This window comes from Elaeis guineensis, chromosome 6 (genome assembly GCF_000442705.2).
Source record: "Elaeis guineensis isolate ETL-2024a chromosome 6, EG11, whole genome shotgun sequence".
NCBI lineage: Eukaryota > Viridiplantae > Streptophyta > Magnoliopsida > Arecales > Arecaceae > Elaeis > Elaeis guineensis.
In genome coordinates this window covers 5,908,434-5,980,522 of record NC_025998.2, presented here as the reverse complement: position 1 = coordinate 5,980,522, position 72,089 = coordinate 5,908,434, and the positions used below count along the sequence as shown (strand labels likewise).

At 39.9% G+C, this 72,089-nt stretch overlaps 2 protein-coding genes and 1 pseudogene across 2 annotated transcripts; 2 read left to right on the top strand and 1 right to left on the bottom strand.

Annotated features, from left to right (window-relative positions):
• Positions 1 to 8,629: 8,629 nt before the first annotated feature.
• On the top strand, positions 8,630 to 11,027 carry LOC140858661 (uncharacterized). The gene is made up of 2 exons (XM_073259969.1): positions 8,630 to 9,124; positions 10,735 to 11,027. The coding sequence occupies exons 1-2, from the start codon at positions 8,670 to 8,672 to the stop codon at positions 10,910 to 10,912; spliced, it is 633 nt and encodes a 210-aa protein (XP_073116070.1). The 5' UTR covers positions 8,630 to 8,669; the 3' UTR covers positions 10,913 to 11,027.
• A 5,224-nt stretch (positions 11,028 to 16,251) lies between these two features.
• LOC140858419 (protein SGT1 homolog) lies at positions 16,252 to 29,804 on the top strand (annotated as a pseudogene).
• A 12,059-nt stretch (positions 29,805 to 41,863) lies between these two features.
• On the bottom strand, positions 41,864 to 47,698 carry LOC105036257 (uncharacterized). The gene is made up of 2 exons (XM_010912017.4): positions 46,722 to 47,698; positions 41,864 to 42,201 (listed from the first exon to the last, which is right to left on the bottom strand). Exons 1-2 carry the CDS (start codon positions 47,469 to 47,471, stop codon positions 41,995 to 41,997), a joined length of 957 nt encoding a protein of 318 aa, XP_010910319.1. The 5' UTR covers positions 47,472 to 47,698; the 3' UTR covers positions 41,864 to 41,994.
• Positions 47,699 to 72,089: the final 24,391 nt, after the last annotated feature.

Sequence of the window (72,089 nt, the reverse complement as noted above, 5' to 3'; positions counted from 1 at the left end):
ATAACGAAGAGCTCCAAGCCCTGAGAGGCACTGTCGAAGGGATTTTTGTCTCCCTTGGAGAGAAGACAGCTGAGCTTCAACAAGTAAAAATCCAACTGGGGCTTGAGCAGAAGGCCATCGCGGACGCAGAGGCGGAGTCCGAAGTTTTGCGAAGTGGCATCGGGAAGCGGAGGCTGAGAGCCGGCGACTTCGTCAGGCGCTCCAGGATATGCTGCAAAAGAAGGAAGAACTAGAGGAAACGGTGGAGAGCCTGAGGCAGTCCTGGTCGAGGGATGGAGGTGATCACCCTAGGTTAGAGGGAGCAGGACCTCCTTAGAGTTCTTTTGTAGACACCTCCTTTTTTTTTTCTTGTCGTTTTGTCCCTCTTTCACTGGCCGTCCTGGCCCTGTAGTACATATATCGGAAATGAGGAAAAAGCATTTTGTGTTACCTTGTCCGCGTGTAGCACCAATATTGTCGTTCGTTGACACTTTCTCTTATTTGGCTTAGAGGTCGTCGTGGGAAGGGGCTCTTCCCTTCCATCCGATCTCGTCATGTGGCCAAGCCTTGCCACCATTCTTAACCCTTGCTGGCGAAGTAGCGGATGGAGCCCGGCTTTCTTGGCGGCGGAGCCCGGCTCCCGTAGGAGCCCGGGCGAAGCTTTCCTGGCGGCGGAACCCGGCTCCCGTAGGAGTGCGGGCGAAGCTTCTCTCGCGGCGGAACCCGGCTCCCTTAGGAGTCCGGGCGAAGCTTTCCTGGCGGCGGAACCCGGCTCCCTTAGGAGTCCGGGTGAAGCTTCCCTGGGCGGTGGAACCCGGCTCCCGTAGGAGTCCGGATGAAGTTTACCTTGGCGGCGGAACCCGGCTCCCGTAGGAGTCCGGGTGAAGCTTCCCTGGGCGGTGGAACCCGGCTCCCGTAGGAGTCCGGGTGAAGCTTACCTTGGCGGCAGAACCCGGCTCCCGTAGGAGTCCGGGTGAAGTTTACCTTGGCGGCGGAACCCGGCTCCCGTAGGAGTCCGGGTGAAGCTTCCCTGGGCGGTGGAACCCGGCTCCCGTAAGAGTCCGGGTGAAGCTTCCCTGGGCGGTGGAACCCGGCTCCCGTAGGAGTCCGGGTGAAGTTTACCTTGGCGGCGGAACCCGGCTCCCGTGGGAGTCCGGGTGAAGCTTCCCTGGGCGGTGGAACCCGGCTCCCGTAGGAGTCCGGGTGAAGTTACTTTGGCAGCGGAACCCGGCTCCCGTAGGAGTCCGGGTGAAGCTTCCCTGGGCGGTGGAACCCGGCTCCCGTAGGAGTCCGGGTGAAGTTTCCTTGGCGGCGGAACCCGGCTCCCGTAGGAGTCGGGTGAAGCCCCTGGGCGGGGAACCCGGCTCCCGTAGGAGTCCGGGTGAAGTTTACCTTGGCGGCGGAACCCAGCTCCCGTAGGAGTCCGGGTGAAGCTTCCCTGGGCGGTGGAACCCGGCTCCCGTAGGAGTCCGGGTGAAGTTTACCTTGGCGGCGGAATCCGGCTCCCGTAGGAGTCCGGGTGAAGCTTCCTTGGGCGGTGGAACCCGACTCCCGTAGGAGTCCGGGTGAAGTTTACCTTGGCGGCGGAACCCGGCTCCCGTGGGAGTCCGGGTCTTCCATTTTGCTTGAGCCGGCGCGAGGTTCTCGTTATCAGCCTGGCTTGTGGGGGCGCGTTAGGGCGCTGTAAGCCTCTCCCCCCTCCGGTCTAAAAGAACCGGGCCTTCAACTTTGCTCATGTCAGGACGAGGTCCTCCTCCTGTTCCTGACATGGCTGTGGGGGCACATTAGGGCGTTGCAAGGCCTCTCCCCCCATCCGGTCTAAAAGAACCGGGCCTTTGACTTTGCTCAAGTTAGGACGAGGTTTTCCTCCTGTCCCTAACAGGACTGTGGGGGCACATTAGGGCGTTGTAAGGCCTCTCCCTCCATCCGGTCTAAAAGAACCGGACCTTTGACTTTGCTCAAGTTAGGGCGAGATTTTCCTCCTGTCCCTAACAGGGCTGTGGGGGCACATTAGGGCATTGTAAGGCCTCTCCCCCCATCCGGTCTAAAAGAACCGGGCCTTTGACCTTGCTCATGTCAGGACGAGGTTCTCCTCCTGTTCCTGACATGGCCGTGCTTTTGGAGGAATCATATCCGGTCATAATACATCCATGCTAGGTGGGAGGAGCATGTTAGCTAAAAAGAAAAGTAGATTCAAAGCGAAATAGTAAGCGATACATTTACAGTATTCCCGCTCCTTCTTGAGGCCCTCCGGCGACGGAGTCGATGGTCCCGATAGGAGGCCGGTCCCCGGGCTGCTCCTCCCTTTTCTGCGGTTCGGGCGGTGGGAGGGCTCTTGGCCGGTCTCCTCTACCCTCAGGCCGGCGGCGGATGAATCTGTCGAGCCGACCTCGCCGGATGAGCTCCTCGATCTCGTCCTGGAGCTGGATACACTCTTCGGTGTCGTGGCCGTGGTCGCGATGGTAGAGGCAGAACTTGTTGGGGTTGCACTTCTCGGGGTGCGTGCGCATCCTCTCCGGCCTAGGGAGCAGCTCCCTGACCTCCATCAGTACCTGGGCCTTCGAGGCGTTGAGGGGGGCGTAGCTGCGGAACTTCCCTGGCGGGGAACCCCGCCGAAACCTGTTGTCCGGGCTCCTCTGCCTGCGTGCCCGGGGGGAGTATGGGCGCGCTTATGTCCAGGAGGGGATCGAGAGCGAGGCCGGGCTTCTTTTGGCCTCTTCTCAACTGCGGGCTTACCAGAATCTCCCGCCTGACGCTCCCTCGCCGTCTCTTCATCCTTTATTTTGAAGGCCTCTTCCGCTCGGGCGTATCCTTCAGCCCGAGCCAGCAGATCAGCAAAATCCCTGGGGTACTTCTTCTCCAGGGAGTACAAGAGGTCATTCTTCTGAAGGCCACCTTTCAGGGCGGCCATGGCAACCGACTGGTCCAAGTTCCGGACCTCCAATGCCGCGATGTTGAAGCGATTGATGTAGGCCCGTATGGACTCCCCTTCCCTCTGCTTGATGTTGATGAGGGATTCTGAACCTTTCCGGGGACATCGGCTGCTGACAAAATGGGCCACGAATTGGTGGCTCATTTGGTTGAAGGAGAATATGGTACCCGGCTTCAGAGCCGAGTACCAGTTCCTTGCTGCTCCCTTCAAAGTAGACGGGAAAGCCCGGCACAAGATGGCGTCGGGAGCACCATGAAGCAGCATCATCGTTCGGAAGGCCTCCAGATGGTCCACCTGGTCCGACGTCCCGTCGTAGCTTTCAAACTGGGGGAGCTTGAAATTCGGCGGGATCGGTTCCTGCATAATCATTTGGGAGAAGGGAGGGTCAGTGCAGATATCCTCACCGTAAGCGGGAGGCGCATGGCGGAGTTCTTCGATCCGCCGGTTCATCTCCTGGAGCCTCCGGTCTAGGAAATCCTCTCGACTTCGAGTCTCGAGGGTCCTTTGGCAGAACGGAGGCAGGGATCTCCCAGGGGTGGAGTCGTGGTCCGACTGAGGGCTCTCCACCCTTGGATTCGCCTTCCCGGGAAGGACGGGGCGGCTGGCCCAGGTGGCCCGCCCCACCGCCGGGTTCTGACATTCCGGAGATGCCCCTTCCAGATGCGCTGACGCCTGCGGCGGCTGCTGCTGCATCGCCTGTACGGCCTCGACGAGGCCCTTGACCTGCTGCGCCAGCAAGTCAAACTGCTCCGCGCCGACCGCCGTCGCCGGAGGGGGAGGAGGAGCTGGCTGAGAAACGGGAGGGGAGGCCGGAGCCTGAGATCTGGCCGCGGAGGCCGTGGACCGCCGGGTGGACGCCCTGCGCGGATGCATCGGGTGTCGATCTCGCGGGGGAGGATTAGGAGTGGATGACGGAGAGATGGCTGGAGGCGGCTCCGTTGAGCGCTCCTTCAAGAACAAGGGTGCTGCGAAGACACAGCCCCTTCCTCTAGCGCCAATCCTGTTGGTGCAAAAATCCGCCTGCGTCGGAGAAGCTGGAGTTGAGGAAGCCGCGGTCGCCACCGGGACCTGCAAGGGAAGTCTAAATCGGAGGTGGGGTTGCTCCGGCAAGACCCTCCGACGCTCAAGTCAGTTCTCTGCCTCAACAAGAATGGAGTGCTCGAACGGAGAGTTTAGCAGAGTTTTGAGATAAGGCAAAAGAGCTTAAAGAATAACGTATCTGAGTCCCCCCCTTTTATAGGCGGGGGAGGCAACGGACTGATGGCGACGTTTGTAACCGCCCGGTAGTGGGCCGCCCACGGTCAGGGGAATTGATTGCGAAAGATAATGGAGCAGACACGTGGGCATCACCTCAACTCGCCACATGGAGTCTGCTATGAGGGGTGGAGCAGCGTCCGTTGTCAGCGGACAGGAGAATCGCATGATATCCGTCGCAGGAGGTGGAGCAGGTTCGTGGCTGTCGCTGTGGCCTGCCAGGGGATAGCGGAGCTGTGCGGAGTCCGCCGCAGGAAGTGGAGCAGGGCGGCTATGGTTACAGCGGCTTGTCAGGGAATGATGGTGCTGCGCGGAGTCCGCCACAGGAAGTGGAGCAGGGTCGTGACCGTTTATAGGGCCTGTCAGGGGGCGTGGATCTATCGATTGAAGCTCGGTAACGGTCGGAGCCCGGTTTCGGTTGAGGTGCGGGTGAGGTCCTCCTGGCGGTAGGGGTCGTGGGCAGAGCCCGGCTCCCGTAGGGGTCCGGGCGGAGCTGCTCTGATGTCGCTGGCGGAGTCCGGCTCCCGTAGGAGTCCGGACGGAGCTGCAACTGCTGTCGGCGGTGGAGCCCGGCTCTCGTAAGAGTCCGGGCGGGACTGCGCTGCGAACAAAGTTAAGGGTGAAACCCGGCTCCGATAGGAGTCCGGATTGAGCTTACCAGCAGTTGATACTGAGAGCGGAGCCCGGCTCCCGTGGGAGTCCGGGCGGAGCTGTTCTGATGTTGGCGGCGAAGTCCGGCTCCCGTAGGAGTCCGGACGGAGCTGCGCTGATGTCGTCGGCGAAGTCCGGCTCCCGTAGGAGTCCGGACGGAGCTGCGCTGATGTCGTCGGCGGAGCCCGGCTCCCGTAGGAGTCCGGGCGGAGCTGCACTTGCTGATGGCGGTGGAGCCCGGCTCCCGTAGGAGTCCGGGCGGAGCTGCACTCGCTGATGGCGGTGGAGCCCGGCTCCCGTAGGAATCCGGGCGGAGCTGCACTTGCTGATGGCGGTGGAGCCCGGCTCCCGTAGGAGTCCGGGCGGCTCAGCTGATGGCGGTGGAGCCCGGCTCCCGTAGGAATCCGGGCGGAGCTGCACTTGCTGATGGCGGTGGAGCCCGGCTCCCGTAGGAGTCCGGGCGGAGCCGCACTTGCTGATGGCGGTGGAGCCCGGCTCCCGTAGGAGTCCGGGCGGAGCTGCACTTGCTGATGGCGGTTCCGCCGTGGGTTCCGGCTGTGGGTATTTTATACCCAACAATATATATGATTGATATAGCATACTTCTAAATTTATTGAAATCTTTTTATAAAAAAAATTATGCAACTTAAAATTTTATTTTCTATACAAAATACTTAATTGAATTAGAGATTCTGATAACTCACTAAGCCCGTAAAACTCATTTTTATATTTTTTTTTTAGATCCAAAAAATCTTATAGGGCTTGAAACCGATCTGTGAGGAGCATAGAATTTTAGGTGTTATTTGCTTAGCTATTTTAAATAAAAATTATTTTGCATCTTCATTGGATCTTTGATTTATTTTTTATTAGTTTTGAAGAATTTAGTTTTTTATTAAATAAAAATTAGTGAATTTATTTTTATCATTGTCTAAATTAAATTGTTGTATGGATATAAAGATAGGACTTGCATATTTTTTTTAAAATTTAATTTAAAAAATATATATATATAATTATCGTATATTTAATATTAGATTCGGAGCATGACACGTATATATATAGTTTTACCTATTGCATTTGCCACCACCTTTCTCGGATAAAAACCACAAATTCATTTGTTTATGGGTGCACATTGACGGAGACGTGAATGCAGAGGACGGTGCGCATCGAGATTACCTGTTTGGCTTCATGATCTTCCTTCTTTTCGCTCTCCTTTTGTTTTTTTCTTTTATAATTATAATGCATCGTTGAACTTCTTAATTGTATTATCAGACATAAATTGTACTACAAGTGAGCGTAACTTGAAGTCCACCGTGCAATGTTACGATAGCTTATTAATTTACATTGCAGCGCATTTGTCCTCTTATAGTACCAATGTTGGTGTAGCACATTATACATGATCAGGTGGTAATTATTTAAGGAGTGTAATTTATCTCACAGATTCCTATGAATTGCCTATAGCACCGCATGCAAAGGGCTCACGATTGGTCTCAAAAGAGCTCATGTTATAGTATTCTCTAATTCATATGTGTTTAATTTAGATCAATTTAATTTGATATTATTTATAATATTTTAAAGTTCATATCGAAAAAAAAATTAAAAAAATATTTTTAAAATTTTTATTTTTATTTAATTAAGTATCCAAAATCTCATAGTGCATCGTAGATATGAGATGCATGCATATTGACACAGATCAATGTGTGCATGATTTGGATTAAATTTATTTTTGATATTATTTGTAATTTTTTAAAATTTCATATTAAAAAAAAAATTAAAAATATATTTTTAAATTTTTTAATTTTATTTAAATATCTAAAATCTCTTAGTGCACCATATAGATATGAGATCAATACACATTGACACAAGTCCTCACACATCTCATGCACTACACGGTTGCTGTGATTTATATATTGGACCTCTCTGATTCAACATCTAGAGAGGGGACCATCTCAAATATTTAAGTGGTTTGTATATAAAGAAAGTGCTATTGGTGAATTTGACCATGCTTTCTTTTGATTATTGAATAAAATTTCTTCCGTACATGAATTCTTAATTAAAGATAAACCTATCAAATTGTTCTAGAAAACCGCAGAATGACCATAGATCAAATTCAACACCCCCTATGAATCATGCCTCTTCCTTGTGGGTTGCACAAGTAACACATCAATGCAGGCTTGATTTACGAGGAGAGCAGGCCTGAAGTGGTTTCAATCTAGAGGGAGCTAAAGCCACTTCAGCGAAGTAGGCTCCCGCTTAGAATGATCCCAAAGGGCTCTAGCCGAGACCAAATAAGGCCTTAAAGTGTCCCATTGAGTCATTTGGTGGGGCTTCGACAGTGGATCAACACCAAATAAAGTCCTTCTCTAAGGCTGCTCCATCCGACTTCAAAGAAGAAGGTACAGGCTACGTCACGCATGGTAATGTTCATTGAAGAATGTTTCGAGCGGCCCACAGAAAAGGGGTGTGGCTGCTATCGACTTCTGGAGGCCGGCAAGTCGCCATCTTGTCCGCATCATTGTCCCAACTAATTGGTTTCCAAAGTTGGTTTCCGTAGGTACCCACGACTCATGTTACTTGAGAGCCTCTAGTTCGGATTAACGCCTCTGGGGCATTTCTTACCTGACTTAGATTTCGTGGTGGGGGCGATTACTTTAAGTGAACTACACGTAATCCATGTCATTTTCCACTTGATGATCAGAAGCTCTCCCGAATACATTATCCTTTTAAGTACACACTTTCTTTAATTATAGACTCTTTAAAGACTAAAGTCCAGCTACTTGCGTGCTCCTTTAATTTTCCCTGTTTAGCGTAGAAAGTAGAAGTCCTGGTACTCAATCACGTGTGTACGTTCGTTCCTCCAAAGTCAAGCCTCTCATGAGTGATCTTATGCTCACCTCCCTTCTTTTGGTCACCAGAATAAAAAAGAAAAGGAATACATCAAATCATTTAGCACTAGGTCTACAGCTAATTTCTTAGCCAAAAAAACTCTTTCTATCTAACAAAAGACGTTTTATATAAATTGTATTTACAGTTTTAATCTTAAAATATATATATATATATATATATATATATATATATATATATATATATGGGTAGATATGAATAAAATCGGTCAGATTTGGGTTCAATCCGATCAGAACAAGATTGGATAATTGAGATCTTATATTGATAATCTAAGTCATTGGATGCGTTAAAAATTATATGATTTGAAAATTCTTAACCTATATATTCAGTGATCAAAAAATATCTAATTTAATTTTATTTAAATTATTTAATTTTTAATTACTTGATGTATAGATTAGGAGTCTTTAAATCATATAATTTTTTATGTATAAATAATTTTAAAATAATAAAATATATTTAATTACTTGGATCATTGATATAAGATCTCTATTATAGAATTTCAATCTAATCAAATTTCAGTTCAAATTTAATTATTTTTATTCAAGTCCGTCTCTCTCTCTCTCTCTCTATATATATATATATATATAAGTCTTTTAAACTGGGATGCTGGCCATGCATTCATAGAAAAATATAGCTTGCTCTTCACTAGTTTCGATAAATGGGCAAGAGTGCGAGCCATGCATGGTTCAGTGATTCACAAGCTCTATTCAAAATATATCAAATAGCTAGGGGACGGGCAGGGCGGTTGAACCGAAAGACAAGTAGTTGGATATCGTTGGTTCTCTCCAGCACGTGTGCGTGCTTCTGTCACCTTGGCTAGTACAGTTGACGCTTCCCGACCTATTCTCACCAGTACATCTAATCCTAAGAATAAAACTTCCCTCGTCTCTCCAGTTTTCTTCCCCCCTTTAAATCCTGCGGGGTTCCTATCCTTGATCGGTGGTTGAACTGGTATGAGTCCAATGGAACCCTTGGATGGAGAAGGACCACCTATGCCTCAGTTCCCTTACTTCTCACCGCCACTTGCACCAGGCTTGTCTCAGTACTGCCCTCCTCCTGATCTCTCCAACCAATTACAGCAGCAGCAACAAGAGCCTTCCTCAGTACTGAGCTGTGGAGGGGCACCACCGGCCATTGACTGGGCTTCACTGTTCTTACCGAGTCCGATAGTGCTCCCGCAGCCGATGCCGGCGGGATTGTTACAGAGTGTGGGGAGGCCAGGCGAAGGCGAAGCCGATGCTACTGGTGGTGGTGGTGGTGTCAAGGAGAAGGGAAAGGGTGGAAGGACAAAGAAGGTAAGCAGGCCGAGGTTTGCATTCCAGACCAGGAGTCCCAATGATATCCTTGATGATGGTTACCGATGGAGAAAGTATGGCCAGAAGGCGGTGAAGAATAGCACTTATCCCAGGTCTGCTCAAGCTCAGTCCAGCTATTTCTTTTCTTTATCAGTGTTTTTTTCTTCTTCTTCTTTTTTTTTTTGATAATAAGGGAAGCCAAAAAAAAGCCATCCACATTTATTGAAAAGGAAGAAGATAAAGAAGTCAAAGAAACCATTAGAGACAGATCAACTGAAAGAGCTGTTTAAGGGTCCATGTTTACACTGCCAAAAGACAGAAGAATTAGTCCAAAAGACATGTTAATTAGGGATATGATGGATAAATTTATCATCACCTTCTCATTTTTCACTCTCTAATATTACATAACCTGAAAAGGTCTTGTAAATATGATGGATAATAGGAGCAGACCGAAATAGTTATGAGTATAAATAATAAGAATATTGCATGCAGTGTACATTTGTCTGCCATTATTGATACCCTGAATAGTGTAATGAATGATTACGAGTAGCCGAGAATACGCGAGATTCGAGAAGTGGGAGTGTCACAAGTTCCATGATCTGTATATATAAAATACATTTGGGAGAAATCAGACAATCCGTTTCCCATGGCTCGCCCAAGGCTTCCAAATTGGCTCAAGGTAAAGAGAGAAAATAGCATAATATAGGTATGGCACTAACAGCCGCATCACGACGCTATTCTTTGCATGTCCAGCGGGTGCAACTCAAGCCGCTTTAGCTGATAGGGGGTAGTCAAAAACAATTAATGATGCACCATTTTTTCCTCCTGATCGTGTTGTGAAATTATCAGGATTATTTTTGTTGTTCTCAGAGCAATTAATAGATTGGATATTTTCTCCTTTCATGCAATATAACGTGCAGAAAATACACTGAGGGCATAACATTCCACTCATGGTTTATTGCTATAGATATCCAAGCCTGTTTGAATTAAGTGACAACTAGGAGTTTCATTCATGCATGTCCACAAATTACAATGCTCCATATACCCAAGTTTGTTAGACTTTTATAGAGATCCTGCTGTAGATTATTCATACTCAATGGTATCCACAGCAGCAAAACTCATGGCAACTTGGAAGAAATAATGCATGTCCTAGTTCAAGGTGGAATCCAATTGTTATATGTACACTTAGGACATGTTAGATAGCAAGTCCAACCAAATTCATGATCATAAATGGTGCAAATTAAGCTGCATGATACTGAATTTGCTTAGGATATTTTAAGAGAAATTAACTTCGGTTGTTTAAGAAAAAAAGGTTTAGTAATTTTAGCATTGATACCATTCGTTTAGTAGAGAATTACATGAAAAAATATAACATATATAATTTTAAGAAAAGATGTTAATTTAGAAAAAAAGGATACTAGGTTCATTTACATTCCATGTATTAACAAAATGCTTATAGTTATAGAAAAACTTGGAATAAAAACAAAGATAGTCCTAGAGAGATATTTGACAAATGTGGTTTCATAAAGTCGATCCCAAATATATAATTAGAAAAGTGCTAGAAGATTATGATTATGATATATATAGTCACATATGTACATGTATGTTTATTTATTGATATTTGCGCTTTTTTTATATACATATATCATGATCTCTCTATATGACTTTAGTATATTTTGTTCTCATCTTTGGATTTTGTTTTTGTGTCATTTTGTGGATGTAGGAGCTATTACCGTTGCACTCACCACACGTGCAATGTGAAAAAACAAGTTCAACGTCTATCGAAAGATACAAGTATTGTTGTTACTACATATGAGGGAGTACACAATCACCCTTGCGAGAAACTAATGGAAGCTCTGAGCCCTCTTCTCAAGCAGATTCAATTCCTCTCTCGGTTTTAGTATGCTTTTGTTAAGTTGGGCATAGGAAAAAGTTGCCCATCCTTACAAATTAAACTTGTTCCATTATATAAGATACACAAAGACAACTCAAACTTACAGTTTACAGCATATAAACTTGTTAAATGAAGAAGGAAACAAAAATACTTTTCTATTAACACTTGCAATACCATGACGCACCTTGTTTTCTTTATGTTGTTTCATTTTTTCTTCTTTTATTGGACATTAATAATGCTCTAAAGGTTTGTAGCGAAGAACATGAGGCATGAGAAAACAGGCCAGGATCTCAAACCAAGTTCTAGATGGATCTTATAGTCCTTCTATGAGTTTATAATTGTGGAAATAAAACTTTCAAAGGCAGAACTTTAAAAGAAAGTAATAGCAATCTTGGAACCTTCATTTGATGAAGATCATGTCAGCGATCCAGCCTAATGCATCCGTTAAGAAATGTATTGAGAATTAATTTGTCTTGATCAAGTAGCCTTATTAATTTCATGTTTATTTGGCCTTTGTGAGTCACTATTAGATCAATTGAATTTGAGGAAGATTCATGATCAACTCTCAATTTTACATCAGCAATAATTCTACGATGAAACTTTAGCACACAGTGGACATAGCCAAATATTCTGAAGATTCGGGTATATATATGAAAATTTTCAAAAGCAAGTTGTTGTTTTCGAATGCAAATGACGAATTAGTAAACAAATATAAATCAATTAAATATGAAGCCCATACATGTGATCGAGATCTAGATGCAGACATATTATAGGGGATTCAGCAAGTGCTTCAACGATTATTTTAAACAACAAACTTTTTCTTTGATTCATACATTCATACCTTTACATGGGTAAAATAAGTTATGATATCTCTATTTCTTTTTCGGCAATGTCTCAACCTAACATCAACTATAGAAAATCTTCAAACATATCTTTTATGAGAGGTGCTTAGCTTCAAGCATCATATCCAAAACTAGCTTATAACCCAATGCGATCTATGGGATACCAAATCCAGCTTCTTCTCATCAGCCAAAATTAGCACTTTCTAACTACATCAATCACACATATTATCAAGCACTTGTACAACAACAACATAAATCTTTCCTAACTAGATCAGTCATACATTATCAAACACTTGCACTACAACAACATAAAACTTCTTCAACTGAATTAGTCGTACATATTATCTAGGGCTTGAAGCCTCGAGATCTTCTCCACTGGGTTCTTGGGGAACTAAGTATCACGGATGCGAAAGAGCTCATCGGCTGCGTCCATTGCTCTCGTGATTGCTGGGTTTTTGCGAGAGAAAATTGAGAAGGTTGGCGACCTCCGCACCATTCTTGTCCTAGGCTTCACTACCGCCCTCGGTTCCCTACTAGTGCTCCCTCCCCTGCCTCCACGTTTCTCTCTACCTCCCAATCACCGCCATCTCCCTCTAAATCATCTGCACCACTCACCCCACTCCTGGGATACTCGCCCCATCGATCTCAATAGAGCCCTCCGTCTCACCTACACCACCCTCCGCTGCATCCCCCCTCCTCTGTCCCATATTTGACCATTTTTGATGAATGGTGCTTGAAATCGACGGTGACCATGGAAGTGTTACGGGTTCAGAAGCTATGGATAGAATAGAAGAAGAATGGGAGGTGGAAGGCGGAAGATTTCCAAGCAAAAAAAAATGCTATCTTATGGATACATGATGGACGATATCTTGAAAAAAAAAAAAAACATATGACAGATGGAGGTTGATGTCTTCATTTTAATATATATAATTTAGATAATAAAAATTAAAATAAATGACATCCAAAATAATGTGGTTATGAATATAGACTAAAAGCCTGTTTGGCAGAAATTTCACTAGATCTAGATAGATTGACCATGGAGCTGAGAAGAAAATATGGCACCTGAGATAGCTGTCCTAGAGGTTGTGGGGCCTAATCCTCGCGGGATAAAAGAAATGTAGCACCCTGGGGCGCGATCTCTTCTTCTGTGGCACCTTTTATTTAATTGATCCCACCGAATCTAGAGAGGTTTTTCTCAAGCAGGCCCTAAATAATCATAATTAATTCATTCTAAGGTGTAACAAGTAAACACAACATTCCTTATCCTTATGTTCTCCAGCAACATATTATTTATAATCAAGGTCCATGAAAAAAAAAAAAGGTGGAACTGCTTGGATGTATTTTCAATTTTTGATAGGCCTAAACATTACACAGTTAAACATATACCGCTTTTCACAAGAATGGCACTCCATGTTAAGCTGGAAAAACAAGCAACTATTTCCATTCTCAATTGGCAGATTGTTTTCACAAATCTGGATTGCAGGAAGTTCATCACATATCATTTAGAAACCAAGCGGCAGATTGGAGACTTTGATTAACTTCAAAAACTCATAATTATGCCCACATCCTACATTCTCTTATATTCTAAATGTAAATGTTTAAAGTTTTATATTTTTGGGATTTTGATTTTGTAGTCCAGATGGATCATCGGAACTCGATGTGGATTACTTTGAACACTATGGATATTCAAGAGGATTATCATATTCAATGTGAATCATCTTAACCACTATAGGTGTCCACAAGAATTACTAGACTTAATATGAATTACTTCAACTACTATGAGTAGAATTTGATGTAGATTATTTTGGCTCCTATGAACAGAACCAAACAAAATCCAAGATATCTGAAGTCGATTCATATGTCAAACTCTAAGAGATCATAACTTAATTATGTGACATCCAATTAAGATAATAACTTTTTTAAAAAAAAATTGGATAGCTCTTCGAGATCTAACCTTTGCACCAATTCTCTAAGGGATTGAATTAGATCAAAATTTCATAATTTAGACTTCAAAATGGATTGATCAAACAAAAACTTTTCTTTTAGAAAAAATTTTGATCAGATATTATCTCCTAGTCTATAAAGGATTAAATAGAGCTATAAAAGGTAAAATTGATACAGAAGTTTAGATCTACTTTCGATAGAATTTTAATATGTTTTTATATTTATTTCTATTAGTCATATTTATTTTAGAGATTCATCTTATCTAAATTAAAAGAAGAATCCAACCTAAAATTGTATAAAAGAGGACCTCATTAGTATTATAAATAGAGACTATGTACATTAATTTGTGAGGTATGAAAAATCAAAAAGAAAAAAGAACTTAACTTTACTTTTGTAATTCTTCTATCTTCTACTTTTTTTTTAGAGAGATTCGAATTGAACAGGATGAAAGAAATCTTCCTTCTCTCCGATTGAATTAAGTTAGTATTGGAGTGTCAGTCTCTCTATATTTATGGAGGTCTTAGTCTATGGTTTAGATGCACAAACAATCAGGAGAAGGACTACTTTTGCTTCAAGTATATCGAAAGATAAAGATGAGTCTAACTGCTAGTTCTTCCTCGATGACGATGGATAATGAGATAAAGAAATGCCTTACACAATTAGAAGAGAAGATTGCCTAACTTACCAAAATCATCTCTTGGTTGATCATAAGTTCAGCAAAAACACTAAGAACTCTTATAGTGAAGCTATTTTATATGTTTGAAGATAAGGATCTACCATCTCACAAAAAGAACCAAGGCTAGAAACCATCTCTAAGCAAAGTCAAGTAGTTTTACCATGAGATGGAGAAGCAGGTGCTTTCTCATTTTCAATTCTAATTTGGCAGAAGCTAAATCTCCTAAACAAGAAGAGCTTTAATTTATATGGATCTTCAGACTCAATATAGATCAATTTGGCCACTGCAGGTATCCACAAGAATCGCTAAATATAATATGAACCATCTTAGCCACTACGAGTATCAAGAAGAATCACCATGCTCGATATGGATCCCTTTGGCTACTATGAGAAGGATTCGATGTAGATTACTTTGGCCATCAAAATAGGGTAAGACATGATTGAGGAGCAAAATCCATCACATCAGAAAGCCAAATCATATGCCAAACTTCAGAAAGTCATAACTTGATCAAAACAATGCTTGATTAAGATGATATATTTTTTTAAAAAAATAAATAGCTTTTCGAGATTTATAATTTGGGCCAATCCTCTACTAGATTAAATCAAGCCAAAATGGGCTAGTGAAAATAAGAGTTTATTTTTTGAGAAAGATTTTAACTAAACATTATCTCCTAATCTATTAAAAATTAGATGAAGCGATAGAAAATAAAATTGATGTAAAAATCGAAATCTATCTCTTGTAAAATTTTAATATGTTTTAATATTTATTTCTATTAGTATATTTATTTTAGAGATCTAATTCTATTCAAATTAGAAGATGAATTCAATCCAAATTACATAAGAGAAGGCCTCATGACCAATATTATAAATAGAGATTGTCTACATCAATTTATGAGGTTTGGAAAATCAATGATAGACTAGAGGACTTGACTCATACTTTCATAGTTCTTCTAGTTTTTTCTAGTTTTCTTTTGAAATGTTTGAGTTTTTTTTTTTTAAAAAAAATTTATCATCCTTAATCCAATCATTTTGAGGCTTACCTCTCTTTGTGCACTAAAAGAAGAAAAGATAATTGGAATCAACAAAAGTGAAAGCTACCTTATGATATCCCTGAATTAGGATTGATCCCTTTCTTCTCTCTTATGTTTTTTTAAAAAAAAGTAAAAGCTATATGCATAACCCCTTTTAGGTTGGCAAGAGCAATCAAGTTTATAATGATGGGTGATGCACATATTTGGATATCTTTATCTTTTCCAATAGCAAGAGAAGGCATGCTTTTATTACCCACGAGTCACCAACAATTGCTGATATTGATAAACATGAATCATTTGGAAACATAGAAAATTCTGATCCACAATTGATTGACTGACTTAGTCAATGCTTATCCATTGATTCATCTTACAAAATATTTTTAAATTATATATGGTTGACTTGGTCTTCTCTCAAGTGGGAGGGTGGAGACAAGTCTGTGCTACAAATGATTTGAGTACTCAAAAGATTCCATTTCCCAAGTGACAAGATTCATTTCTTTGTAACAAAAACCATTGGCGAGTCCACCAACCGCGGATTAGATTAGCCCTGCGGTGGACCCGTTGCACACCCGGTGTGAGTCATACTTTTCGTGCGAAAGAATGATTGATCTGCTTTCACGGTGTAAACCGTTGGATTTTATTTTGCACAGTTTTAAAAGTATGATGTGGCTCGATTAGATGAAAGGAAGAGATTTGAGAGCTTTGAAACTGTGGAAAATGTGATCGAATGGTTGACATCGCGACAGAACATCAATCATTCCTTCGCGCGAAGGATACAACCGAACCCTTGGACAACCAAAAGGCCGGGTGTATAAATGGTGTCTCTGACCTTTTGGTTCACCGATCGGTGACGGGATCCGAACTCGGAGACCGGAGTCCAGACTTCCCCGGATCGGTAGTTTCACGGAAGCCTCTAGAAAGCGGAAAGTCCGTAGAAACTCCTCCTGCTTCCCTCTCGCTCGCTCCTTTAAAATCCGCTCCTTCGTTAGTTCTTCTCCGTTTCGCCCTTTGGCTCTACCATTCGCTTCTCTTCCTCTTCTCCTCTCTTTCGCTCTCGCTTGCAGTTCCTGTCTCCCATGGCATCGGATCTTGAGAAGAGGGCGAAGGAAGCCTTCTTCGAAGACGAATTCGAGCGCGCCCTTGATCTCTACTCTCAGGCTCTGGAGTTGGATCCTAAGAACGCCGATCTCTACGCCGACCGTGCTCAGGCCTACATCAAGCTTCAGAATTTCACCGGTAAGAAGGAAAAATTCAGATTCTAGCTACATTGCTCTTGGAAATTTTCAACCGCCTGGTGATCTTTTGTTTCGTCTTCTTATGTTCTGTTACTTGTGGAATTCTTTTGTTGCTTTTGTTGCTTTCTTTGTATATTCGATGAGTTTGTGAAATGGTTTCTGTTTTTATTTCTTGATCGTCTTTTTCTTTTTCGTGGCCAGAATGATTTGTCTATATCTTCAGCAATGTGTTGATCTTCTCTTCTTCATTTTCTTTCTAAATTTTAAGATTGTCGTAAGAAAAATATTTGATGATAGATGAAACTGCTCCTTATGTGGCCCGTGCTGAGGTGATCTTTTCTTGGTTTCCTCTTTTCTTGTTCTCTGTTTTTTGTGCCTTTGTTTTGGTATACTTGTTGCCATAGGTGAATTGCTAAAACCAGCTGTATTAGATCGAAGTGGATTTGTGAGGTTAGTGACTAGTTTGTGTTTCTTCTTTCTGATTGATATCCTTTCTCGTCTCGAAGAAGTTCTAAGTTCAGATACATATTGCAGGATTGATCTCATCTTGCTGTTTGCTAGATGATTATAAAAGAAGTCTGAAAGTTTGGATTTCAAGATACAGGAATTTATTTGATTCGATTTTTTTTTGTTCGGTTGTTTAGTGGTTGACTGTTTAGCGAGAAACCTTCCATCAATTTTATACTTTTTTCTTAGAAATTGAGTGAGCTTTTTTTTTTCTTTTCATCGTGTGCAGGTCAAAGCTTCAATTTGTAGAGTGATTATTTGATCTGTTCTCTTCTCTCCTTTTGAAAGAAGACAAAATGAATGATTCTAAGGGCATTAGTCTTTAAGTGCAGAGTTTTGATAGTGATCAGGAATTATCGAATTTGAAATATATTCCCTCTAAGTGATCCCTGATCAGGATAAGCCTTCTCCTTCGACTTGTTGGACATTTCCATAATTTTTACAGAATACGTGAAACTATTTTTTTTTAGGTGGGATGCAATAACATTGTTGTCAATCATCATGGTCAACTTCAATAATTGGAAAACTTTGGATTTTGAGCTCGAGTCATTTTAGATTGTCGCTAGTCTATTGGTGATCTGCAGTTGTTTGACAGTGGGCCTTATCTAGACCGATACTCAAGCATCATCACCCAAAGACAAAAGCCATTGGCTGAACACCAGCCAGAAAAATCCTTAAATCTAATCTCATGATTGCAGCAACTCTAATCATGCTGCCACTATGTAAGCTACAACTATGATGCTTAGCCCAGTTATACAAGTTTACAATAGTCTATCGTGGTACTTCTTGACAGGGCTATGCAAGCTCAAAAAAGTATATGGAGGTACCTCTCATAGTCTTGTTCAATGTCCACAGATAAGTTTTTCCTGGATAATTAATTAAATGGGGTTATGGAGAATATCTTCTGAGTGGTTGGCGAGTATAATCTTACTTGTATATTAAATTATGAAAGATAACTAGGTGATGGAACAAAGAAGAATTGTGAAGCAAAAACATCATTACATTGTTTTTATTCCACAATTATTGATGGATTGTTCAAATATATTAGTTGTAAGCTGTAAAAGTTTCAATGTTTAACTTGTTTCTGAGCATTTTGTAGTTTACAATGTTGTTTTATGATACTTCTTTTCTTCCCTTTATAATATGCAGAAGCTGGCCATCTCTGATTTTCTTCAATAATAAACATTCTTTTACATGGTGTAAACTGATAACAAGTTAGCACCAACTCTTTTTATTTTTTATTTTTTTGAGTGCAGAGGCTGTTGCTGATGCAAACAGAGCAATTGAGTTGGATTCTTTACTGTCTAAAGCCTACTTGCGGAAAGGGTTGGTTCAGTGCTTTTTTTTCGAAGAATGTTCATCACTTGTAGTCAACTTTGTTCTGTATCTTGTTCCTCTGAAAAACATTTAAGTTCAAGGAGTCACTCCCATTTTCTACCACTTATTTTATGTAGATGAAGTAACAGACACTATGGTGCAGTCATGATATATTATACATTATGTTGGTTCAGCCTCATGCATCAATATCACCATCATTTTTCTGGCACAAGCTGTTCATGTCATGGGCTGGTTGTAATTTCAGACTTGTCAGATGCCTGTTAAAATTGTCTTCCCTCAAAAATTTGATGGTGTATGTTTATGTTTATAAACAGAACTGCTTGTATGAGACTCGAGGAGTATCAGACTGCAAAAGCAGCTCTTGAAGCAGGTTCCTCTTTGGCACCTGGGACTCAAGATTCACACGACTTAATAAGAAATGCGATGAGCTAATGGCAGGTATTCTCTGTGTTTTAATTTGATGACCCCCTTTTTTTCCATGATTAGCAAGAACAATTATTTCTCCTTATACCCACAAAGTTATAATGAGGAAAAGGTCTTACAATTAAATTCAAGCCTCTTTACATTTTTTGTGATGCAACTTATGGAAGATGACCACCCTTTCGATGAGTCAGCTGGCCTTTTCTGAGCATCATACTCCAAAATCACACAGATAAGACTGCATAGGTTTTGTTTCCTTTTTGTTCTGTATGCCTTTGGGGAAATCATGTAGTGCATGAACACTATGAGTACTCAAACCTACATGCAAGCAGAACTTTCAACCTTCTGGGTTATGCTTGGACAAACAGAACTACATAGGTTATGTTAGGCTTATATGTACTTATGGTTGTTTTTTTCTTTTGGGTGTAAATCAAGCCTGACACGCATACATGCATGTTTTTGTGTGCGTATATATGTATACATTTGTATATATGGAATATATACACATAGAGGCGCATATATACATGTAGATATGCATCTATACATATAGATATACATACATATATGTGTACACACATATGTATACATATGTACATATACATAGATACATACTTATGCATACATGCATATAGACATATATACATACATATATGTATGTATGATACATATATATAGACACATGCACACACACATTTAGAAAAGGGCAGCCTAGTGCAAGAGGGTCTCGCCACTGTGCATTCTGGGGAGGTCATATGTCCACAGCCTTACCCGTACATTCGAAGAGGTTGTTATTTGTTTCCATGTTTCGAACTTATGACATCCAGGTCAGAATGAAACGTCCTTGTTGTTGCATCAAAGCTCACCTTCCATGCACACAAATATACATGCATACACGTATCGGTATACAAACATACTTATATTTATAATGTATTGTATGGTGGTGCCTATATATAGATGTACCATAAGCATATCACAATATGATATTACTTATTAGCTTAATTTCAAATTCATGATTTTGGGTGAATGTGATATTAGATTCTGAGCAAATTTCAAGCTTGCTTTATCTTTAAAGGCTATTTTTTGGACAAGACATTCCTAGACTTAGAATATCAGTGATATTGCTAGAATGACTTAAGCAAGTTTTAAAGTGCCGGTTTTGGTACATATGTTAGTATCCAAATAGTATTGGTTGGTATAATATATTCCTTGGTACCAACACTCAATATAAGGGGTCTTGGTTTTCTAGTGGTGGTGTGGTATGCTTGGTATAGCCCGATATTGTTTAGCATTTAAAATGCTGGTATACACACACACCACACATAACTCAAGTATGTTAGGAAGAAGTCCTAGTAGAAAGCATAAGTAATCAATGATGTTTTTAATTACGACAATACTAAAATCAAGAGAGCTATAATTCTCTAAATGACCACATCTCTTTTTCTTTCTCAAACAGCCTTTCTCCACACCTTTCCTCTTCTTTTCTCAAACTAGGGTCGAAGTTTGCATGTTAAGCATTAGCTTCGCTTTCTCCTAGTTTCTTTTTTATTATTTTTTATAATAATTTGCAAATCTCCATGCTTATTTGTTGCCATTGTCATCACCGTCATTTTGGATAAAATTTGTAAACAGAGAACAGATTTAGGACATACCAACTTCATGGATCATCATTGATCTGATACAGCAAACCATTGAAACATGTTTATCTTTTGTATGTGCACTTTTGAATAAAAATGATGCATATTATTAGAATGTCGACAGGTTTTCCCCAGTCCAGGGCATGATAGTTTCATGCTTGCTTCAACGTTTTAAATCTGACCTGACATCAGTTTGAGCCTTAGGGTATGGGCTTGAGTCTCAGAAAGTAAATTTCATTAGGCCTATGTTATGACCCAACTCAACCTTGACAAGAAACTTTTGGTTGAGCTGATCTTATCAGACCTAAGACATCAGCTGCTCTACTTGTGCAGAAACAGCACATCTATATGATGCATACTGAGAAATACATGTGGTGTTCTACTTGTAGCCTGTATCACATAAATTAGCAAGTCTGGTGTGTCTTTTGGTATACTCCAATATCAACAGTGCTGCAGTTTGGTTATCAATTAACAGTCTAGCTAATGTCCTATATGTTTTCATTGCCTACATGAAGGGGAGATGGAGTTTTATGCCAACCCTGAATTTTCCTCTTAGGAGACAAATGGATGGACTTGTTCTCTTTGATTATCCTGTATCAAATAAATTAGCAAAGGAGAATGAGCCTTGCTGCAACAGTAAGCACGGGTTCAAAATATGGAAACAACCTCTCCACTAAGGTCGTGTGTATCTAATCGTCCCTAGACCCCACAATGGCGGAAGCCTTGTGCAACCGACCACCCTTTTTTATCAAATAATTTAGCAAATCTGGCATTTTTTTTAGTATATTCTATTATTAACATTGCTACTGTTTGGTTATCAATTAATAGTCTAGCTAATGCCCCATGTATTTATTGCCTACTTGAATGGGGGACAGGATATTTCCCCCTTCACTTTTTAGGAGTCAGTCAAATGGACTTGTTTTAGAAAAGGAGCCTATCGATTCAGATTCTACTTAAATCTAGATTCTTCTTCTTTTGTGATTTTTTAAAACCATTAAAACCTGACATAAGATCTAGAAAGCTGACTTTATTATTTGGCATATCAAAATTGATTAAATTGGGCTTGATTCAAGGCGAGTTAATTGATTACAAACATGGAGGATTAGATAGGGCTGGACTGGCTATGCTACTCGTAGGTTGTAGTCAGGTATACTGTTATGTGGCTTCACTTCTTGAGATCTGTACTGAGAGAGTTTATGATATTTTGACCTAGTGGCATCTGCTGACAAAAAAAATGAGATTCTCACAGCTAAACTCTTAAGTTGGTTAATACTAGTTGAATTCTTTTAAAAACATGAATATTACTTTGCATACATAATAGGGCCAAGTATTCTTTTACTTTCCTAAGAATGATTTAGCTTAAGTGTTTTTATTAAGAGTTGTAAATTATGTTTTTGTTATTGCAGAGGAGACTCACAACCTGCCTGAAAAAGCGATACATGAGGCTCCACTAGTGCAATTACTCCTTCAGAGGATGTTGGGCCCACTCATGATACATCGTATCAGTCTGCTGTATTTGAGCTAAGCAAACAAAAATATAGGTATTGAAGTTACTAATGGTAAATGATTATTTAGCCTATCATGCATAGAGACTGCATAGAACACAGAAAGCTAAAATTTTTATTCAACCTTCAATTAAAATCTTGTTAGAAGTTCTTCCTTTGGTTCACCTATGGACTCTTGTGCATCTTTTGTCCCATCCTTCTCATGTTCTTCCTCCACCAACACTTTTATTCTACTTTTATTCTCTTCCATCTTTTCCGAACAAGTGGTGGGGTGCATGGTGAGGAATTCTTGGGTAGACTTAGTCTACCACATGTGCTGTAGACAAGCAATGAAAAGATGCCACATCACTGAAAAATTCTGCAACCACCTAACAGTGGTGTGTTGAGGTGGTTAAGCAGTGGTGTGTTGAGGTGGTTGCAGATTTTTCGGTTCAAAATGCTGATGTAGCATTTTTCCATTGGCTTTGTCTAGAGCAAACATGGCAGAATAAGTCTATCCAAGAATTTCTCGTGGTGAGGAATTGTTGGGCAGATGATTGGCCAAAATAAGAAGTGGTTGGCCATGGAATATAATGGGGTGCATTACATATGGAGTACGATTGGATTCCCCATTCCTCTTGCAATATATGCTCCTCTAGCACCTCTCCCTTTGCCTCTTGCAAGAAAATCCCTCCCTTACAATCAAGCTAGCTGCACCTTCCTTTCATCTAATCCAATATCATATCCAGCCTTACAACTCGTCCCATACTTCTATCTCTTCCATCTTTTCCTAAGGGAGGATGCATGGGAGGATTAGATGGTGGAGCGGTGGGTGGAGGAAGCAACAGTGAAGAGACAGAGTGGAGGAAGGGGATGCCTGGAAGCGGTAAGTGGTTTTGGGTTGGGTGATATCCAATGTGATTGTCCAAATAAGGGGTGGTTAGACAGAGAAAATAATGGGTTTCGTTACATGTGATTGGATTCCTTTCTCTTACTAATGCACATGCTTGGAGAGCACGCTATCTACTTTCAAGTATGAGTTAATATAGATTGCATTTTAATGCAGACATGACTTCTACAATTCTCCTACGGAATTGGTTTGAACATTTACGCGAGGCGCATCCTAGCTGAATATGTGACTGGTTGACTTTGGTGAACAAATAGTCTGTTTTTCTTTTTCTGAACTTTTTTTTTTTATCTCGTTTATTTCATTTTTATATGATTCTTTACAATTATTTTCTGTGTATTGTTTTCTTTTCAGTTGAGTGTCTCGATCAATATCCCTGGTGAAGAAGCCTACCATTTTCAACCACGTCTATTTGGAAGGTATGCTTGAATCTTGGATATTGTATTGTCTGCCCATGATGTTATTATCATGATATAAGGAGTACATCCTTGGTTTGTTTCCTCTTTCTGTGAGCCTTCAGCTATGCTGTTCCAGTGTCATTCAAAATAAACTTTTATACCATGATTTTTATTGATTCTGTTTGGATGGTGCTGCACCTTGCCGCTCGGGCAAGTGAGTGGGGGTTTGATTCCAGTTGACATCGGCCCTTGAGAGGTAGGATGGGTAGGGGGTCAAAAATGGGAGTAGCCCCTTCTAGTATCAAAATAAAAGAAAAAAAAAAGTTTTTGTATTAATCCAGGCAAACTTAGATACATTGTATTGCCAACATATCTGAGGTGATATTAGTTAGAACTTGCTTCTGTTATATTTTTTAGTATATCAGATATTTATGAATAATACTAAGGGCCATTCTACCTCATACTACATTCTCTCACCGTTATCTGGTTTAGAAAGGGGGAAATTCCATTGACATGTTTCCCTTTTAAACAAGCAGCCTGTTACTGCTTATCAATAAAGAACAGGCTTTGTGGGTATCCATAAAATCTACTATTCCAATGGGGCCTCAAAATACAAGATGTTGTCAAGGTTTTTCTTCTAATAAAAGGGACTTTGGGTAGTAATATGTCCAACTTGAGCTTTGGCTTTACTCACACACACACATACATACATTAATTGTATGCTCACCTTCTATAGCTTGAGCACCAATGCTATGTTTGCTGTATATTATATAATCATGTGGATAAAAACCTAGGGGCACAAGATGTTCTTAGCATTTATATCTATTACATTTTTAGGTATTAAAAGATATATTTGTCTTGTTTTTTTGCGTGCTTAGCTTTTCTTTTTACCAACCCGGCTCTATCTGTGTTTGGATCAAGCAATGCTTGAACTTGTTACATATATACCTATAGCATGCAGTGCATGTCTATTATTTTTAGTTATCTAACTTGTCTTGAAGTGATTCAGTGTTAGTGTTGCATGTTCTTATGTCTAATTCGCGCAGGTAGTGAGAATTGATACCATTTGGCATAACTTCTTGGGGCTAATTCCTTTCTTCTCCTTGCCTCAATTGATTCTCTGATGGCCAGATTATACCTGAAAAATGCAAATATCAAGTCTTGTCTTCAAAAATTGAAATCCGACTTTTTAAAGCTGAAGCCATCACATGGACATCCTTGGAATTAGTAAGAGAAAGCCTCCTACAAAAGATCAATGCATCAGCAGGTAGTGACTCATCATTTCCGTCTCTTGTCTGATTATGTATTCATGTCTTGTTCCTAATAATCTTAATCTTATGTCTGCACTGTTTGTAAGTCCTTCAGTCACTGTGCAATGAGACTATAATTGTTGACTTTGAGCTACTGATCTAATGCTCATCTGTGGCTTTATGGAAGGGCTTGTTTGTTTGTTTATGTGTCCATGCGCTTGCTTTCTTCCATGGCTGTTCTGTTCTCTTCATTGGCTTTTGCATTACCACGTACATGAATCTTCTTCTTCTTCTTGTCTGATTATGTATTCATGTCTTGTTCCTAATAATCTTAATCTGATGTCTGCACTGTTTCGAAGCCCTTCAGTCACTGTGCAATGAGACTATTTTTGTTGACTTTGAGCAACTGATTCTAATGCTCATCTATGACTTTATGGAAGGGCTTGTTTGTTTGTTTGTGTGTCCATGCACTTGCTTTCTTCCTATGGCTGTTCTGTTTCTTCATTGGCTTTTGCTTACCACTGTACATGAATCTTCTTCTTCTTCTTCTTCTTCTTCTATTTATTGGATTTAAAAAATTTCCAACAATGATTAGAGATTTTATCAACCTAATATAATTTTAAAAAATTTTAAATAAATGTGAAACACATTATAGTGAAGGTCGTGTAAATGCCTGTTTTGCACCTTATGTATGCCTAATGCTTCAAACCAAGGTTTGCCATACCGTGCCGAACCGGTCGGTACACCCATCTCGTACCGGACAACGGGGAACCGGCATGAATCGATCGGTAAATCGGTACACCCGGCAGTACCGAAGAAAAAAGAACAGAAAGTGAGAAAGAGAGAGAGGAGGGGAGGGAGGGAGGGAGGTGTGAGCCGCCGGAGGCCGGCGGTGGCCGGCTGCGGCCGTCGGAGGGCTTCCGAACCCCGTATCACCCGATAGGGCTTTCAAGAGAGCAAAAAAGAAGAGAGAGCGCTCAGAGGGGGGGCGGAGAACCTACCGGACGGACATGCCTCCATTGCGAGGCTCGCGGTGGCCGGCAAGCCGACGCCGACTCTTGGGGCGGTCGAGCGGGCGGATTTTATTTTAAACTTATGAAGTCGGCAACTCAGTTGCCGACTTAAGAATTTTTTTTAAAAAAAATAAAAATCGTGAAGCCGGTAAATCGTTTGCCGACTTCACTTAAAATCAGTTTTTTTAAAAAAATGCAAATAGGGTGATGCCCCTGTTTCACGCTGCGGCGCCGCCGCGTAGACTGCGCCCTCCAACGGCCACGGCGGCCAGTCGGAGGCCGTCCGGCGGCCCCGCTGGCTCCTTCTCTCCCTCTTTTTTTTTCTTCCTCTTTCCTCTCTTTTTTTCTCTTTTTTTTTTTCCGGTTCGGATCATCGGTTCGGTATGGTATGAAACCATACCGAACCGTACCGTCGGCTGGCCGAAACGGCGGCGGTACCGGTTCAGCATATCTTGCTTCAAATCCTGTTTGGTTCTCATATAAGTTTGTATGAGATATTTGAATGAGCATTGCTGATTGGGTCACCTCCTATGTGGCTGAGCACATTGATAACTAGACCTGGTGTCAGGGTCAGACTTGCCCGCGAGCATTGCAGGACATTTTATTTTTTGATCTTTTGGGGTGTACTCATACTAGATTACTGTGAGCACCTGGTTGTACCAGGAAAAAAAAAGTGTTTACTCCTTTTCAATTGAGAGGAACTTTTCAGTGAAAATGGCCAAATATTTTTCCCTAGGTTATGGTGGAACAAGAACCTAAGAGTGCTTCAGCTTTTCTGAATTCAAAAAATACTCTTACCTATTCTTGTTTTGAGTGCCAAAAAAACGTTGTTTGGCTGAATAAAGCTGGATAAGTGATCTTTATTCTGGTCTTTTCCAAGTCATTCATGAACCATACGAGCCTTACGCGAAATGAATGTTCACTTGTTTTTGAGGTTTATTGTATAACCTATTTTACCATATCAACCCTATAGGCTAGCAACTTTTCATGCTACCTTGTTAGCATGCATCTAGTGGCAATGGTTAGATTTCATGAAGAATGGCCAGAAAGACTATGGAGCTTGAAGACTTGGCCAATATGGATCGGTGATAGGATATATGTGTGCTGGTTTATTTATGAACCATACAAGGCCTTACTGGAAGTAATTTACCATATCAGCCCTATAGCTAAACCATTTTACCTTAGAATATTTTTAGTGGCAGGGAATTACATTGCGCGATGCATGGTCAGGAAGGGCAATATAGCTTGAAGACTTGGCTAATATGGATTGTTGACAAGATATGTGTATGCTGCTTGAAGATTCGCCACATGCACTAGTTGAACTGCCTCACATGTTTTTGTCTTGATTCCATGATTTTGTGGGGCTTTTCGCCTTGATCTGAATCTCGGTCACTGTGAAACACATTCCAGCATCCTTGTTCATCTCATTGCTCCTCAGTATGCAGAGCACTCATCAACCCCTCTCCCTCCCATTTCCTGCCCCTCCTCGCCATCCCCCAAACCTCCTTGTTCATCTCATTGCTCCTCAGTATGCAGAACACTCATCAACCCCTCTCCCCCTCACATTTCCTGCCCCTCCTCCCGTCCCCAAAAGTTGGGTGGGGGGAGGTGGGGGTGGGTGGGGGGGTTTGGTGTGTAGGTAGGGGGGAGGGATAGAGAGCTAACGCTTCAAATAGACCAGTTGCTTGACTTATCTATCGGATGGCCGAAAGGTCTTTTCGTTTGAAGCTCTTGGATGGTGATTGTCCTGCCATTGGAAACCTCTTATTTGAGCCTGGTCCTTTCATGAAGAAGCATGCAGCATAAGATGCAGGGCAATCACCAATATATTTTCTGATAAAAAGTGCAGGCTGTAAGGGACATCATTTCCAGTTGAAAGAACCGAGGATGGAAAACCAAAAACCTAATAAAATGAAATTCCAAAGTCCAAAATGAGATGCCCACTTCTAATCGATTATAGAGTGGTGCAAAATTTTAAAACAAATGAATGCCAGGCAGCTTAGGCGAAGTGGACCATTTAGGTACATGTTAATAATTAGCTCACATATAGGGACCACCTAGGTTCCTAGGCCTGAAGCAGGACCTTGTAAGTGGAGGCTGTCTCGGTGGGTGATATGCAAAGCCAAAGAAAGGAAATTTTTATGTGCATTGCGAATTTGTTTGATGGAGTTCATTCAAATTCCCGAACCTTCCTCTTTTTAGTGTCCCTTATGATAATTTTACAATAATTATAACCATAATCTGCAAGCTTTGTCCAACTATTCAGGTTCAGTTTTATGACTTTTCTTCACCACTTATCCAATCAAAGCAAAATATTTGTCATTGCTCTGTAAAGATACCTATTTCAGATAGACACATTAATTTTTTTCTCTTCCCTTACGTTTTAACTCTTTTCATAGACACATTATTTCATTTATCATTTCCTTATTTTTTCCAAGATTAATAGTGGTTTTGTTTTCCTATTTGCCTCCATATTTGATATTTTGTAATTAGACCAATAGAAGGTGTCAGCTTTTGCCAAGCTAGTAAAAATTTCTGGAAGTTGTACCCAATGATCTGGGACTGAATTCCACCTTCACGAATCACTAGAGCTTTGGGTGTGACAAAATTTATCTTGTAATCAAATCTGGCCATTTTTGGCCCGATTTTGGGCTGGGTTGGGCATGGAGTTTTGGCTTGTCAGACTGCTCATAGACTCAGATCTATAGACCTGATTAAGATTTGGGCGAGGCCCAGCCAAAACTAAAAAGGCCAGGCCCAAACTTCTTTTAATTAATATATGAAATTTATTGAAATTTTTTGACCCTAATCTGATTGCAGGGTCCAATTCTGCCGCCTTCCGTTTCACTTCCGGCACTATTCTTCTCCATCTCTCTCTCTCTCTCTCTGTGTGCCCCACCTACTCATTGACAATGTTGTTGGGCTGGGATCTGGCTGCAAATTGTTGGCCTGAGGCCTCGCCAGACTCGGAACAACTGAGTTGTTGTTGATATGAAGCTGTGCCTGGCAGGAGTGATGCTCAGATCTATTGTAATTTTAGCTTTAAACACAATACTGTTTCTGGAAATAATTCAAAAGTGAACAGAATTTATAATAATTTCGTTAGAGCATTACGGGTGATATTTAGTTTGCTAGTTATTGATGATTATCAAACCTGTCTTTTGTTTCTGCAGCAGTGAAGTCCCAAAGGCCTCCTACCCATCTTCAAAATCCAAAGTAGATTGGGACCAGCTGGAAGCCCAAGTGAAAAAAGAGGTAAACTAATCTTCCACCTCCTTTGTCTCCTCCCTTGCATTGTCGAAACTAATATTTTTTTAACATTATCTCTTGATGTGACGTAACATCATAGGAGAAAGAAGAGAAGCTAGATGGTGATGCGGCGTTAAACAAAATGTTCCGTGATATTTACCTAGATGCAGATGAAGACATGAGACGGGCCATGACTAAATCTTTTGTAAGATGACTCATGCCTGTACTCCAAACTTCAGAATTTTTGGATGAATTACTTGGTATTTTTTCTGTTTGGGGAACCTTAACTGGTTCCTTTTGGCAGAATAGTAATTCTTTTATTCTTCTGGAAAACCAGAGGAGTAAGTTCTTTTTTAAACCAGATTAGTTTTCTTTTTTTTCCGAAGTTAGTCATCATTAATGAGTATAAATTTCGTTCTTTAAGAGAATCTGAATTGCAGATGGATCTTTTGACTACCCTGCGGAAAAAATCTGGCTTTTTTTTAACACTAGGCTGTTGTAAGATTTTTTGTTCAGTAATAGCCTGGTTATTTTGAGAACACAATCAGGTTTGCTTCATTTGGTTGCCTGATGTGGTTTTATAACTTGATCTAGGTGGAATCAAATGGAACGGTGCTGTCAACAAATTGGAAAGAGGTAGGCTCAAAGAAGGTGGAGGGAAGCCCACCTGATGGTATGGAACTGAAGACATGGGAGTACTGACATCATCTTCCGTTCCCATGTTGTTGGCAGTTCAATTTGTACAATGCAATTTTCTATTCAAGGATGGAATGGGTTTTTTTTTTTTTTTTGTTTCTGCAGTTATTTATTGGACATGCTGTCGTCTCTTATATCCTTGGGTTTTGTTTTGTACTGTTTGTTCCTAAGTTGTGACAGCTTGTCTGAAAATTGGTTACTTTGTCACTCGTACCTGGGAATTTCAAGCCTTTTCGTCGCTAAAACATTTTCATCATTAAGTGGAATTTCGTCCAATCTTCAGCAAGGTCTACTGCCATGAAAGAAGGGCTTGATGTTAGACTTGGTTTTCTTGCATTATTGTGTTCATTGATGTGACCTTAGGATTGCATTTCGAGTACTTGAAAAATCAAATAGGCACTTGGATGCTGGGTTCTTTATTTGCCTTCCGTTATGCTAGAGCTAGATAACAGAACTTGATGCTTGCCCCCCTGCAAAATACCCTACGTTCCGGAGTGTCTGTTTCAATTGTTTAGAATTAAAAATTAGTTATTATTCATTTGCAGGTTATTATTCCGGGGTAAAGACATGCATCTTTGCCTTTTCTTTTTTGTTGATAAAAGATTATTTTAGGTACTTGTTGGGGTTTGTTCCAATAGCCAGAGTTCTTTCCTTCGCCGTTCTAGCCTTGGTTATCGTGTCTTAAAATTAGAGCTCTTTTCTAAAATAATATAAAAAAAAATTATTTATAAAAATAATTCAAAATCTAACTTTGTTATCAAAGTAATGCAAAAGAGAAAAACATCATTTTGAATGACATTTTTTCCTTCTCCACGTCACTCTTTTTTTTCCACGATGGTATCGTCTTAAAAAAAAAAAAAAAAAATTTAAAAATATCATTTTGAATGGTGTTTTTACAAATGTCATTTTGACTGGCGTTTTTAAAAACGTCATTCAAAATGGTGTTTTCTATTTTTTTTATCAAAAAAAAAAAAGAAAAAAATCGAGAAAGAATGTAAAAAATAATTTTTAAAATTTTAAATTAATAAATAAATTAAAATTTTAATTTTGATTGAAATTTAAAATATAAAAATTTGAATTTGTAATTCAAATAAAAAAAAATTTAGATGATGTTCTTCATCGAATTATTTTTTTTAAAAGAATGTCTAAAAAAAATTTTTAAAAATAAAAAGTACCATTAAACATTTAAAATTTTAAAAAAATTAAAAAAAATAAAAATTATAATTTGAAATTTAAAATAAATAAATTTTTTAAAATTAATTAAAATAAAAATATCATTTCAAATTACTTTCTCAAATTAAAATTAATTTATTTAAAAAATATTCGAAATAAATAAAAAATAGCTTAAAAAAATTTCATAAAAATAGAAAGAAATGAAAAAAAAGAAAAAAATAATATAATTGTAACTTTGAATAAAAAAATTAAAATTTTAATTTGAAGTAAAATTTGATAAAAAAATAAATGCAAAAAAAAGTGAAAAAATGAGGAAAAAATGTGAAAAAAAGAAAATTGTAAATTAAATTTTTAAAAAAATAAGAATTTTAATTTTAATTTAAATAAAAAATATAATTTCAAATTACGTTGTCCATTTCAAAATATTTTTTAAAAATTATCTCAAGAAAAGAAAAAAAATATTATAAAAAATTAAAAATACACTAAAAAAGAAAAAAATAAAAAAATAAAATTGAAAAAAATAGAAATTATAATTCTAATTGAAAAATAAAATTTTTAATTTTTAATTTTAAGAAATAAAAATTATAATTGTAATTGAAATAAAAAATAATATTTTAAATAACTAAATTAATTTAAATATAAATTTTAAAAAATATTTTAAATAAAGAAAAAAATACGTAATAGAATGTCAAAAAGATAAAAATGGAAGAAAACTAAAATTATAATTTCAAATTATAAAAATTAAAAATTTAAATTTAAAAAAATATCATAAAAGAAGTAAATAAAAGAGAAAAAATGGTAATAAAATAGAAATTATAATTATAAATTAAAAAAATTTAACTTTAATTTAAATTAAAAATTATCATTCAAATTACTATCCTCATTAAAAAATTTAATAAATCAAAAAAAATCAAAAAAATAATTAAATAAATTATGAAAAAAATTTAAAAAAATTAAAAAAAAAAAGAAAATGCCGAAGGGAATGGCGTTTTCTCCTTTCCCTCTTTCTTCTCTCCTTCTCCCTCTTCTCCCTTCTCCCTTCTCCCTTCTCCCTCTTCTCCCTTCTCCGGCGTCTCTCCGGTGGCACGACGGTGAGCTGCCTCCTCTCTCTCCCTCTTCCTCTCTCTCTCCCTCTTTTTCATTGGCTACCGACGTCAAAAGGTTAGTAAAAAAATATAAAGAATAATTTTAAATTTAAAAAAAAAATAATTTTAAATGAAATAAAAAAAATCATTTCAATTTACTTTTCTCATTTAAAATTAAAATTTTAAAAAAAATATCCAAAAAAAATAAATTTAAAAAATAAAAATTACCAGAAAGAAAGCGAAAGGGTCGACTCACAGAATGTGGCAGCCAAAAATTTTACGTGCCGTTAAGCCCTTTTAGCCATGAGTCGATTCATGGGGTCGACTCAAAAATATAAACCTATTTTTCTTACAAAATATACTTCCAAAAATATTGAAATTACCTCCAATAGATTACACATCTTTTGTTCTTACTCTTGAGACTTTTGAATCAGATCTGATAAAATTACGATTTTATCTCTGAAATACAATAAATCTTTTTCCAAGCCAAAATCATTAGTAATCCCCTCAAATGCTTTATAACCATCAAAATCAATTCAAAGAGCAACATTCGATATTTTACATTATAATTTTTATAGTCCTTTCAGCATAACTTTTTATCTCCTAATGTTCTGAGACACGTTGGAATATGTGTATCCATATGCACAAATCATAATATCCGATCACTTGAAATTAAATAATATAAAATAAAATCAATATAATATTATTAAATAGAATAAAAATGTCAAACGTACAAAAAAATAGTACAATAAAAATATAAAAAATACTAAATATAAATATAACAAAGACTAAGTCTCACAAGGACGTCGCAGTGCCCGTGGTCGCTTAGACCTTCTCAGAAAGATCCTCGCCGGCTGCTCCTGCTGTGATGGCTCCTCCCCTATATCAGTGGAGGAGATCTGCTGATCATGCTGCTCAGGAATAACTGATGCTGTCGGATCATCTACGGATTGAGAAATCCGTTCAACTCTCTCATCTGGGGGATGTAGGAAGAAGAAGGCGCTGCCATCTGTGGATCAAAAGGTGGTGGCATCTGTGCAGCATCGAATGATGACATCTGCGGAATATGCGGTGATAGCATATGTGAAACATATGGTGACGGCGTATAACTCATATCTGGCGTCGGAGCTGCTCCATACCAAGGCGCACAGGTATGTGGATCAACACCAATCGCCATCAATGTTCTGAAACTTGTTCTCTCTATCTCCCGTAGTATTCGAATCCGCTCGTCCTCATCAGTCGTAGATAAAGCACGACGAGCGTCCAACACGAGATCCGACATAGAATCAGTCTACAAAATAAAAATAAAACAGTCAGTATAAAACAGTCAGTATAGTGTAAAATATAAAACAAAAATATAACACAAATAACATAAAGTAATTTTCGTAATCTTACCAAAAGACGTACAGTAGAACTCTCACCCTCGTATCCAGAAACTGCATACTGAGACTGTCCAATGACTCGCACCGTAATGCTAAAAAAACCAAGCCATGTAGTCATCAGTATATGAACGGTCTCTCAAAATAGGATCACCATGAACAATGTGATCTTGACGTGCATCTCAAATATCGATGTACTGTGCATGTCTGATATGCTAGTCAATACGAGCTCTCCCTCATCGATCAATACGATGAAGTCCCTGGCTGGTATCAAACTGCTCTGGGATGCCCTGAGTCTGACCAAACTGCTGCAGGACACGATCGGGAAGATGCCACTCTACCACATCAAAACAAATAAGTGGCACCCTAGCAGTCCATATGTCGTGTCCAACTGTACACATCTGCGGCAGTATAGCCAATATCCCATCTGTATATGGCTCCCACAAAAACTGATATAGTTAAAATAAAAAAAATTAGTAAGCTAAAATTTTAATAGATTATGAATACTGTAAAATGATATTTGTAAAAAATTTAAAATTTATCCGTCTAGATGTATCAACTAATATATTCAACTGGCACCTATAAACCCGTGCCACTCTCGTCGATACGTGATGAATGTTGAATGCAATGTTCCATCTGTTTCACAATGTATTAATATTAAATAAATTTAAAATAATAAATTTAAAATAAAAAAAAAAATATTTCGATACCTGTATCCCAATGGTCCGTCTAGTCTGAATGGAACATCAGGATCCTGCTGCTCTGATGGCATCTCGAGCAACTGTCGTCGTAATGGACTGATAGTCGGCATACGCTCCCATACCCAAATCTGTAAATTTCAAAAATTAAATAAATGATATATCCAATATAAAATATAATTAAATATTAAAAAAAAATTAATTCACATACCTGTAATAATATAAGATAACCACCAATCTCGCTCTGATCAGCATAAGAACCCCGATACATAGCTCTGTATAGGCAAGCTAGTACTGCACTGCCCCAACTGAGTCGACGAGCGAAGTCTAAATCCTCTAATAATGACAAAAACATCAACTTCATCTTATTCGATGAAGTATCGGATAACAGGACACCACCTAACAACCGCAGCACCTGACCCCTAACATACTGCTGCACCATCTCCTCTGGTGCATCATCCGCAATATGAAAATATCGATAACGATCATCCAAACACTCAATCCTGAGTCGTGAATGATCGAAAAAATATGCGTCGGGCTCAAACCCTAACAATCGCAAGCACAAAGCCTGTCACTCCGGAATGGTAAGCGTGGGATCAACTCCGATAACTGGATCTCCATCAACTGGTAGTCCAGTAAGGATGCTGACATCCTGTAAAGTGATGGTCGCCTCACCAAATGGAAGATGAAATGTGTATGTCTCTGGATGCCATCTCTCAAGCAAAGCAGTAATAAGACCAACGTCCATCTGTATACGACCAATCCGATATACTCCATAAAATCTTAGATATCGTAAATAATCTAACACTCTATGTGGGATGTCCTCTGTCCTCCAGAAATCAGCATCGGATCGTCGTAGATGAAGGTGTCTGGGCTCCTGTAATAAAATATAATAATTAGATAACGTACATAATTTTTAAAATAAAAATTTAAATAGTAAATAAGATTGTAATGCTTACGCCGCCATCTAAAATAGTCTGTGATCGATGGTGCTCTTGCAATGTAAGAATACTGCTGTCTCGAGGATCGGGATACCACGGATCGTAAGCCATAATACGCTGTCTCAAGCAATATTATCACAGATGTATTAAAAAATAAGATAATATATTTTAAATTTTTTTTAACACAATATTGTCACACAATACAACTTAAACACAAAATTCAGTTCATCCTAAGATATTAAACACGTAAATTCAAATACAATCTCACAGAAATTCATAAAATAATGACAAAAATAAATCTTCAAAGCCTTTAATTTCTTCCACTGCTTGAAGTTAAAGTATGTTGAAGTATTCTAGGACAGCGACGGCGGTCATGACCCTGTTCCCTACAAATGCCACAGTGATTTTTACTTCTTATTTGCCTATCATCCATCTCATTTCGTAGTCTCGTTGACTTTGGTCTACCTTTCTGCTTGGATCTCAAACGATGATGATCAGGAACACATTTGAACATACGTGTATGCATCCAATAATCTTCATGTGGTAATGGATTAAAATCACCGCTACAAGCATTCATATATACTGTAATTATATATGCATCATCCACAAAACCACTAAAATGTACAGCAATTTCTTGACACACAGCTAAAACATGTGAACATGGATATTTGTACATGCTCCACTTTCTACAAGAATATTTTTTTTCAGCTAAAGTAACAGTATGAGAATTTTCTCCACCTCGTAACCCTCCACTTGCTCTCCTCGTAAGCACTTCATATATACCTCTTTGAAGGTTGAATGCTGTTACTCGGTGCTGGTTAGCTTTAACTTGATCTTCAGCAATCTTAATTGCAACATGAGGAGTAAAAAGATTATTTGGATTCTCCTCTACATATCTCAAGGCTTGGGCATGCCTCGTATTGAAATATTTGACAAGACGATAAAATGTCATTTGAACACAAACTATAATTGACACATTTCTAGCTCCTCATAAAATACTGTTAAAAACCTCCGACAAATTTGTAGTTAAGACACCATAGCGCAGGCTATCATCATGTGCCAATGTCCACTTCTCCTTTTCTATCTCAGACAACCAGCTCCAAGCCTCTTCATTCACTGTTCTGATCCTACCTATGATAAAGTTGAATTTGCGAACTTGATGAGCGCTTCCTGCTTGCCATACTGCTCTTTTCAGCTGTATATTTTTAAAATGAGTGTTGAAATTACTGCAGATATATCTTAAACAGTATCGGTGATAGGCACGTGGTGGACTCCATCCAATAGACTCATCTGCGATGGCATTTAATATACCTGGATGCCTGTCAGAAATTAAGCATATTCCATTTCTATCTTTAACGATATGTGTTCTGAGCTGGAAAAGAAACCAACTCCAACTTGCAGTCGTCTCCTCATCGACAATTGCATATGCTAATGAAAATATCCCATTCTCTGCATCAATGCCTGTTGCAATTAACATCTTACCTTTAAATTTTTCATACAAGTGCATGCCATCAATGCTGATTACAGGATGGCAGTGCGTAAAACCCTGGATAGATGGTTTGAAAGCCCAGAAAATATAATTTAAAACTCGAACATTGGAATTCACAACTTGAAAAAAATTCCATGAAACAACTATACCAGGATTTGCATGTTGAAGTGCAGCCATATAATAAGGTAATTTAGCATAAGACGGCTCCCATTCTCCATAAATATCAACCAATGCCTTCTACTTTCCACACCATGCTTTCCTGTATGATACTGTATATTGAAATTGATCATTAACGGCTGCCACAATAGCTTCAACTTTAACACCGAGATCTTTCTCAACAATATGTTGGACTAATGTGCTAATCATCTTTCCACTGACATGTTTGTGGTCTCGACTCAATCCCGTAAACAAACAAGTGTGAGGACCCTCATATTTTGTGATTTGAAAATATCCATATTTTTTCAACAATGCAGCACGAAGCCTCCATTTACAATGCTGAACATTATCTGATGACGCGCATCGTACGGACCATAATTTCGAATGCGACTGAACTACATTGTATGTCCGATGCTTCATAATGTGATAAAGATCAACAGCTCTACTTACATAATCTTTACTCTCAAATATTAGACCTTTAGAAAATTCAGTCATCGAAGAGTCCCAAAATTGATTGTCAGAATTCAATCTTCGACCAGCACTAACACAACCACCATCATCTAAATTTATATCATTAAAATATTATGGAGGTTCGTGCAAGCGAGGTTGAGGTTCTTCCACGTTAATATTAGCTTGAACATCTTCATCTTCTTCATCATTCTCATCTTCATCATCATCATCATTACTGCTACTGTCCTCATCCATCCAATAGTCTTCATCTCCATTTTCATCTGACTCAAAACCCAGACTATCAGAATTTATTCCACTGACTACCCAGTCATCGTTTCCTATATGAGTGTCGTCTCCCGCACTTACCACTACTTCTAGCAAAGGAGAAGTCACCATAGCAGAAGACACAGGAGAAGTCACCATAGCACTTGGAATAATTGGACAGCTAGGACCGGCAGTAGTGGAATGTTGTTCTGCAAAATCGGCCTCAACACTATCGGTTTGTATCATAGGAGTTACGAAAGGTGAGGAAGGCCCAACATTATTATCCGCTTGAGTTAAAAGCCGACTATGGTATCCAAAGCTTGGTACATCTTCTTTTTCAATATATAATTCTAAAAATCGATATTCTGAATATTTCAAAGGAAATGTCAGTATTTCTTCGACATCTTCATCGTCATCAATTGGAACCAAGATATATTTACTCTGCATTAACTGTCCCGACAGATTAGGAGATCTCCATTTCAATTTTATTTCATATTTTTCTTTGTCTACAGGAATACTGCTGTATAAATGATCCAATAATTCTTGACGTGATAATGATGAAGATATTCTAATCATCCGATTTGTAGGGTGACTATACTGCACACCAGTTTGATCATTCTGTATCATGCCATCATAATACAATAATACACGAACTCGAGTACTAGCCATTTTCTCAAAAAAATCTACAATAAAATCAAAATTAAAATATTTAATATTATTAATTATTTTATCATTTCAAAAGATTTACATGATACATGCATCATATCATCAACAAATAGGTACAGATAGATCTTATCCCATTCGAGAATTGCATTAATCCTATAGATTAATTACATTAATCAAACGATACACAAAAAGGACCGAAAGAAATTTCGGCAGTATTTCCCCTTAGTTATCCCCACACGACTCAAAATGTGTGAGGAGAACTAAAGAAAAATACTGTCCGAAATTTCTCTCGAACCCTCCGCATATCATTCGAATAATGTAATTATCTATAGAATTAAATGCAATTCCCAAACTGTCCAAACTGGACAATCAATTGACCAATGTATATATTTTACGATATCTGTATAAAATATATATTTTATACGGATAACGTAGAATATTCTACATTGGTCAATTGACGGGTCTACGTTTTCATGAAATATAATATATTTAAAAATTTAAAATACATCTGAATCTAATGAGATAAAAATAAAAATAAAAAAAAAATAATGAGATAAAAAAAAGAGTGATCGTCGGAGCCCGTGGGCGCCACCGTCATTGCGGCCCATCGCGTCGGACCTGCCGTATCCCATCACCACGCGGGGCCCGTCGCCGACCGTCTGTGGCCGGCGGCCAAGGAGAAGGGAGAGAGAGAGGAAGAGAGAGAGAGGAAGAGGGAGAGGAGGGGGTCGGGGCCCACCACCGGGACGCGGGGCCCGCCACCGGGGCGCGGGGCCCACCGTCGGGCATTTGTGGCCGGCTGCCAAGGAGAAGGGAGAGAGAGAGGAAGAGAGAGAGAGGAGGGGGTCGGGGCCCACCGCCGAGATGCGGGGCCCGTCGTCGGGGCACGCAGCCCGCCGTCGGGGCGCGCGGCCTACCGTCGGGGCGCGCAGCCCGCCGCCGGCCGTCTGTGGCCGGCGGCCAAGGAGAAGGGACAGAGAGAGGAAGAGAGAGAGGAGGGAGCCGGGGCCCACCGTCGGGACGCGGGGCCCACCGCCGGGATGCAGGGCCCGCCGCCAGGGCGCGCGGCCCACCGCCGGCCGTCTGTGGCCGGCAGCCAAGGAGAAGGGAGAGAGAAAGGAAGAGAGAGAGGAGGGAGTCGGGGCCCACCGTCGGGATGCGGGGCCCGCCGTCGGGGCGCGCGGCCCGCCGTCGGGGCGCGCGGCCCGCCGCCGGCCGTCTGTGGCCGGCGGCCAAGGAGAAGGGAGAGAGAGAGGAAGAGAGAGAGAGAGAGAGGAAGAGGGAGAGGAGGGGGTCGGGGCTCGTCGCCGGGGCGCGCGGCCCGCCGCCGGCCGTCTGTGGCCGGTGGCCAAGGAGAAGGGAGAGAGAGAGGAAGAGAGAGAGAAAGAGGAAGAGGGAGAGGAGGGGGCCGAGGCCCACCGTCGGGATGCTGGGCCCGCCGTCGGGGCGCGCGGCCCGCCGCCGGCCGTCTGTGGCCGGCGGCCAAGGAGAAGGGAGAGAGAGAGAGGAGGGGGCCGGGGCCCACCGTCGGGATGCGCAGCCCACCGCCGGGGCGTGCGGCCCGCCGCCGGCCGTCTGTGGCCGGCGACCGAGGAGAAGTGAGAGAGAGAGGAAGAGAGAGAGAGAGGAAAAGGGAGAGGACAGGGTCGGGGCCCATCGCTAGGGCGCGGGGCCCGCCGTCGGCCGTCTGTGGCCGGCGGCCAAGGAAAAGGGAGAGAGAGAGGAAGAGAGAGAGAGAGAGGAAGAGGGAAAGGACTGGGTCGAGGCCCGCCATCGGGGCGCGCGGCCTGCCGTCGGGACGTGCGGCCCGCTGCCGGCATGAGAGAAATGGGAAAAGAGAGAGAAGGGAAGAGGGAGAGAGAGAGAGGAAGAGGGAGAGAGAGGCGGGAAGAGCTCACCGCCGCCGAGAGCTCGCCGCCGTGCCGCCGGAGAGATGCCGGAGAAGGGAGAAGGGAGAAGGGAGAAAGAGAAGAGGGAGAAGGGAGAAGGGAGAAGGGGAGAAGAAGGGGTTTGGGGAGGAGAAAACGTCATTCTCTTTGGCGTTTTCTCCTTTTTTTTTGATTTTTTTAATTTTTTTTAATTTCTTTAATTATTTTTTTGTGATCTTTTAATAAATAAATTTAATTAAATAATGAGGATAATAATTTAAATGATAATTTTTAATTTAAATTAAAATTAAATTTTTTTTAATTTATAATTATAATTTTTATTTTATTACTATTTTTTATTTATTTTTTTATGATATTTTTTTAATTTATTTTAAAATTTTTATCATTTGAAATTATAATTTCAGTTTTCTTCCATTTTTATCTTTTTAGCATTCTATTACGTATTCTTTTTCTTTACTTAAAATATTTTTTAAATAATTATGTTTAAATTAATTTAATTATTTAAAATAATATTTTTTATTTCAATTATAATTATAACTTTTATTTTTTAAAATTAAAAATTAAAAATTTTATTTTTCAATTAGAATTACAATTTCTATTTTTTTTCAATTCTATTTTTTTCCTTTTTTTCTTTTTTAGGGTATTTTTTATTTTTTACAATATTTTTTCTTTTATTGAGATAATTTTTTTACAATAATTTTAAAAAAAATATATTTTTTTAAAGTTCAATTTACAATTTTTTTTCCACATTTTTCCTCATTTTTTCACTTTTTTATGCATTTATTTTTTTATCAAAATTTAATTCAAATTAAATTTTTTTTAAGTCACATTTATAATTATATATTTTTTCTATTTTTTTATGTTTCTTTCTGTTTTTATGAAATTTTTTTAGGCTATTTTTTTTATTTTTTTTGAATTCTTTTTAAGTAAATTAATTTTAATTTGAGAAAGTAATTTGAAATAATATTTTTATTTCAATTAATCTTTAAAATTTTATTTTTTTTAAATTTTAAATTATAATTCTTATTTTTTAATTTTTTTAAAATTTTTATTTTTTAATGGTACTTTTTATTTTTTATTTTTTTTTTAAATTTTTTTGACAAGCATTTGAAATGATGTTTTTCAATTAAATTTAAAATTTTTATTTCTTTCATATTTCTTTCTCTTTTTTTCATTTTCTATGATATTTTTAATTTTTAAATTTCTTAAGATTTTTTTAGACATTTTTTTAAAAAAAATTAAAAAAAAATCTAAAATTATTTTTTTATTTGAATTACAAATTCAAATCTTTATATTTTAAATTTCAATCAAAATTAAAATTTTAATTTATTTATTAATTTAAAATTTTAAAAATTATTTTTTTCATTCTTTCTCGATTTTTTTCTTTATTTTTTGGTAGGAAAAATGAAAAACGTCATTTTAAATGACGTATTATTTATTTTTATTTTTTTTTGAGATGATGCCATCGTGAAAAAAAGAGGTGACGTGGAGGGAAAAAATTGCCATTCAAAATGACGCTTTTCTCTTTTGCATTATTTTGATAAAAAAATTAAATTTTGAATTATTTTTGTAAATAATTTTTTTTAATATTATTTTGGAAAAGAGCTCCTTAAAATTACTTGGATGATTATAATACACGTGGATTTCCATCCCCATCTCTCTAAAATAAATAAATATATATTTTCATCATTACGGGGACTAAAAACAGGGGATGACAGTTTTGGAGACAAGGGAACCACCGATTTCCAGTAGCCCCAGTTTGACTGAAGGGCACTTCTCTAGCGGTGTACACGGCTACTGAGGGCTTAGAGTAGCCTTAGAAAACAGTTGTCCGGTCATCAACATTTAAAGATGAAATTTTGAGGACTCTTAATTCCTAAGATTGGTCCAAGAATGTCGTAGCAGAGATTGATACGTGGCCTTGGTTCCACATATTTGTTCTCCAGGCTTTCAGTCAAACCATCCAGCTTTGAACTTTCAAATTTCAGGCACGATTGATGAGGGAAGCTGCACTTCTTGCAACTAACCTCATTGGACCCTTCGCGTTCATCACATCAAATGAAACACATATGAGTTATCAGACTACCAGATTGAAAAAAAAAAAAAAAATCAGGCAAGAGCCTTTGTGGTGTACCCAACAGCTGATAAATTTAAGCTTTGTGAATTTCAACATCTACCAATTCCAACAAAACCGAACTGTTACGGCTGGTTGTTTACCAGGACCAGCGAAAAAAATTATCGGATAGCTGGGCCGACTGGTGGGCGACTATTCTGCATCAGGGTAGAGATGTCTCACGAGAACCACGTTGGAGGAAACTTTTCATGGCTTCATATGTGGACCAACAAATGGCAGCAGCTGGAGCGTGGAACAGAACTCTGGGCTTCAGACCTTGTATTAAAGCTCGAGGTCCATCTTTGGCTACTATTTTCTTAATAGCCATAATAATTGAGCTACTGCTAAATGTATCAGCACCACAAACACCCTGCAGAGACACATAGGACAACTATGAGAAACCTGTCATGAGGAAAGCATATGAATACGGAACATCTCAACAGATTACAAATAAGCATTAAATAGTGCAGCCCATGCAGCTCATATGCTTTAGATGAGGCCCCATCCAAGTATAAATGTGTTAACATCATCACTAAGATTTGAAAGGAGCCTGAAGGTAACAGCCTTGGAGATTTCAATAGTTAATTATGAAACAGCTGTTGACAAAAGATTAAACTGAAGCACATCATAACTTACTGCTTGGAAAACACTGCATCCTTTCCAAGCCAGAAGAAGATAAAATAGAGTTGCAAAAGCATAAATGATTAAGCATGACATACAGGAAATTAGGATAGAATTAGTTGGATAATTGAGGTGGCAAAATGCTTCAAGGCACCCATTATGTGCACAAATGCTGATTTAGCAATTTTTTAGTCAAACTCAGTTTTTGGCAACAAATTCAGTGAATTACACTAATCTCCTTATGCCACATAGCAATAGAATTGTTCATGGGCATTTAATGAGAGGACCATAGAATTACTTGTTGAGATGACATGCATGTATATGTGGATGGGAAACAAAATGCTAATTATTTAGAAGACAACCAGGCTCCTTTTCATGCATGTACAAGTTAAGAACCTTCGGTACTAAAGATAGCTAGCTGAAAAAAAAAAAAAAAAAATCAAAGCAGGCACAGGATGATGATAAGCTCATCTGATAAACAACTGTTGATAAGATATCTACAGGAGCTCCAAGTTCTTTGGGTTTTTGGCTTTAAAAAAAGTAAATTAGATAGTGCCAGAATACCCCTCAGAAGTTAAATAATTGTTTAAGAGCATTGCTTAAGAACTTCCAGGTACAAGACAATTTCCCAATGCAACTGCAAAATGATGCATCTCTCCCCCAAACGGCACTAGAAAAGATGAAAAACCCATTAATAGGAGCTACAAGGCCATCTTATTTACATTCTCATATTGTCGTTGGTTTCCATCTAATGCAAAGTATTCCAAAGACAATCACTATTATGTATGTACTCATCCAAGTTCTATTCAAGTCTACTCTTTTCTGACCTTTCAATATGGGTAAAAGTACCATTTGCTGAAACAACCTGTTGTGCACACGTGTTAAGGTTACGGCGCCTTCCCCTCTCCACCACTACGCAAGGTATTGTCCGCTTTCCCCGACGGCGCCGCCCATACGGGCCGCACGCGATCGACAGATCACGGTTTTGTCCTCTCAACCCCTCTGGGCAAAAGGCGCCTCACGGGGTAAGAGGGAGCCCGCACTACTTAAGCACATGCACACACCAGAGTTGCCCGATGTGGGACTATTAAGGGAGGTCCCCCCACAGCCTTCCCACAACAGATGCCCCCCCACTCTGGAGGGTGCAGGTGTTGAGCGACAGGGGGCGGGTTACCCCTACCTGGCGCGCCACTGTTGTGCACACGTGTTAAGGTTACGGCGCCTTCCCCTCTCCACCACTACGCAAGGTATTGTCCGCTTTCCCCGACGGCGCCGCCCATACGGGCCGCACGCGATCGACAGGTCACGGTTTTGTCCTCTCAACCCCTCTGGGCAAAAGGCGCCTCACGGGGTAAGAGGGAGCCCGCACTACTTAAGCACATGCACACACCAGAGTTGCCCGATGTGGGACTATTAAGGGAGGTCCCCCCACAGCCTGCCCACAACACAACCCAAACCAGACGATTTGTCCTGTATTGAACCGAACTGCCACCAAATCGGAATGGTTCAGTAGGTCGGTTTGGTTTATAAACCACACCCTCCACCTACATTCCATCGAAGCTTTAAAACAGTGCTCGCTGTCTCTTCTCTCTTGCTCACTCTATTTCTCTCTCCCCTCTTCGACACTGAACAACACCAACCAACACCGAGACAAGTTCTTTCTCTTCCTTTCCTCCACTCCCTCCCTCTCCTTCCTCCCTCTCCTTTGCCCTCTTCCCCTTCTCAGTGAGCCCCCTCACTCTTCCCTCTGCCTCCCCCCCCCCCCCACTATTCCCCCTCCCATCAGCCTCTCCCTCTCCTCTGTCCGTATTATCTCTCTTCCTCCCTCTCCCTGATTCGATACACCCCAACTCAGTACCATACATATCAGTACCAGAGTGGACCAGTTACTGGCTGGTACAAGCCCTAGTACCAGTCCAACAAACCTTGGATAAGGGACACCTCGGCATGTCTATAATAGTTTATGTTGTATATGCTCTATTAACTGCCAAATATTTTAATCCACAGTATACCATATTCATCTTGCTTTTTTTCCCTCTTCAAGGCATCACTGCATGTTTGTCCTACAACAAATTCACAACAAACAGAAGAAATGTTCTCCAAATATCTAATCTCATCAAGGTTTTTACCTTGGACAAAAATTATACTGATATATGGTTCAAGCACATAAACACAACAAACAATACTTAACACATATACATAAACATACAGATGGAGACAGAACTAAATACAGAGACAAGCAAGCAGCAAGTAGGTACATGCCCACATGCATGTGTTGCATGTGCACACACATATAAACAGAAAGAGTGCTTGTGGAACCATATGGACCCAAATACTTCCCATACAAGCAAGCAGCAAGTAAGCACCACCCAAATGTTGGCTCATCATACAAAAATGCAATTATAACATGGGCTGATATATACCATATATTTGTTTTTTCGGTACTATCACACCTAGAAGTGAACTAACTTTGCCACTTTGACCACAAATCAACGGCAAGATGCACATCATCAGCCTCCTTTTCTCTAGTCATAAGGATCTATAAACAGGCTGGAACAGCTACTTGAAGATAAAGTTTCTAAGCCCATTAGCATATACATCTGCAGTCTCAATCTACCCACAAACAATGTGTAGCAAATATGTGACAAGATACTTCCTAGCTAGCCTTCTTTGATGGTTTGCATTCCACACCAATTTAGTCGTAAAGGTAGAGCTAGGACACATCTAAAATATGCTGCTCATTAGGTTCTTACCATTATATTTATTCATTAATTGTTCTTTGTCAATAAAAGATTGATCAAACCAAAAGGATTTTCAGAAAAGCTAAATGGACAGGCATTACCGACGTTTAATACACTGATTAGAGATACAGGGTTGTACTTGAATTTTGTCCTTTGGCCTGTAATTTTGTCTTGAGAAAAAAATGTAGACACTATATTAAATCTTTCCTCTTGACCCTCTACTTCATGAATCTACTCATCTAGAAAAATCTAGAGCAGCGCTCCATGCTTGATTTTAAATTGCATAAGATATAGTATGTCTCTGTATTAGTATATGGCAATAACCTCCACATGTTTAATGAAAGGCCCCTTTGTTGTTGAAACTCAAATTTCTCAGGCTTCTACACCAATCATGGAGGACTTCCATAAGACTTGTAGCCCGGCCAAAATCTATTTATTCAACTTGTAATCCTAAAGTAGATCATGTATACGACTGCTGTCTAAATTTAAAGATCAAATATCAGGATTTGAACCTTTTAATACTTCAAAGACCAGAATCCTTAAAAGATGCCCTTAAGACATTAAATCAATGTCCTCGAGAATTTGATAAGCTGCTTGCACAAAATCAAAGTAATATGTTGAAAATCTTTAAAGTGGGGTAAACATTGCTATTCTATTAGATAGACAATTTAAAAGGCAGGTAGGCATGCAAGCACGTGTGCATTGCCATACCCTTTAGAAAAGAAAACTACAATTCATGAAATGTCATATTTATATCTTGCAAAAAATAGGATTCTTATCCTGTTGAAAATCTGGCATACCTTGATGAGTAATATTTGAATCCTCACATTCTGAAGAAACATAAAAGGTCCGTTCTTTAAATTGTAATTGCACTATCAGCATATAGATGTCGGACCACCACACCAACCACATTGCTTGAGAGACAAATGGGACAGCCCTCTATTCTAGAAGCCGTATCCAAAGTGAAATCAAGTCACCTAACTAAATTTGATTGTGATAAGCAGTATAAGATTTTAGTTTAATTTTGACAACAGTCCTCCGCATCCTTTCATTATCCCCTCTTAACAAAACCCAGCAAAATGTGCACACGAAGGTAATGTGTTCTTCAGTCCCGATTGTTTTTGACATCAATTTTTTCGTTTTTTCTTAGACATCATGTGTCATATCCTATTCTTTTCCACTACTCACAGGCACACACAGTCCACCAAATTCCACCAAAACAGCTAGCGATCTCATCAGTCTAAAATATTACAATTCACTGGCAGAGCAAATCAGCAAACACTAGAACACTAGTTTTATTCCCTCGTGCATTGCTTCTATGAATTCAGCAATAAAAGAGAAATACCGATATCAATGATACCATCCAAGGGTCTTCCAGGATTGTTGTGTATTTCCATCTATAGTTTAAAATTTCTTGATAATTATCAAGCTTCATTCTCCCCATTTCCGTAACTAACACTGCAAATTTTCCATCATTCACATATTAACAACAAGGGACAGCACGAAGAATACAGGAGGGCAACCATACCTGGCACTGTAGCCTTGTCTTCACGACGTCTAATGGAGTCGTGACGGCTCCGGCCAAAGCCCCGGCGGCCCCACCTGCAGTCACGTGAACCAAGAGCTGCTCCTCGCTCACATTCTCCGGCGTAATCCCACTGAGTACCTTCTTGACCGCCTCATAGGTCGAGAAATGCACCGCGGTGAACGGGGCATTCATGATGACGGTGGTCCGATAGGAGGCGTAGAACGACCCGAGCCCTTCCTCTCTAAGCATCCGAACTACGCAATCCCTCACCCCGCCGTAGGGGCTCCGGCGGAGCTGGAGGCGCTGCTTGACGACGTCCATGGGGGTGAGGACGGCGTCGCTGGCGGTGGTGGCGAGTACGCCGGAAATGGCGTGGATAAGGGGGTGGTGGCGGCCGTCGGGCCGGTTGCCACCGAGGCGGTCCTTGCAGACCTCGTAGACAGCGAAGTAGACGGCGTGGGCAGGGCCAGCGCCGAGGCCCATGGCGGCGATACCGCGGTAGAGGCCAGAGGGTCCCTCGGAGCGGACGATTGCCGCGAGGAACCGGCCGACGGGAGCGTGATGGGGGGATGAGGCGGCGAGCATCTGCATCCGGGTCTTGAGGGTGTCCACCGGGAACATCGCCAGGTGCTCCACCATGCCGGCGACCGACCCCGCCACCATAAACTTCCAGAATCCGAGGCCGTCCAGCCGGTCTTCGGCGGCGGTGGTGGCGAGAGCCGGGGTTTCGAGCTCTCGGGGGGCATTCATCGAAGTAGGTTTGCGGCCATGGAAGCGGGGCGGGGATCGCCGGAGATATGGGTGAAACCCTAACCCTGAACCTAGTCCTAGGCTTGAACGAAGGATAGGGGAGAGGGGGCAGGGGGAGCGGTAGGGGGACAGCAGCGGCGGTGAGGGAACACGTTGTGGAGAGGCCGCAGTCAGGTGCTTGTCGGATCGAGCAGCTCGCAGGAGGAAACTAGGGCTGCCATGGTATGAATATCATATCCGTTTTCACATCACTGACAAAAATTTTAGGATTTGATTAATATCCTCGTATCTATATACGTCAAAAAAAAAAAAAAAAAAAAAAAAAAAAAAAAAAAAAAAAAAAATATATATATATATATATATATATATATATATATATTTGAATTTATATATAATTTTATATAATATTATTAATTTTAAAAAAAATATATAATTATGTAAATATATTATTAATTTGATTTATCATCTCTTTAATAATATTTTAGATTCTATAATCATAAAGTTTAGGAGTAGTACCGAACTCGAACTGGACTTCAGACTTAGCCCGAAACGTTTCAGGCTGAATTTGGGTCTAAATACAGGGCTCGTTTCTTTTTTTGGAATGGGCTTAGGGATATCTTTGGTTCAGCCCGAGCCTAAGCTCGAATTTTAATCAGAATATCCGGCCCGAGCCCGAGGGTTTAGCCATTTAGGTTGAGCCTGAGTTATGACTCATGAGTTAGCCCAATCCTAGATTCCTAATCCATTAGACTTAATTGATTAGGATTAACTTTAACTAATTGCTTAATTACTTTTAATTTAAACTTAAGTTTTATATTGCCGACCCACCTCTTTACTGTTTGTCACTTCATTTCGAAGAGGTAGATATCCCTAGCCCTAGGCCCCTAGTTCGATCTTCCCATCGGTGTTCCTTCATCCCTCCCATCTCTCCCCCTCTCTCCCTCTCATCTTGCCATGAGCCCCTTGGGAGCACGATGTCACAGCCTGCAGCCCCAAAATCCTTGACAAGAAGAAGCCGCCATAGAAGGTAACGAGCCCTCAAGCCCTCGAGGAAGTGCTCCGATGGAAGAACATTAAAGCAAAGTCGAGATCCCATCCATGGCCACTGACGACAAGGAGGAAGTGATCACGGTGCAGAGCTAAAGGTGCTCCTCGAATGTTTTCCAAGTGAAGTCATTGATGGCATTGGTAGAGATGAGGCTCTCATCCTCGCAGACGATGTCGAGCAGCATCCTACGACTGCCACCACTAGCGGCAACGGTGGCTGGTGAGGAAGAAGCTTCTCCTTTCTCATAAGCAAGGATGGAGGCGAGCATCAAGATTTGACCGCAGCAGCAAAGGAGGGCCTAGCGGCTACCATCCTCCTCCTTCCGGTAGCCGAGGAGGTCTTGAAGATTCAATGAATGCCCTAGATTTCCTTTGGGAGATCACCATGATATTTGGCATATCAATGGAGCCACAATCCCTATCGGCCTCGCAGCTGCCCCCATCGATCCTTAATCGATTGCGCGCCATGCTCTGAGAGAGGGAGGAGGAGCTGCGAAAGGCCACCGACCCACCACCCGCCCCTTAATGCTGACAAGATTGTTCGCTTCAAGGAGCTCCTCTCAGAGCTTACCTTCGATTCGGGCTGGCCCAATCTAATTCGAGCCTAAGCTTGAGCTTCGATTTTTCAAAAGTTTTCAGGCTTAAGTCCGACCTGTGGCCTGGACCGGCCCGACCTATTTTCAGTCCTAATAAAATTTAATTATCTAAGTTATATTCATAATTATATCCATATTTTCAGTATGCAAAATGTATCCGTATCCATTTAAAATAAATATGGATATGAATTTTGCATCCAAATAATATCCATATCCGTATTTGTATTCGTCAGATAAAATAAATATGGATATGGATATGCTAGTATCTGATCCAATTTCAGTCCTATCGATAATCCGTCAAGGAGATCCCATTGTTTCAAAGCTTTTGGATTTAGCTCCAAAATGGACCCATTATAATTGGGGCTAGGGCCCTGGACTCCACATTTGATACACCCAACTTAATAAAAGAGGAACTTGCACCTTGGGACAAATCTGTCGCATGTCGGATGAGGAACAAACTCGTGGAATAAGTCTATGGAATAAGTGGAAATTTATTTCCATCTACACAAGCATGAAAATCTTCAAATTGCCATATGATAAAGAAATCCTTACCATACAACTACAATGTAGTATTGAACTTGCCAAAAGACGAAGCAGTCATCATATGGCGTATTATCGGAGTTACTAGCTAGCTTTGTTGGGTTTGGCTTCAAAAGACACAAAATTGAATCCCTAGTTAAACACATGACTCTTAAATTGAATCTGTAGTTAAACAGATGACTCTTGTCTTATGTGTTTTGCTAAAATCAAACACCCAATGTTGATAGGCACCTAATCAAGCAAGAAAAAATGCTTCAGATAGAGATGGCAAAATATGACCTGACCTACCAATCTAAGTCATGTTTGATCCACCATATGCAGATTTGCATTTGGACTAAATAGGTTCAGGTTATAAACAAATCAATCCATTTAATCTATTTAATATTTAGATCGGATTCAGATTTCAAGAGTCTAATCCATCTAACTTATTTAACCTGTTTAATATTTCAATTGTATCAAATCAGATTAATAGGCCATTTAAATGGATTGAGAGGCGAGGACCGTTGATGGAAGAAATGAATCTCCTTTGAACCGCATCAAATCCTATTACGATGATTACCGTGAGCACCTCGAATCAGCACTATATCACAAGATATTTCAAATCCTTGGATCATCAATACGATCGCTGACTGCCGTATGAGCTGAGGAGTTCATCTCCATGCTGAGCTAAGGCATCTTCGAGGTCTGATCTGTGTATGAGCTGCTCAGTCGACTTATCTCTTCAACGTGCGTGATAACTGTCTATCCCGAATAGATAAGATTTGGCGTAACCATCTCTCCTGATCTCACAGAAGCGACTAAGGGCTGAATTATCTTGTCCAGTTTGGCATGTCCAATGGTCCGACAATCTCGGGATCATGCAATCTCACAGCTAACAATCCAACTGTCTGGCATTCTCCTATATAAACAACTAGAGCCCTGAGGATCCAGGTAAGTCCGATCAAATCTCTCTTAGAGAACCCATTGCTTCTCTTTTGTTCTTTATTTTTCTGACTTGAGCATCGAAAGATCCTCGTCGAAGCCACAACCTCCAGTTTGAGACTTGTTTTGCAGGTGACTCCAACACCAACATCGTCGTGCAAGATTTTTAGGTGTCCGTCTTCCGACTCTGATCGATTTAAGTAGCAGCAAATAGAGAAAGGGCTTGTATTCGCATTTATGGCTCCAAGACAAACATCTTTTCGGCTTTCCAATATCGTCACTTTCCGACAGGTGGCCAGCCAGGCTGACAATCAAGTTTAGCCATTGGCATTAAAAATTCCTCCGTTGATTCAACCGATCATCCCTCCATCGGTCCAACCGGTCCAACCTACATCAGTCATGACTAACCAATTCGGTCAGCTCTTCCAGCAAGTTTAACATCTGACGACTACAGTTCAAGCAGTCCAGACCTTTCTCACATCTTTTCAAACGATGCCACAGCCTCCTCAGGCTATCCCTGTACCCCCTACGATGGTGCGTCATACAGTTTTCTCGATGGTGCCGTCTGTGCATTCTGCAGCGGCACCTCTGCAGAATCTTGCTTTGACTGCAGCTCTGCAGCCACCACCTCAACTAGAGCTGCAGGTGCCTTCTCAAAGTCTGAAGAGGAGGCTGACTCATCAAAGTCGCCTTAGGGTCCAGCAGCCGACCAGGCAGCAATCTTCAAGCCCACAGTCGAGCCATGACTCAACCCTCGGATGTTGATCTCCTCTACACTTCGAGGCTGGTACTATTCATGAAGATGATTTTGAAAGGCAGTTCTAGGAGCTCGGCCAGCAGTTGGATCAGAAAATAGAAAAGGCCCTTAACAATAATGGCTCCTCGATGCTGGCCTACGAAGGATATAACAGCCAGCTACCCTTCGTCTTAAGGATTGTGTAGAAACCACTTTCCTTGCACTTCAAACTGTCTCAGCTGGAGGTCTATGATGAGACCACCGACCCCATCGATCATGTGGAGACCTTTAAGATAGCCATGCTCCTTTAGAGAGCATCGGATGCAATCTTCTGTTGAGCATTTCCTCCAACCTTTAAAGGAGCTGCTCGACAGTGATATTCGAGTTTGAGGCTGGCGTCTATCCATTCCTTTGAAAACTTGTATCGATCTTTTGTCGGTCATTTCATCAATAGCCGGCGACAGCAGAAGCGGTCTGACTACCTCCATACCATCAAGCAAAAGAAGGATGAGTCAATCTACTCTTTTATGAACAGATTCAATATGGCGATCTTGGAAGTCCAAAACCTGGATCAGTTGACCACAATGGCCGAGCGGTCTGCTGAAGAACGACTTGAAAAAGTTGTTAATTAAGACTTATCTTTGGGATCTCCCAGATATGCTTATCCATGTGGAGAAGTATGCCCACATGGAAGAGGCCTTTACCGATGATACTCCTGCCGATTCAGCTGTGGTGGGATCCAGTAAGGAGTGCCATCCAATGCGAGAGGAGAAAAGATGCCAGCACTCCCTGTCTCCGCCCCCAAGGCAGAATAATGAGGGTCAAAATTATCGATCCCGCAGTTCTCTGAGAAGGATTCGGTAACCATCACTTCCTAGGCAGTACGATAGCTACACGTCCCTGAATATTCCTCAAAGAGAGATGTTGCTACAAGTGGGGCCTGAGTTATCTGAGCTCCGACTGATGAGAACGAGATCGAAATGCCATCGAGATTCGAATAGATACTGTTTTTACCATTGTGACTACGATCACGATACTGAAGACTGCCACTAGCTTCACGATGAGATCGAGAGGCTTGTTAGACAAAGGCGGTTGAATCATTTTATCCGAAAAGCGACCCCTCAATGTCGAGCTCTGAGAGTTCAGCAGCTTTCTCCTCTTCCTCAACAGCCTCTCCCTCAGCCTCAGCCACAGCAAGCACCAGCACGGCTGGAACGGTAGCAGATCGGAGGGTAAATGGTGAAAGAAGAATGACCCATCCAAGGAGAAATCCACATAATTACTGGGAAATCTTCTGGATCAGTGAAATCCCTCGACTTACAATGCCATCCTCGATCATCCCAGCTTGAGAACTTGAAAAGCTGACATCTCAAGCTACTATCTGATGATAAAGTTTACGACCAACTGAGGACCTTTTAGATGTCCCACTGAGGAAGGAGAATCTATGTCGGATGGTAAAAATTGGCTCACATCTATATGAGATAACCAAATATTGACTAATTAATCTTTTACAAAAAAATGTGGATCTTTTCGCCTGATGATCAACTTTGATCTGATGATTTGATGCTATGGCAAGTCAAAGTCTCATAGCCTACCCAGTAAGTGCTAGAAGGAAGGCTATCGTCCAACTAAAGGACCTTATCGAGTGAATGAAGTGGCACGTCGAGGAATTTATAGGCTAAAGCAGCTCGATGAGACTCCAATTTTCAGACCATAAAACTCGATGAATCTCAGCATATATTACCAATGATGTAACTACTTTTCATGAAAATAAAATTTGCAGGGCCATCAATTTGTGATTGGCACTCGAGTTCTCCAAGAGTTGCCTCCTTCTACTTAAGATCTTGAACTATAACTACGGTCAACTAATGTGAGAGCTAACTTACCAGACTCTCGAGAAGATCTCAACAACTCCGAGGTGGGGCTAACTTACCAGACCCCTGCAGAGCCCGAGTCATGCGAGAAGTGAAGGAAGATCCTTAGAAAATCTCTAGAGGGCTAACTTATTAGACTCTCAAGAAGATTTCGACGACTCCAAGGTGGGGCTAACTTATCAGATCCCTACAGAGCCAGAGTCACGTAAGAAGAGGAGGGAGATCCTTAGAAAACCTTCGGAGGGCTAACTTACCAGACTCCTGCAGAGCCCGAGTCACACGAGAAGCAGAGAGAGATCCTTAAGAAACCTCTAGAAGGCTAACTTACCAGACCCTCAAGAAGACTTTGATGATTTCGAGGTGGGGCTAACTTACTAGATCCCTGCAGAGCTCGAGTCATTTGAGAAATGAAGGGAGATCTTTAGAGAATCTTCAGAGGGCTAACTTACCAGACCCTCAAGAAGACCTCGACGACTCCGAGGTGGGGCTAACTTATCAGACCCCTGCAGAGCTCGAGTCACACGAGAAGCAGAAAGAGATTCTTAGAGAATCTTTGGAGGGCTAACTTACCAGACCCTCGAGAAGACCTCGATGACTCCAAGATGGGGCTAACTATCAGACCCCTGTAGAGCTCGAGTCACACGAGAAACAGAGGAAGATCCTTAGGAAACCTCCGGAGGGCCAACTTATTAGACCCTCGAGAAGATCTCAACGATTCTGAGGCGAGGCTAACTTGCCAGACCTCTGCAGAGTCCGAGTCGCACGAGAAATGGAAGGAGACCCTTAAAAAATCTCCAGAGAGCTAACTTACCAGATCTTGGAGAAGATCTCGATGATTTTAAGGCGGGGCTAACTTATCAGACTCCTGCAGAGCCCGAGTCGAGCAAGAAGCGGAGGGAGGCCCTTAGAGAACCTCCGAATGATAACTAATCAGACCCTCAGAATGCCACTGAGAATGCAAAATGCCATAGGCATAAGCTCGCCACTGACACACACCGCTTCTCATGCAAAGACGAGAAGTACTAGATGCCGTAGGTACAAGATCACTGCAGACACAAAAATATCACAGGCACATGATGAACATTTGAATTAAGTCACTAGAGGCACATAATTCTATTTAATTATACTTTATGTATTAAGAATTTGATACTCTCTAGTCTATTTTATAGGTAATTAGGAGTTTGAATTCATACAAATCAAATTAGACACAAAGCGGATCAGATTTGAGTGAACCAGATAATCAGCTTCCATTCTAGTGTGAATGCGACTTAAAGATCAAGAATCAAGAAGCAACCTCTCCAATCAAGGATTCAGATTAGAAGATAAATGGAACTAAGTATGAACACGACTTAAATATCAAGAGTTCAGATTAAAAGATCACTCTAAATGGGATCAAGTGTGAATACGATATATTGATCAACGAAGGAGAAGCAAAATGCTTGATCTAAGAATCCTTATTCACGCTCCCATCTTTCTTTATGAAATCTTAAATTCTCTTGTGCCTCTATTCATGAGAAATCAGCTACTCCTCACTCTATAAATAGAACCCCAAGACCTTCATCTTCTCAAATTAAGCCAACCCTAAGTTTTCTTCAAGCTTTCCTCTCTCTCTCTTTCTCTTCTCCATAAGTCCAGGGGAGGTACTAACCCTAGCAATCTATCTTCTTCTTCCTTACCCATCACCATATTCTTCCACAGATCTCTTTTCTATATCTCAAAAAATCTAAGAGAGGTCTTAATTCTAGTGCTGCTATTCTTTTCATATTTTTATACCCTTTTCTATCTACCTTTCTTCCTTGAAGTTCCTAAACCAAGCCATCCATCTATCTTGCTGCTGTCTATATGGAAGAACATGAAGGATTCAAGGAGGCACCTCTACTATCGGGCACAGTAAGAAGATCAATTTGATTTCATTATTTTTGTATCGAATTTTTATTTCTTTTCTATTGTATGCTTCTTTATTTGATCAATAAAAAATATTTTTATTGCAATCTCCATATTTTATTTTTAATTTCTTGAAATCTATATTTTTTATTTATATTTTTGAAATAATCAGCCTAAGATCTCTGTAGATACAATCCTGATTCATCCTATCTACATAGTAGTGAGTAGGATTAATTTTAGTATGCTACGACATGCATCAAATTTTGATGCCATTATCAGAGATCCTGACGTGATTTTTTGAAAAAAAAATAAAAAAATATTTACTACTTTATTTTTTTAATTGATTATTTTCTTCTTTTACACTTTTATTTTTCATACTTTATTTTACTGATTCATAATTTACTTTTTATTATTAATTAATTTATTTTAATTACTTAATTATCTTTTATTTATTTTTTTAAAAATTTTTATCTTATATTGCTTTTTATATATGGTAGATTTATTACTTTCTAGCTAGATTACTTTATTTGCATGCATAAAAATTTTTTTTGCTTTCTATAGTCTAGTGATTTACTCTATTCTATAGCTTAGAATAATTTACTGCTTTATATAATTAGTGATTTTTTATTTTCTAAGTAGATTAGACTCCTTACCTTGTATTTAGATTACGTAGTTACTTTTTATTCTTAACTGTGAGATTATCTTATTTGCATAGTTAAGTAGTTACTTTATTTATTACTGTCCATTATTCCTAGTGATTTATTGCTTTTCATAGCTTAGAATAATTTATTGCTCTAAAAGTAGATTTGATTTGTTGCTTTATTTGTAGGTTACCTATTTGTCTTTTAATCTTAGCATTATTTACTTTTTATTTAATTAGATTAACTAGATCTTTTCATACCTAATTAACCTAATTTAAAACTTATCTCTTATTCCTTTTTGCTTAAAAATAATATAATATAAAAAGAATATAAAGACACCACATAACACTTGACTAATATAAATAAATCAATTAAATCTAAAAAGCTATTTAACATATTTGGATATATTTTCCTTTTGCATTGCATATTTCCATACAAAATCTTAAGGATAAAATCCTAATCAACATAAGATGAGGATTTCATCACCCTTCTTTGGCCCACAAATCACCATCCTGCAATTGCATTGACCTAAATCTCTAATTTAAAATCGATTAGACATTGATCTCTAAGGATCCTCGAGCTTAGTAGGATAAAAAATCCTAAAAGTTGGATCAGATTCAAATTAGTCAGTTTAACTGACGTCTAAAAAAATGATTCGAGGATTATATCCTTAAGGAAGGTGGTTCATTAATTGATTTCATTCACTTACTTGACTAACTCAGTTGGTGTCTAAGAAAAGCAATGGGAGGACCCCCACCAATCTTACACTTATCTGGCCAGTTGAGCGGCCTGTCTGCTACTTGAAGTGCTTGAAGAGGACCTTGGCAGTTGGGAGCTGTTTAGATCTAGCATAATCTATAGTCAGAATTGATTGAACCACTTGATTGTTAACTAAAAATATCAAATCTAATTAATTCTTCTCTCTCTTCTTAGCCTTAGAACTCTTTAGGTTCTCTTCTTTGGAACTCTTTTCTCTCTCCCTCCTCCTTTTCTTCTCTTCTCTTTCAAAAAAAAAAATTTGTTGAAATTAAAACTCGATGAGATCTTTTGGGTGCATACTAGGATGCCGATCATTATAATCTGATTTACACCCACTAGACCTAGAGCTAGAAAGAAAGATTCGAACAAATTGAATCAAAACCATGGATCCAAAATAAAAGACTGATCCATCATGATAATTGAGGGAGTATTTTACTCGCCATGTATCCAGCCTCCTCCTGTGGAGACGGCACAATATGAAATCAAGTCTAGCATTATTCAAATGCTACCATCATTTTATGGATTGTCGAACGAGAATCTGTACAAATATTTGGATAAATTTTTTGAGATATGCTCCATAGTAAAAATCTAAAACTTCTCCAATGATGCCCTCAGGTTGAAACTGTTTCCTTTTTCACTTAAGGACAAAGTCAAACATTGGTTAAACTCCCTAGATTCTATAACCATTTCAACTTGCAATCATTTTCAGAGAAAGTTCCTCAAGAAATACTTTTCAATTGAAAAAATAAATCAAATTAGAAAAGTCATCACTAGTTTTTTCTAATTAGATGATGAACTTTTTCATAAGACATAGAAAAGGTTAAGAGACCTCATTCGCAAATGCCCCCACCACACTGTCTCCAAATGGCAACTTGTTCAGTATTTCTACGATGGTCTATCGGAGAAACATCGATAAATGATCGATGCATCATGTGGTGGGACATTCATGCTAAAGAGTGAGGATGAAGCTTGGCAGCTCTTTGAAATACTTAATGAGAATTTTCTACATCACATATCTGTCACCTCTAAAAAATAACCCATGTCTCAACAGAAAAGAGATGGAATCTAACAGATTGAAAATATTATGGATATCCACAGTAAGGTAGATGAGTTGTCTCAAAAATTAGACCATCTTCTGAATACTGGATACGATTCCACCTAACTCAGTCCAAGATGTTTGTACATTGTGTGCAAGTCTGATCCATTTTGTTAGTGAATGCCCAACCGTATCTTAATTTTTTGAGTTTGTGCATGAGCAGATCCAGCAAGCTCAAATCCAACAAATTCGTAGATCAGGAAATGATCCATATTCAAACATTTATAACCCCAGCTGAAAAAACCATCCAAATTCTTTCTGGAGACCACAGCCAGTGGTTGGCCCTGCTGTACCTAGACCTAACTATTACGACCCGACATATAGGCATGGACCATACCACCAGTTTCAAAGTGCTCCTTAACCGTCTACCATTGATCACAATTCAGCTTTTGAGGAGAAAGTTCTAAAAATGTTAGAACGATTAGAAGTCAACACCCAGACCCTTAACTTCCACACGCAATCTATTGCTAAGCTAGAGACCTAAATAGGTCAACTAGCAACCGCACTCAGTGGGAGGGAAGGATAAAAATTTTCTAGCCAATTTGAGAACAATCCGAGAAGGTAATTCATGGTTGAGAGCTTCAATACTCCAGAAATTTTTTTTGAACAAGCCAAATCAATCATGACTCTCAAAAGTGGGAAGGTCATTGAACATACGAGTAAAACCAATGAGACCAATCTTAGATCTCTGACCAAGCCTGAATCACTCAAGAATAAGGAGGATCCAAAAGTAAAGAATGAACCAACTGCATCAAAATCATCTTACTTACCTAAAGCCCTATTTTTAAGTGTCCTAAAAGCCCCTACTCCTGCGGATAAGAAGGGAGGAAGACTCGATGAGATATTGGATTTATTTAAGCAAGTCCAAATTAATATTTTTCTTCTAGACGCAATCAAACAGGTCCCAACTTATGCAAAATTTTTGAAGAAATTATGCACCCAAAAATGTAAATCCCGATCCCAACTTTCGAAGAAAGTATGCCTCACCGAACAAGCTAGCTCTATCTGTTGGGAATAGTGTCCCAAAGCCAATCGTCAGCCTGTTGATGGTTGTGCTCCTTTTGTATCAGTACATGAATTATAAATAAATAAAAGTTATTTTGGTATTTTTTCATCACAAATGTTTCATCTTCTAATGAACTCCTGTGTTGTGGTGACGTCCTTAAGACTATTTAGACTCAACAAAGGAGGATTTGACGCTTAGTCCTTAAACCTGTTCGCGATCAAATGATACGTTGTTACCAAAGATGACAACGTTTATCAAGCATAGGTCATTATGTACCATATGAGTTGGTTGTCCTCATAACCAAGGAGTGTGGAGACACTGGTATGGCATACAGGTGAGATGTAATGATACATCTGCACTGAATGTGACCCACTCCGGAGCTATTTCTGCTGTCAAGATTTGCTCCGATGGGATATGGGTATAAATGTCCCTCCGACCTGAGACCGCCACGGTGACTTGCAAGCAACTCACTGCACTTAGGCACTGGACTATCTGAATTTCTAATTCAGTGACGGAAGGCTGCTGGGTGTAGTCAAGTACTTGACTTGTCGGTGCGTGTGTCAAGATGGGATTGACCACTCCAGTTCAGGAGCTGTGTACAGTCGTGTTTCAATTTAGCAAAACCTTGACCAGGGTAGTCCTAGTGAGAAGTCACAGGACTGTGTGAGTTGAACACGACTCGGATGATCTAATCAGGGTTGACAGTTTAACCCTGAGTCATCTTAAACACAAAGATCAAAAGGGATGAATTATACGGTAACCATATTCACGTAGGTTCTGAATGTTGCGATTGCGACTATTCGACCTATCCGGTCATCGGATATCATTGCTAGATGGTCACTTCGATTAGTACAGGAATTGATTCCTGTGCTACCGACTTAGGTTCGAACCTGTGGGGTCACACACATTAGAGGTTCCTTTCTGATCTGATGGCTGATTATGAGTCTTATGTGTCTGAGACTCTATGATTGAGAATTAGAATTCTCTGATCATGAGTTCCACATATTTTGGGTACCGGGGTCAAAATTTTTAATTTCAAATTTTGAATTTGAAATTTGAACTCTTCGATCAAAGTTTCATATTGATGGACTTTGATACCCGATTGCCCATCGAATTTGGACTCAATAATTATGAGAGATTTTATTAGTAATTTGATCATTAATTAACTCAATTTGATTGAGTAATTATTTTTGGATCAAGTCCAATTGAATTGGATTCAGTTGGGTTTGACCCGATTAAGTTAAGAGTTGACCTAATCGTTGAGATGGTTTGGTCCCTGATTTAATCAGGGGTTAGGCTTAGTTAATTCCTGATTTGATTAGAATTTTATTGAGCCTAATTAAGCCTAATTAAGTTGAATTTAATTTAGTCTAATTATGCTTAACCTATTTTGATTAGGTTGGTTCAATTAAGATCAAACCACCATTTGAATTTGAATCCCTGCACCACCTTAAATCTTTGCGCCCATTTGAATTCACGTGAAGAAACTTTTCATGAATTTTCTCCCACGCAAAGCTCTCTCATGCCTACTTTTGTGCACCATATGGATGGATAAAGCTGATTAGTTAACCATTCAAATTCAAAGCGTGTTTGAATTTGAATGGATAACTTATCTTTTTTGCCTTCAAGCTTATCCATCTTGTGCACCACATAATTCACACGAGAAAGAGTTTCTCGTGAAACCTTTCCACGCACAAAGAGTCCATGCCCTTCTCTTCTCATGCCACAAGTGGATAGGGATGAGTTAGTTTTCATTTGAATTCAAATTTGATTTGAATTCAAATATGTAACCACTTGTCTTTATCCTCTCACGTGGATAAGACATGTTTTGAACTATTTTAAAAGAGATAGGGAGGTGGGGCGTGCGAAGAAAAATTCTGAGAAAGAAAGTGGGGCGTGAGAAAATCTTGTGCGTGAGGTGAAGGTCCAAAACCTTTCGAGAGAAAAAAAAAAAAAAGAAAAAAAATTGGGCGCAGGGTTTTTGGTGTGTACCTTAGGGTTTCTACCTAGGGTTCGGGAAGTGAGATTGGTGTGCCACGAGTGTCGTGAGTCCACCAAATTTCAGAGAAAGATCCATCAGTCTCTCAACCAATCGTGCAGATGATTCGGAGTATCCGAGGAGTCGGCACACATCGATCGAAGGAGTTCGATCAACATCAGCCATCAAAAGGGTGAAATCACGAACTAGCATTCGTGAGGAGCCGATCAGATGGGAGCTTCGTGTGGATGATCCGCAGAGGCCAGACATTAGTGTGGCTATGACGTGATGATCAGAGCCCTCCGACGGTGATCAGATTACGGTGATCGACTACCCGCAAAAGGTGATGTGTTCTGAACACAGTACAGTAAAAAGTTTACTGTTTCAAATTTGAATTTCAAATTTAAATGCATATTGTTGTATCATATTTAGATCCTAATGTAGGATTAATTAATATTAATTAATGATATTAATTAATAATTTCGTTGTAAAATAGTAATTTTGAAAAAATTTTAAAATTATCATTTTGCCCCTGCACTGAATTTTCGCTTCAAATGGTATCAGAGCAAGGTTCTAGAATATGATATACATATGCATGCGTAGATTAAGGTGTAATCTATAAGTTCAAATTTGAAATTCGAAATTTAAAATTTGAATTTTGAAATTTAAAATTTGAAATTTGTTGAAAATTTCAAATTTAAAATTTAAAATTCAAAATTTAAAATTCAAAATTCAAAATTCAAAATTTAAAATTCAAAGATTGAAAATTCAAAATTTAAAATTTGATTGAAATCTTAAATTTGAAATTTAAAATTTAAAATTTGAAATTTGAAATTCAAAATTTAAATTTTGAAATTGGTATATTTAGATATACTTGATCCAAGTAGTAAGTAATCTAATTGGGTTGGTTGCCATGGCCGTCCGGTCATAGGAGAAAAGTAAGGTTTAAAGGCCGTCTCTTCCTATTCGATGGGGTCTCCTATGGCAGTAGGGGTGCCGATGCAATTATATCCCATGCCGATGAAGCAGCGAAAGGACTTAATTATAAAATTTATCATGAATGTGTTAGATTAGATCTAAAAAAAATTTATGATTTATTTTGAGTTATTTTCTGTTATGAAATAAGCAATAGGATTGCTGTTTATGAATTGTGCTGATCCGTTTGTAAAATAAGTCAACACATTTGGTGAATAGAAAATAAAATCTTTTAAAATTTGAAAATTATTTTCGAAATATCAAACCCTGACCCATCAGCCCAAGTACTTAATTAAAAGAATTAAGTGTTGTCTAGTAGGTCTAGAATTATGAATTAAGACCTAAGACAATTGCATAAACTTGTGGGTCAATGGGTTAGATGAATTAGGTCCATAATTGGGTTAGACCTAAGGTTAGCTTAAAAAATAGACTAAATGGAGTAATTGATCAAATCTAATCAAAAGTTGAATTAGATTAGGTCAAGGATACTCTAGACTCAACTTCAATAGTTGTAGTTGAATGGGTCCATGTCTTTAACTAGACCAAGATGGACTTAATTCATGGTTACGCGGTGGAGCCCTATTTACTAAGTTGATCAAAATTAAAACTAATGAACCGGTTGGTGTCTAAGGTAAGTTCGGCAGTTTTGACCAGTGGTTCTTAAGCGGGAGCTACTCGCGTTGATTCGATTATTGACGAGTTAATGGCAAATCTCCACCACTGATCTCACTTACCTGGCCAATCTGGTAAGTTAGATTTTGATTAGATCACTTGGTGATTAGAGCTCACCCATGTCATTAGGTAAATCAGTGTGACTGATTTAGGTGCTCCTAATGCCAGCTTTAATTAAATCCTTTTTAATCTGACTTGGTGAAGTCAGTGGGAGGATTGAAATTGGCTGGATGATTTCTTCTCTACTATCCTTTAATAAAATCCTCAAAAATTATTAGGTCCCTAAAATGATTAAGTTATAATGATAACTAAGTCAATGCCTCCCATTAAGTGAGTGATAATGAGTCTATTAGTTCAATGATCATGGGAGGCCCAAAGGCCTGGTGCTCATTGGCTAATGGAATTATCATTCATAATATGATAATTTGGTTGAGTCTTTCTGATGGTGGTTAGGTTGGCCGGCCAAAGTCGGGCCTGATCATTTATTGGTCTGATTCACCAAATTAAGTCATGTTAATGGTTGGACCTAACCAGATCTTTTCAGTGGAGGCCAAAGCCTACTGATTAGGTTCTGGGGCAAAATCAATTACTAGAAGTTGTTTAGAGAAACAACTGGTTAAGAACCTACCCATAGATGTACATGGGTTGACCAACCAAAGTTGGGCTCGTGTGTAGTTTGTGTGGATTCTAGTATCCATTAAGAAATTAAAGTAATTCCTCGAATTGGAGGTTGAGGCTACCAGTTCGTAAAAATATTAAAAAAAACTTTAGACTAAAGTCCAAGACTTTAGTATTAATTTATGTACTAATAGAGGTCTGATTTTTCTTTATACAGCTATGGCCACTACCCTATCGCTTCGGTCATTATTAGATAATGACAAGCTCATGGGACCTAATTTCGATAGCTGGTATCGAAAATTGAAAATCATCCTTGAGCATGAGCGGATCCTTTATGTAGTAACGGATCTAGCACCTGAGGAGCCAGCTCCGAACGCTAGTAAGGTGATCCGAGGTACTTATCAGAAGTGGCTCAATGACCGTACCACCATCCGATGTATTATGCTGGCAGCAATGAATGACGAGTTCAGTCGCAGGTTTGAGAACGCCCAGCCACAGGAGATGCTTCAAATGTTGAACGACTCTTTTGGCACGCCTGACGATGTTGAAAGGCACAAAACTAGTTGTGCCATTTTCAATGCTCGGATGAGGGATGTGGCCTTAGTCACTGATCATGTACTGTATATGATCGAGATGATTGAGCGCCTAAGCAAATTGGGTTTTTCTCTGCACGAGCAGCTCGGTAAGGATGCGATCCTTAATTCCTTGCCCAAGTCCTTCCTCCCATTTTTTACTCATTTTCAAATGACAAAGCCTGCAGTAAACTACCACGGGTTGTTGGAGTTGCTGTAGAACTTTGAGAAGGATTATTAGCTCCATAAGGAGTCGGTGAATGTAGTGGGAGGGTCTTCTTCTCATCGTCGATCCTTTGGGAAGGTGATGCGGGACAATCCTAAAAAGAAAATCAATCCTAATAATCAAGCTCTCTTCTGTTCATCAACAACAAATCACGTCCAGCCAGGGGCTCATTATTCCCAGGACAGACAGTATAGTTGCCTATACTCTGCTCAGGAGGCGTGATTGATTGATACGAGACTAAAGCGAGATCAATCTAAATGATACAGACGAATGCCATTCGAGAGATCAGTAAACAATTAGCAATAGAAAATTTTATAAACAGATAGCAGAAATTAAACATGCTCACGAGTAAATGCAAAAAAAAAAATAAGAATGGAACGAGAGAAAATAAAATATTAAATCCGTGAAAAAATCCAAGAAGATGATAAGAATCCGAATCGTGGTAGTTAAGAAACTACTCTGATTAGGGCTCTTAATCTTTTAACCAAACAGATCCATCGATAAAGAACTAGGTCTTCACCAACATCGGATTAAAAAAAAAAAATCAAAGATCAACTGTTAAGAAACGAAGGTCCTTGACAGCATATGATCTGTAGAATAAGAAATCACTCCTTCTCTCAGCACGACAGATGAAAATTCTGGAGGAGACAGATCTTCTCTTGACGGAATAGGCTTGCATGGGTAGATGGTGGAGTCGATCAAAGTCGTAGGAATACTGAATCTTAAGTAGAAGGAATATGATAGAAAGTGGGCCTCACACCCTCCCCTTGTGGGGCGATTTTGGATCTCACACCCTCTCCCTCTCGGAGCGATTGACACAAGTATTTATGAAGTTTGTAAAATCATTCATTATTTTTTTTCATGAAAGATACAAGGATTTATATAGGACTCTAAGGGTCCTATTTGTTTAGAAATCTCTTATCTTTACAAAGAAGAAATCAACCCTCCACAAAAAAGTAAAGCATTATAATTTACCATAGGAAAGAAATCAGCTTTCAACAAAATAAGTAAGTAGCCAAGAACTCTTAAGGAATTCTAAGGAAAAAATGGAACTCCATGTGGGTGTTTGATGCTTGACACAACTTGGCATGAGCATGGCACATGCTGGCATGCATATTTCTTCTCTTGGCATGTGGAGAGTGGTGGCTCCAAAGGTGACGTGGACAAATCCAAATATGGCCCTATAGACCCAAAGCCAAATGCATTAAAATAAATAACTGAAGTAGAATCAATTTAAGGAGGCTTCTTCGATCCAAATCGAACTTAAATTATGTTGCCGATTTTTGATGGCTCTGGTGTCCGCACCAGAAGGGGAAGAAGAACAAGAAGAAGAAGAACAAGAAGGTGCAGCCTCATGCTGGGACGGTTGCACAGGGTCAGACCAAGAAGCGCAAGCCCGACCAGAGCCAGATGGAGTGCTTCTTTTGCAAGAAGCAGGGGTATTGGAAGAGGAACTGTCCTCAATACATTGCCTCCCTGGACCCGAACAGGCCGAAGAAGAAGCAAGGTAATTATATGATAACTCCTTGCAACTTTTTCATTTGTGATACTACTGCTTGGGTATTGGATACCGAAAGCCCTTATCATATTTGTAATTCGATGCAGGGTCTGCAGGTCAGTAGGAGATTTGATGAAGGCGAGAGATTCCTGAACGTTGGAGATGGAAGCAAAGTTTCAGTTCTAGCTTTAGGAATCATGAGTCTTGTAATCAATTCTCATAATATAATTCTGAGTGAATGTCACTATTGTCCAAGCTTTTTATTAAATATTATTTCGGTAAGCCTTTTGGCCATGTACGGTTATAATTTTTTAATAAAAAAAAATATTTATAATATCATTTTAAATGGTGTTACAATATTTGTTGGACAATTAAATAATGGAATTTACTTACTATCACTGCCTGTTAATGTGGTTCAAAATTTTGGTAAACGTCCTAGAATAGATAATGTGTCAGAAGTTTACCTTTGGCACTGTAGGCTAGGTCATATCAATAAGAACAGGATAAACAGGTTGGCTCAAGAAGGAATTCTTGAACTTGGTGATTGTGAATCACTTTCAACCTGTGAGTCTTGTCTTCTTGGAAAGATGACCAAGTCACCTTTTACTGGAAAAGGTGAGTGAGCCAGTGAACTCTTGGGTCTGGTACATTTTGATGTATGTGGACCTATGAGCTCAAGTGCAAGAGGTGGATATTTCTACTTCATAACCTTCACAAACGACCTATCGAGGTATGGGTATGTCTACTTAATGAAGCATAAGTCGGAGTCGTTTGAAATATTCAAACTATTCCGAAATGAGGTAGAAAAACAAACTGGAAAGTGTATTAAAATTCTTCGATCTGATCGAGGAGGTGAATACCTTTCTAATGAGTTTCTGACGTATCTAGGGAAGAATGTGATTCTCTCTCAGTGGACTCCTCCTAGAACACCACAGCATAATGGTGTGTCTGAAAGGAGGAATCGGACCTTATTGGACATGGTTCGATCCATGATGGGGTTTGCTGGTCTGTCGATCTCTCTTTGGGGATATGCGCTCGAATCGGCTTGTTACCTTCTAAATAGAGTTCCGAGTAAGTCTGTAGCCAAAACGCCATATGAGATATGGATAGGACGTAAGCCAGTACTCTCGCACCTTAGGGTTTGGGGGTGTCTGGCTTATGTTAAACGTTTAATTACAGACAAGCTTGGACCTAGGTCTGACAAGTGTAATTTTATAGGGTACCCAAAAGAGACCAAAGGATATTATTTCTACCTTGCTGATGAGCAAAAGGTGTTTGTCAGCCTTAAGGCAATCTTTTTAGAAAAGGAGTTACTTAGTGAAGAAACTGTTGCCTCTAAGGTCGAACTTGACGAAGTTCGACAGATGAAAAATCTGACACATGTTACTGAACTTGAACCGAATTTGATTAGATCAGATCCGGAGCCCACTGATTATGCACCCTTAAGGCGGTCTGGTAGAATACCACATCAACCGGACAGATACTATGGTTTCTTGGTCCGGGATGGTGATCCTATCGAACTTGATGAAAATGATGAGGATCTGATCACCTACATGGATGCAATACAGAGACCTGACTCTGAGAAATGGCTAGAGGCCATGAAATTCGAAATGGAGTCCATGAAGGTCAACGATGTGTGGACATTGGTTGACTCACCCGAAGGAGTGAAATCCATAGGGTGTAAGTGGGTCTTCAAGAGGAAGAGGGGCGCAGACGGAAAGGTAGAGACCTATAAAGTCCGTCTGGTTGCCAAAGGATATCATCAACATTATGGTATAGACTATGACGAGATATTTTCTCCTGTGGCAATGCTCAAATCTATTCGGATTATGCTTGCGATAGCTGCCCATCTAGACTATGAAATCTGACAGATGGATGTGAAGACAGCTTTTCTAAACGGAGAGCTGGACGAAGAGGTGTATATAATACAACCTGAAGGGTTCACATCCACAGATGAGTCTAAGGTATGCAAGCTACAAAGGTCCATTTATGGACCTAAGCAGGCATCTCGGAGTTGGAACATACGTTTTGATAGGACGATCAAAACGTATGGCTTCGTTAAGAACGGAGAAGAGCCCTGCATTTATAAGTGGGCTAATGGTCCAGTAGTAGTATTTCTTGTATTGTATGTGGATGACATTCTCTTAATCGAGAATGATATCCCTGCATTACAGAGAATAAAGATTTGGCTGTCGGCACAGTTCTCCATGAAGGATCTGGGAGAAGCTTCCTACATCCTAGGGATGAGGATCTATAGGGATAGATCCAAAAGGTTGCTTGGCTTATCCCAGTCCACGTATATTGATACTATGCTGAAAAGGTTCAGCATGGAGAATTTCAAGAAAGGCTATCTACCGATAGGCCATGAAATTTCTCTCTCGAAAAAGGATTGTCCGACAACACCTCAAGAGAGAGAGCGTATGGGTAGGATTCCATATGCTTCGGTAGTGGGATCTATCATGTACGCCATGACATGTACACGATCAGATGTGGCATACTCACTAGGGGTAGTGAGTAGATACCAATCTGATCCAGGAAAGAATTACTGGAAGGTTGTTAAAACCATCCTGAAGTATTTAAAAAATACTAAGGACCAGTGGCTTGTTTATGGTGAATCGGACTTGAGACTTATAGGGTTTACAGACTCTAATTTTCAGTCTGATCGTGATGACAGCAAGAGTGTGTCAGGATTTATTTTTACCCTTAATGGTGGGGCTGTCTGCTGGAAAAGTTCCAAGCAGCACACTGTGGCTGATTCAGTATGCGAGGCAGAGTATATTGCTGCATCAGATGCTGTCAAAGAAGCGGTGTAGCTGAGGAAATTCATCATCGAGCTTGGAGTAGCACCCTCCCTTGTTGGTCTAGTTTTGCTCTACTGTGACAGCTCTGGAGCCATTGCTCAGGCGAAGGAACCGAAGGCACACCAGCGGATGAAGCATATTCTGCGCCGCTACCATCTCATCCAGGAGATCGTGGATCGAGGTGACGTCGACCTTCAGAAGATCGACGGAAAGAAAAATCTGGCCGGCCCATTCACTAAAGCCATTGCGGTGAAGGAGTTCAATGACTACAAGTCGAAGATGGGTATTAGATACTGCACCGATTGGCTTTAAGACAAGTGGGAGATTGTTGGGAATAGTATCCCAAAGTCAATCGTCAGTCTGTTGACGGTTGTGCTCCTTTTGTATTAGTACATGAATTATAAATAAATAAAAATTATTTTGATATTTTTTCATCACAAATGTTTCATCTTCTAATGAACTCCTGTGTTGTGGTGAAGTCCTTAGGACTATTTAGACTCGACAAAGGAGGATTTGTCGCTTAGTCCTTAAACCTGTTCGCGACCAAATGATACGTTGTTATCAAAGACGATAACATTTATCGAGCATAGGTCGTTGTGTGCCATATGGGTTGGTTGTCCTCATAACCAAGGAGTGTGGAGACACTGGTATGGCATACAGGTGAGATGTAATGGTACATCTGCACTGAACGTGACCGACTCCGGAGCTATTTCTGCTGTCAAGATTTGCTCCGATGGGATATGGGTATAAATGTCCCTCTGACCTGAGACCACCACGGTGACTTGCAAGCAACTCACTGCACTTAGGCACTGGACTATCTGAATTTCTAATTCAGTGATGGAAGGCTGCTGGGTGTAGTCAAGTACTTGACTTGTCAGTGCGTGTGTCAAGATGGGGTTGACCACTCCAGTTCAGGAGCTGTGTACAGTCATGTTTCAATTTAGCAAAATTTTGGCCAGGATAGTCCTAGTGAGGAGTCATAGGACTGTTTGAGTTGAACACGACTTGGATGATCTAATCAGGGTTGACAGTTTAACCCTGAGTCATCCTAAACACAGGGATCAAAAGGGATGAATTATACGGTAACCATATTCACGTAGGTTCTGAATGTTGCGATTGCGACTATTCGACCTATCCGGTCATCGAGTACCATTGCTAGATGGTCACTTCGATTAGTACAGGAATTGGTTCCTGTGCTACCGGCTTAGGTTCGAACCTGCGGGGTCACACACATTAGAGGTTCCTTTCTGATCTGATGGCTGATTATGAGTCTTATGTGTCTGAGACTCTATGATTGAGAATTAGGATTATCTGATCATGAGTTCCACACAATTTGGGTACCGGGGTCAAAATTTTGAATTTCAAATTTTGAATTTGAAATTTGAACTCTTCGATCAAGGTTTTATATTGATGGACTTTGATATCCGATTGCCCATCGGATTTGGACTCAATAATTATGAGAGATTTTATTAGTGATTTGATTTCTAATTAACTTAATTTGATTGAGTAATTATTTTTGGATCAAGTCCAATTGAATTGGATTCAGTTGGGTTTAACCCGATTAGGTTAAGAGTTGACCTAATCGTCGAGATAGTTTGATCCCTAATTTGATCAGGGGTTAGGCTTAGTTAATTTTTGATTTGATTAAGATTTTATTGACTCTAATTAAGCCTAATTAAGTTAGATTTAATTTAGTCTAATTGTGCTTAACCTATTTTGATTAGGTTGGTTCAATTAAGATCAAACCATCATTTGAATTTGAATCCCTGCACCACCTTAAATCTCTGCACCCATTTGAATTCACGAGAAGAAACTTCTCATGAATTTTCTTCCACGCAAAGCTCTCTCACACCTACTTTTGTGCACCATATGGATGGGTAAAGCTGATTAGTTAACCATTCAAATTCAAAGCGTGTTTGAATTTGAATGGATAACTTATCTCTTTTGCCTTCAAGCTTATCCATCTTGTGCACCACATAATTCACACGAGAAAGAGTTTCTCGTGAAACCTTATCACGCACAAAGAGTCCACGCCCTTCTCTTCTCATGCCACAAGTGGATAGGGATGAGTTGGTTTTCATTTGAATTCAAATTTGATTTGAATTCAAATGTGTAACCACTTGTCTTTATCCTTTCACGTGGATAAGACACGTTTTGAACTGTTTTAAAAGAGATAGGGAGGTGGGGCGTGCGTAGAAAAATTTTGAGAAAGAAAGTGGGGCGTGAGGAAGCCTTGTGCGTAAGGTGAAGGTCCAAAACCTTCCGAGAGAAAAAGAAAGAAAAGAAAGAAAATTGGGTGCAGGGTTTTTGGTATGTACCTTAGGGTTTCTACCTAGGGTTCGGGAAGTGAGATTGGTGTGCCACGAGTATCGTGAGTCCATCAAATTTCAAAGAGAGATCCATCAGCCTCTCAACCAATCATGCAGATGATCCAGAGCATCCGAGGAGTCGGCACACATCGATCGAAGGAGTTCGATCAACATCAGCCATCAAAAGGGTGAAATCACGAACTAGCATTCGTGAGGAGCCGATCAGACGGAAGCTTCGTGTGGATGATCCGCAGAGGCCAGACATTAGTGTGGCTGTAACATGACGATCAGAGCCCCCGACGGTGATCAGATTGCGGTGATCGACTACCCGCAAAAGGTGATGTGTTCTGAACACAGTATAGTAAAAAATTTACTGTTTCAAATTTAAATTTTAAATTTAAATGCATGCTATTGTATCATATTTAGATCCTAGTGTAGGATTAATTAGTATTAATTAATGAGATTAATTAATAATTCTGCTGTAAAATAGTAATTTTAAAAAAAATTTAAAATTACCATTTTGCCCCTGCACTGAATTTTCGCTTCACTATCTTCCAGCACGCTATCCTTCCAAAGCTTAAAAATCCAGGTGCCTCTACCATTTCTTGCATTATAGGAGATTTTTACATCAAACAAGCTCTCTTGGATCTAGGGGCCAATGTGAACCTTTTATCTAGCTCGATATATGAATTTTTTGGGTTCGAAGAACTGAAACCCATGTTGGTCACTTTGCAGTTAGCTGATAGATCAATTAAGACACCACGTGGGATGATCGAGAATATTTTGGTCAAAATAGATGAGTTCTATTTTTCAGTTGATTTTCTAGTCCTTGACATGGAACTGAGTGACAATCCAAAGTAAATTTTTATTGTCTTAAGCAGACCCTTCCTAGCTATGGCAAATGCGTGCATCAATTGTAGGACATGAGTCATGGACATATCATTTTAAAATAAGAAACTGAGACTGAATGTGTTCAGTGCAACCTAGGGACCTATTGAAAAATATGTCCCAAAAGTCAATCGTCAAGCTGTTGATGATTGAGCAATCTTGTATTATAATTGATTTGTTAATAAATAAAATATATTTTTGATATTTTCATCACAAGTTTTCATCTTCTAATGAACTTCGTTGTTATGATGAAGTCCTTAGGACTATTTAGGTTCGATAAAGAGAATATTTATCGATTAGTCCTTAAAACTATTCACAACCAAATGATAAGCTGTTAAAAAAGACGATAGCTTCTATCGAGCATAGGTCGCTGTGGGTTGGTTGTCCTCTTAACCAAAGAGTGTGGAGACACTGGTATGGCATATAGATGAGATGTAAGGGTACATCATCATTGAATGTGACCAACTCCAGAGCATTCTGCTGTCGAGAATGTCTCTGATGGGATACAGATATAAGTGTCCCTTAGATCTGAGATCACCTCAGTGACTTGCAAGCAACTCACTGTGCTTTGGTACTGGACTAACTAAATTTTTAATTCAGTGACAAAAGGCTTTTGGGCACAGTCAAGTACTTACGAGTCAGAGTATGATCAAGATGGGATTAACCACTCCAAGAGTTGGAGAAGAATGAGTCACTGTATTTCAATTTAGCAAAATCTTGATCAGGATAATCTATCAGATGGATTTGATATTTTAAAATACAATGTGGACAACCTGATCAGAGTTGACAGTGAAACTTTGAGGTATTCTATGGGCATTTTGGTCAAGTGGATGAATTATATGGAAACTATATTCACATAGGTTCTAAGAATGTTGTTCTACATATTCGACCTATCCGACCGTCGGGTACCATTGCTAGATGGTCACTTCGATTGGTACAAAAATTTATTTCTATGCTACCGACTTAGGTTCGGACCTATGA

Coding starts and splice junctions, on each gene's coding strand:
- LOC105036257 (XM_010912017.4), bottom strand. CDS start 47,471: ATGAATGCCCCCCGAGAGCTCGAAACCCCGGCTCTCGCCACCACCGCC. Junction 42,202..46,721: donor AGACAAGGCTACAGTGCCAG/GTATGGTTGCCC, acceptor GTGTCTCTGCAG/GGTGTTTGTGGTGCTGATAC.
- LOC140858661 (XM_073259969.1), top strand. CDS start 8,670: ATGAGTCCAATGGAACCCTTGGATGGAGAAGGACCACCTATGCCTCAG. Junction 9,125..10,734: donor AAGAATAGCACTTATCCCAG/GTCTGCTCAAGC, acceptor TTGTGGATGTAG/GAGCTATTACCGTTGCACTC.